At 46.2% G+C, this 53052-nt stretch overlaps 2 protein-coding genes and 1 pseudogene across 2 annotated transcripts; 1 reads left to right on the plus strand and 2 right to left on the minus strand.

Annotated features, from left to right (window-relative positions):
* Positions 1–3892: 3892 nt before the first annotated feature.
* LOC115505198 (olfactory receptor 10J1-like) lies at positions 3893–4845 on the minus strand. The gene is given in 2 exon segments (XM_030302636.1): positions 3893–4647; positions 4650–4845. Coding segments are annotated over 2 exon segments (927 nt in total). The 5' UTR covers positions 4822–4845.
* Positions 4846–12484: 7639 nt separating this feature from the next.
* On the minus strand, positions 12485–13897 carry LOC115505193 (olfactory receptor 10J4). Its single transcript, XM_030302632.1, has one exon. It carries the CDS (start codon positions 13418–13420, stop codon positions 12485–12487), a length of 936 nt encoding a protein of 311 aa, XP_030158492.1. The 5' UTR covers positions 13421–13897.
* Positions 13898–32214: 18317 nt separating this feature from the next.
* Positions 32215–33596, plus strand: LOC115504869 (annotated as a pseudogene).
* Positions 33597–53052: the final 19456 nt, after the last annotated feature.

The raw sequence follows: 53052 nt of genomic DNA on the forward strand, positions 1-53052 counted from the left end.
TTTCTATGATCCGTTACCACACAGATCATTCCTAGCCCTCGCTTCTTGCTTGGCTGTACCTTCCCACACTCACTCACTCACAATTCTGCCATCTGCCATCCATTTTCTTATGGTAGGATTCCAGGATACCTTTATAGCACTTTAAGAATTGTTAACCTGAACCCCTGTGGGTAGCAAATTTCAAAATTTGAAGACACTGCTTGTGTGTAGGTCCTTTTGTGTTTAGCCTTCGGGGAGTTGACTCCTTTTCAGAGTTATTGAGGTCAGCATTTCCCCCTTCCGCCTTCAGTGGGGTTGTTTTGTGTGTTTGTAATACAGTTAAGACTCTCTTGCTTCAGCCTGCATTCTATTCTGGGATCTCAGTCTCCTGAAATGATTTCTCTTTCATTTGCATACATTAAGGTTCACTCTACTGCAACATGCTATGGGGGTTGACGGATGCATAGTGTCGGAGCCACCGTGATAGTATTCTGTGGAATAGTTTCACCACCCTAAAAAAATCCCCTGAGCTTCCTCTTTTCAACCTTCTCTCTTTCTCAGGCCCCTGGCAACCACTGATCAGTGATCCGTGTGCAGTCTCTATTGCTTTGCCTTTTACGTGTGTGTGTGTGTGTGTGTGTGTGTGTGTGTGTGTAAATATGTGCGTGTGTGTGTGTGTGTATAATCTTTCTCTCTAGAGTCCAGAAATTCACTTCACCACTACACTCTCAGCAGTTAGCACCAGCTCTAATCCTCTTAACAGAGGGCCAGGCTTGCTTCGGAAGTTCCAAATGCTTTTCTGATTTGTTTTTCTGTGGGAGAAAAGTGGATTCCAATCTTTCCTGAAATCTTAGCCGGTTCTTCACGAAAATGACATTACAGTTTGCATTTCTGCCAGAGACGCTCTTCCTCTGGGGTCCCCATTGATTGGCTAGGGTGAGGCCCCAGCGGCCCTTCCAATGGGGGACACGAATTCTCTCTGGAAAAAGGTTCAGGGACAAGGTCTCATTGTATCTGGGAAATCTGAGGCTCTGGGGAGTTCTCTAGCACATCACGATCTGTCCTGTGAATTGCCCCTGGGTGAGGATATACTCTGGATAAACAGAAAGTGCCTGCCAGCTTGTCCAAATTCAGGTTTGGTTTTCACCCCTTGGTCACTTTTAGCCTTGTTTGTACAGCGGAGAGCCTCATCCCTGCCTCCTTTCTGGGGGGTGATTCTAAGAACCTAGTGAGATAATGGTTGGGAAAGCACCTTAGCGTAAGAGGCCTCATTATGGAAGAGGTGTTTGCCATAAAGGGATACCGAGTGTGAGCAGTGACCAAAATAATCCCAGGGAACCGGAGGGATTCCTCTCACTCAGGTGGTGAATGCAGCCAAGTATTCTGACTGTTGAGCAGGTCAGGGAAAAGTTCTGTGGACCGTTCCTCCGGGGGGTGAGAAGGGGCTGATGAAAACTTCTGATTCCATGATATCTGACTGTGAAGCTCTTCCTTTTAGACAACGTTTCCAGAAAACCTGGGTGATGCGCGTGCAGGGAGTCCACAGTGATTAGGTATTCTGAATGGCGCTGGTCTGGAGCTGAGCAGCCCTTGGGCCCAGGGGGTGGCCCCACACATACATAACAAAAGCCTGTTGCTTAGGTAACAAGCGTTTATTTCACCAAACTCCTGCCTACCGGGCCCTTTCCCTCCAGAGAGAGAGAGCTTTACTTAGATCACAAAACAAGATCCCCAGGCTTAGATCTTTGTCCTGAAATATTAAGCACTCTTTGTTCATTTCTCCATCACTTTGCATCATGGCGAGTTCTGCACAAGCCCATCTCCCGGGCAGGACTGAGGGCTCCCTTCTTTGGGCCAGGTGTTTGTTGCTAGGCCCCACGTCACGCACAGATTCTGGCGTGTAGAGAAGATTCCACGAACGATTGTTGAATGCCTGTCAAGCCCTTCGCCTGCATGATGTTGCTTTTAATCATTTCGTTCTGTCCTTTGCCAGTGAATAACTTCTCCTCGTTACTTTCAGCCGCTGTGGATTCTAGAGAACATTAGGTATCGTTTGAGTTTTGTCGTGGCTCCCCTCAATCCTGGGAAAGGGCCTGGTAGTTCTGGTCTGTACAGGTTTCTGTATTTTTTTTTTTTTGTAAAGTTTATGTATTTTGAGAGAGAAAGAGAGCACATGCGTGGGGAGGGGCAGAGGGGGAAGAGAGAGAATCCCAAGCAGGCTCCCTGTGGTCAGCGCAGAGCCCCGCGCGGGGCTCAGTCTCACAAACCGTGGGATCGTGACCTGAGTGGAAATCCAGAGTCAGACACGTAACTGACTGAGCCACCCAGGTGTCCCTGTATTTTCTTTTGAAGGCTTTTCTGAGTAAGGGGCCCACCCTTGAATTCCGCTGCAAGGTATGTCGTGGGGCCGCATGTCTGAGGTCAAGTGGCAGGCCCTTGACTGACTGACCCTTACTGACTCAGTGGCAGGCCCTTGCTCTCCTTCCCTGGGTGCTCTTTTGAGCCTCAGTCTCCAAATCTGTACGAGACTCCTTGATCGGCCTCTGTACCATGGTCTCTCTGAGTGCCTGATTCTCAGCTTCATCACATGTATGTAATTATGTCTGTGTATTACCTCCAGATACTCTTCTCACACTCCCGTTCCCCTAATTTTCTTGGCTTAGAGTCCAGAGATCCATACAATGTCTTACATGTCTCATTGGAGCTGTGTAAGCACAAGAAGGATGCCCACAGTTCACACAGGTGCCTCAGATACTGAATCCCCGTTTGCCCAAATCTTGGGTGATTGCCACTGTTTACAAGTTAAAGCCAAAAATTTTTAGTTCAGTACACAAAGCCCTCACAATCTGACCCCAGCCTACCCCTCCGGTCCCATCTCCCTCCACCTCCCCCCATTGTCCCTGGCAATCAGTACAAACATTAATTTTTTTTTTTTTAAATCTCCTGAACCTTCCTCTTGGTTTCGTCCCTGTGAATATATTGTTCCTTCTCTTTGGGATTCTTTTCCTCCAACAAATTACCCATCAAGAAATCTCCCACAAATGTTCTAAAGTCAGTTCCCACTGGAGATCACCTCCTCTGAGACTCCCCTGACATCTCCAGCACTTTCTCTCCCTCCCTTCCACCTGCAGGCTTTTGTATATATAACCTATTATAGAGAATTGAAACCGTACTTTTAAATGTTTGTCTCTGCCGCTAGAATCTGAGTTTCTTGAAGACACGCAGGTAGGGTCTTTCCATCAGTCTTTCCCAGAATCCAGTACATGGCCCTGTGTGTCTTTACTACCCGTGACATACTGTCTGAATTAATAACAGCTGAACTGACCCAGGAGGGTCTTGGAATGTGCCCTCAAACCCGACAAGCTCTGGGTTTGCCAGGATCTCTACTTAAACTGTCTATGGTCAGTCACCATCTTTAATAAGCAGTTTTGCTAGAAACTGGGATAAACGAAAGCAGCGGGGGAAGGAAATGTATTTCCCCCTTGCTCTCCCCTCCGGAGGCCATTCTCCCTATCCACACAGTCACTTATTACTTGACATGTCGTGGGGAAACATTCTAACAGGGACTCCAGTTCGAGAAATCCTCATGCTCTTAAGTAGGAAGGAATCGTGGGAACAAATGCATCCCTTGGATTCTGCCATTTCCTCTCTGTTGCCTTCATTAGAAACCAAAAAGTCCGTGAAGGATCCTGGGCTCACACTACTTCCTGACCTTGTTTGTCTATGTACCCACAAAAACGGGGCTAATGCTTTGTTCAGGGGCTTCTCAAGTTTGCAGACTCACAGTTGGGTGCTGCTGCTGTTCCTCTGCCTCCTTATGGGGCAGGTCTCTGGGAGCCAAGGGCACATGGCTCTGCTCCTGTTGCTGCTGAGAGCGGATGCTGAGAGCCTCAGGAGAGCACTTCCTGTCTTGTCAGGAAAGCTTCCTGCCAGCGGCCCGGAGCAGAGCATCCTTGACCTCCTTGTTCCTCAGGGTGTACACCACCGGGTTCAGCAGGGGGGTGATGACGGTGTAGGTCACCGAGATCAGCCGGTCCTGATCCCTGGTGTTCTCCGACTTGGGCTTGAGGTAGGCGACGGAGGCGCAGCCGTAGTGGACGACGACCACCGTGAGGTGAGAGGCGCAGGTGGCAAAGGCCTTCTTCCGGCCCCGGGCGGAGGGGATCTTGAGGATGGTGGAGACGACGAGGACGTAGGAGATGAAGACCAGGCCCGTGGGGACCACGAGCACCAGCACGCTGATGATCACGGTCAGGGTCTCGTTGACCGAGGTGTCGACGCAGGAGAGCGTCATTACAGGTCGGATGTCACAGAAGAAGTGGGCCACCTTCGTAGCACAGAAAGGCAACCTGAACACAGATGTCACTTGCGTCGTCGCCACGATCAGCCCAATGCCGCAGGCGCCCCCCACCAACTGCACACACCCCCTCTTGTTCATGACGACGGAGTATCTCAGGGGGTTGCAGATGGCCACGTAGCGGTCGTACCCCATCGCCGTGAGCAGGAAGCAGTTAGTGATGCCAAAGGTTACGAAAAAGAACATCTGGGTGGCACAGCCTGCCCGTGAGATGGACCGGTTCGTACCTACGAGACTGGAGAGAATCCTTGGGAGAATGACGAGTGTATATACGGTCTCTGAGGAGGACGGCATGCTCAGGAAGAAGTACATGGCGTGTGCAGGTGAGGGTCCGTTCGGATGATGGTCACAATGACCGCGTTGCCGGCCAGGGTCACGACGTACAGTGCAAGGAACACGACAAACAGGCCGAGCTGGTGCTCGCGGAAGCTGGAGACACCCTGCAAGACGAACTCAGTTATGAGAGTGTGGTTCCCTCTCTCCATGGAGGGGTCGCTAAATCTGAAATGGAGAACAGACGGCGCGTAATTTCAACAAGGCTGTTGAAACACGTTTCTCAAATTGATTGAACTCCATTCTCCGCTGTGAACCTGGCGATGCATTTCCCTGTGCTTTAAAGTCCATCTCTGGGTTTGCTTAAAATACTTCTACTCTGTGGCCATCCATTACAATTTCCCGTGCGTTCCAGAATCGTTTTTTGTTTTTTTTTTTTTGTCCTGTTTCTACAACATGACGATGCACATTCCCACTCACTTCACCCCATGCTTCCTCCTTGACATCTGGAATGCCCTCCCTCCTTTTCTCCTCTGATTTAAGTATTTCCCCCGTTCCTCAAGGACTATTGCAGGGGTCAACACAGCCTCCACGGCTGTCGTGCTGCGATGCTCTCACGTTTCCGTGGACAATATCTCCCCGAGATATCTGCATATCTCACCAGCTCGGGCTTATGGATTAATGAGATAATTGGAAATAACTTAAGGACTGACTGGAGATTTTTTTTTTCTCTTTCAAGACTAGGAAGCCTCCCTTTGCACACCCTTAGGAAGTAGAGGCAAAGCAGACCCGAAGGCTCATTTTGTTGCCGAGGAAGAAAAGGCGGATCTTAACCCACCACCTGCCTCTGCCCACTGCTGTCTCCGCGAGACGGGCATCAGCTGGCAATGTACAGCCCTTGACTCTGGCTACATTATGGGCTCCCCCATAGCTGCACCTTCCCGAAACTAAAAGGCAAATTTACAGCCACTGGAACTAGTAGGCAGACACCCGCTCTGCAGAGGGAAACAGTGGTGCCGGGGACGATGGAGCACGAACACTCAGGTCTCTCACCTAGAGCCACAGCAGGCCCTGAGTGTGAAAACCAAACAGTCACGCTAAAGATACGTCACTGCGGTGAGGGTTGGGGCGCAGTCCAATATCTGTCATATTTCACATTTTTTGTCCCGTTAGACAGTAAGCTCCTGTAGGGAACGTAAATTATATTCTGGTTTGCTTCTGCCTATTCAGAACGACTTTGTACGTAAAGTAAATCTCGCCAGGGAGGAAGATTGCTGGGCATGGAGACCTCCTTCACATTCATAAAAATTTACTTAAAAGAAGTTGGCCACTGTCTGTTACTCATTTGCACAAAAACTGCTGGAAGAGTAAGGCGACAACAGAAGATATCTCTGAACAGAGAAAATCATTTAACGCTGAAGTACACGGTGAAAGACACTGATCTTCTGTGAGGTCTCTGGGCAGAAACTAGGCGGTGGTCCAGCCATGAGGTGGCCTGGCCCCTCTGCTGTGAAATCGGCAGCCTGTGTCACTGCTTCTGATTGGTCTGATGACGGACACGGGTGCTGCCAGCAATTAAAGATGCTTAGTGTCCTGCTCTCCACGTGACCGTCCCACCCGAGGAAGAATTGTCCTATCCCAAATACCAGTAGGGTTTCTGCTGAGAATCCACGGGCTAGGGTGCTGTCTGCTCTGGCTGATGCCTGTCTGTCTTGAGGTACAAGGGTAGCTGCTCTGACCTGGCTAGCACCCTCCACCCTTGGGAGGCTGTAATTATTCCATGGAAATCAAGGGAAAGAACACACACATCCTTATAAGGATGCTGATGGATTGTTATGCTACAGCAAATTAAAGCCAGCCCATGGCCAACAAGCCCCATCTCATTTCCCGTTCTGGAGAGCACTCACTGTGTCTGCCTGGGGCTGAGTCACGGCAGGAGAGCCGGGCAGGAGGTGGCCGTGGTCTGCAGGTGCAGGAAAAGCAGGGTGACCGGGAAGGAGGGCCCGTCATGGGTGGAGGCCGAGAAGACAGCAGATAAACACGCTCTCGCCGGAAGGTGGGCAGCTTGGGAGTTGCAGGCGTCATTGATGGTGCCTCTGTGTGAGCCAGAGAAGATGCTCCCCCGGGAATAGCCAGTGGGGCTCCTGGGGCTCACACCCTGAAGATATCCCAAGAGGTGCCCCCCCCATCCCCGACCTGGGACTGGGAGGATGCAGACTGTAGGCACCTGGGGGCCTTATTATGTGAGGGGCTCATTTACCCAGTCCCAGGGTTGGCCGTTTGGGAGCTTGGGGCAAGTTTTTGCTTCAAGTAGAAACAGCATCAGATAAAGCTGGTTTATTTAGTTGAATTTTTCTTGTTAGAGTCCATAGGCACCTTGTAGTTTCTTACAGATGTGCCTTGGAAAGCCACAGTTTCCAAACTCAGGCAGCTCAAGCTTGGAGCCATATCGGGACACTCAGGCCCCTGCCCAGTTTAAGAAAGTGGTTTTCTCTTTGGAATAAACGTAGTCAGCTTTGGCCCTGACTTTGCAGAGGAGCGGTTCAGGCCGCCTGGCCGCTGGCCGCCTGGGAAGTGGGAGGAAATCTCTTTGGTTCTAAAGACCCTCTCTTGGGGGCCAGGAAATGGATGGGGGCTGAATACTCTCTTTACCCAGAATCACCCCCTCCTCCATCTGGCAAAACTTCTAGCCCATCGAGACCTGCCCCATTTGCTTTCCCCTGAAGACTCCCCTTGCGTCTATCACTTGCTTACCCACGTTCTTACTTGACCACGTGTGCTTACCTGTGTCCATTCATGCTTCAGGCACCAGGCATTGCCCGGCCCGGGGCTGGTTGCTGGGGGCAGGGAAATAGGGGCATGCTTCTTCAGCCTTCCGGCAGCTCACGGTTTAGTTTCAGTGACAGAGGATTATGGTCAACTAAAATGAGTGGGGGCAGGGAGGGGATGGTCCTGGATTAGACGCGGGTTGATCACAGAACAAAATTCTGTAGCCAAAGACCAGGCTACAACAAGGTCTTAGAGTGCTGAGATTTTACCAGTTTTTTTTTTTAATTTTTTAAAATGTTTTTTTAATTTATCTTTGAGACAGAGAGAGACAGAGCATGAACAGGGGAGGGCAGAGAGAGAGGGAGACACAGAATCCGAAGCAGGCTCCAGGCTCCGAGCTGGCAGCACAGAGCCCGACGCGGGGCTCGAACTCACGGACCGCGAGATCGTGACCTGAGCCAAAGTGGGACGCTTAACCAACTGAGCCACCCAGGCGCCCCTACCAGTTTTTTTTAAGGGCCCCTCAAGTGATATAACTTATGCCTCGTGCTCAGGGACTTCCAAGTCCGTTAGTTACTGGCCCTTGAGGGCCACCAGCTACCCTGCACCTTCTTCCCGCCTGTGTGGTGACCCTGCTCCCCTGCAGGATTGATGGGGCAGCTGCATGAGGCATCCGCGAGGATGCTAATGTCACAGGGCAGGCCAGAGGTCAGTTGGGGTTGATCTAGGTGGGGGTGGCAGGGGTCTCGGGAGGAGGGACAGAGGTGAGAGACATCTGAGGTGAATGGGCTTGTGACTGCGTGTGTGGATCGAGGGAGAGGAAAGGACCCGTACGCTAATCTCAAGTTCATTCATGCCAACTCCCTGAGACTCCAATCTGCATTGCTTCCTCTTGGAACAGAGAAGTTGACCCAAATGACCCCCCGTTGATAATGGTGGACCCCTAAGGTGGGATGGGTGGCTGTGGGATCCTAAAAGGGAGGGAGGGAGGAGAGTTGAACAAAATAGCTCCGTGCTTGATGATGCCTTTGCTTTGGGACAAATTAGGAGGACTTTGGAAACGGGTCACTTGGGTACATGGTGTAAAAATGTGGTGCCTGGTGAAAACGAGAGGCGGAGCTTACGGAACGCTTGACACGTTTTTTTCTGGTGTTCCAGAACACCTCCAAGTGACCCGCATCCTTATTTCACAGATGAGGGCTTTGATGCGAGACAGGAGGGAGCATGTGGGGTGACTCGAGAAACAAAGCTGGCAGGGCAGCCGGGAGACCCGCGGCGAACTCCCTCGGCTCTGCAGACCACGTTATGTGGGGGGCCAGATTCCAGTAGCCCTTACTAGGGCTCCTTTGTGACTTTCACGTTAATTTAGGATGCCAGTCTAGACTTCCTAATGATGCCTTAGAATGGTTATGGGGGGTTTCAGAGCCCTGAAGAGGGCTGACTACAGATGTTGCTGAGGTCGGCATGGTTCCTGAATGTCTTAGTTCGGGCTGCTGAACAAAATAACCCCAGACTGGGTGGTCAGCCAGACAGTTATTTCTTGCCGTTCTGGAGGCTGAGAATCCTAGATCAAGGTGCCAGGACATTCAGTTCCTGATGAGGGCTTGCTTTCTGGATTGCAGATAGGTGGTTTTACTCTTTGTCCTGATACTTTGGAGAGGGGGAGAGAGAACCTCTGGCATCTCTTTTTTTTTTTTTTTTAACGTTTATTGATTTTTGAGACAGAGAGAGACAGAGCATGAACAGGGGTGGGTCAGAGAGACAGAGGGAGACACAGAGTCGGAAGCAGGCTCCAGGCTCTGAGCTGTCAGCCCAGAGCCCGACGCGGGGCTCAAACCCACGAACTGCGAGATCATGACCTGAGCCGAAGTCGGATGCCTAACCGACTGAGCCACCCAGGCGCCCATGGCATCTCTTCTTTTTTTTTTTTTTTAATTTTTTTTTTCAACGTTTATTTATTTTTGGGACAGAGAGAGACAGAGCATGAATGGGGGAGGGGCAGAGAGAGAGGGAGACACAGAACCGGAAACAGGCTCCAGGCTCTGAGCCATCAGCCCAGAGCCCGACGCGGGGCTCGAACCCACGGACCGCGAGATCGTGACCTGGCTGAAGTCGGACGCTTAACCGACTGCGCCACCCAGGCGCCCCCCCTGGCATCTCTTCTTAAAGGGCCCCAAACCCATCATGACCCCACCCTCATGGCCTTGTCTAAACCTAATTCCCAGAAGCTCCGTCTCCAAATACCATCCCACTGGAGGAAGGGCTTCAGCATGTGAATTCGGGGGACACGATTCAGTCTGTAGCAGTGAAGTTAGGTCTGACCTCACACGCACCCTAACCCTATCCTTCTCATCCAGAGCTGGGGGCTCTAGGTTTTTACGTGTGAACACTTTTTAATCTTAAAATACTTCCTGGCTTGATACTTAGTTGAATCATACTCGTGTGCTGTTTGCATCTATTGTTGGGGAAAAAAACAAACTCTGAAAAAGAGTGCCACAAATTTAGTAATCGCTATATTGCCAAATGGATTTCAGCACGAAAATAGCTCGACGTGTGTTTGTCAGCATGTAACAGGCCTGCCTCTGCAGACCACACCCTTGAATCCCAGCACCAACTCCAGGCTTTCAGAGACAAGGGGGAATGACACCATGCGAAGCAGCTGGCAGGCCAGCATCTGGGCAGGGCACTGGGGAAGGGGGTCTGAGGTAGGAACTGAGGTGGGGGGGGGGACGTGGCTTATTAAGACGTGGCAGGTATATAACCCAGAAGTGACTCTTGCCAGACCCTGAGGGAACAGGTTTCAGGGACCGAAGTCTGGGAGCAGAGACCGCTGGGTGGGGCGTGGGAGGGCCCCTTGCAAAGTCCCTCCCAGGAAGGGGGAGCTCATTCGGTGAATGGAGAACTCAGTTGTCAAAACTGGGGCCCTGTGTCCATATTGGGGCGACTTGATGTTGACCTAGAGAGCAGTGCATGGTGGGGGTGGGGAGCAGAGGAGATGCTAACAGTTACAGGTGCTTCCCACGCCCCGGGAACTTGTTAGGTCCCTAAGGTTTCAGGGCCTCAAAGGAACCCTGGAGGTTGATCTTGCTGGCTGGATGGTGTAGTTAGGAAAGGAAGGCCATGGTGAAGTTAAGTCCCTTTCCTAGAACACACGGTCATAGTGGAGGACCTAAGATCAGGACACGGGCCTCCCTGGCCTCAAAGCCTGCAGTCCTCTACATTATTACTGCCTGTGTATCTCCTACTTCCGGTCATCAGGGTAAACCAGTGGGGCAGCGAGCGGATGGGTACAGAGTAATCTGATGGGCACGAGCTCTGTCGCCCCATCAACCTCGCCCCCCTGATGGCCTTTGGCCCACTTTATCCTTTTTCTCTTTGCATCCTTAGAGCTGTGCTGAGTGGAGAAAGCGCACCAAGATAGTTGAGGGAAAAGCATATTACATCCGGACTTCCTGAACTCCCAGCCCGATTTCCAAGACCTAAGGCCGTTCTGGGGGGAATTGGAGCCCTGCGTAAATTTGCAACGTATGGCGCCTACTTCTGCAATTATTATCAAGGCAGAAAGCTGGCTAAAGTCATCCCCGTGAGCCCGTAATGAAGCTACAGACTCTGGGGCTGGGTTGCGCGTTTTCGGGTCCCGATGAGGGTCCACGTGCCCAGCTCTCTGACCCTCGGGACCTTCCCTGATCTCTTCAGGCTTTGGGTTTCCCATCTATAAGATAAGTAACAAAATAGCTCCTAGATCCATAGTGAGGGTTAAATACACAAAGTGCTTGAACTAACGCCGGCTATCTAGGATGCGTTCCGTAAAGGGACCAAAAGGGACATCACAAAGTAGGGGCCGGCAACCTGAAAGGAATCTCGTCACGAAAGGAGAAGAGAGAGGAGAGCCGCCTGCTGAGGCCGGTGGTGTTTTAGCCGCTCACAGCGGTCTTCCTTCCTTCTTTTCTTCCTTCTGTTAATAACACCCAAGCTGCAGGTACCAGGCACTGTGCTGGGTGCAAAGGCGGAGAGGCCGCCCGGGCGGGGGAGGCTGAGTGAGCGTGCGGTGGCCCCAGGCACGCCTGGCCCGGGTCGGGTGACCTGAAGCAGAGCCTGAGCCTGTCCCCGTGCTAGAGACTGAGGGCGTACTCACAGAAAATGGAGTGAGGGAGGCAGAATGGGATGGGGGCAGAGCTCGGAGGGAATGTGGTCTCAGGCAGCCTGATTGAACGGAAGACTCTAGAGGGAATGCCATTTTGAGGCAAGGGGGGGTGGCCGTTGTACCTCCCGGGTTATTCAGGCGCTGGCCGCGGACCGCCCCTGGGAGGGTGGGAGTGGGGTATGTGTCCCCCCGCCCCCCCACACTGAGAAAGCCTCCTTTCGGCCAGTGGTGATGGTTCAGAGTGGGGGCGGGGGTGAGGGGGGCAGCCCACAGAGGGGCCCCGGGCAGAGCAGTGGCCTCCAGTAAATCACCCCGGTGTCCGGGGAGGAGAGGGGATGGGATGTGAAAGATGGGGGCTCTTGTTCTGCAACTCTCAGTATCCAGGAAGCTATTTTTACAGTTTTTGCTTTATCCTTCTCAACCAGGTTGTCCACGGGCTATCAGCGCCTGTGTCTGACGTAGGTGGCGAGGGTTCATGCAGGTAGGAATAGGCGCGAGGTAAATTAATGGAGTGAATTTTTTTTTTTTTTTTATTGTATGAAATACAGCCTAGAGAGTGTTAGGTGTAAATAATGGAGAACTTGTTATTTCAGTGCTCTCGATTTCCATGCCGAGGCCAAGTTCCGATCCCATAAATTCCTGTGATAGATACTATATATTCTTCCCACCCTCACTACCAGTTTCCAGTCCCTTATGCCAAGGGTAACAGGAACAGGGACTAACGTTACAGCACAGCTCCTGAATATGCTTTATCTTGCCTGGTTTTCATCAAGCCTGAGAAGCCCCCCTATTGGTCTTGGGAAATCCATCAATCTCTTGTTCATCTTTTCCTTCCTCACTTTCCTGTAGCCCTCTCAGTCCTAGCTGCTGCCCGGATCAGGTACCGGGTGCCTGGTGTCACACTCATTCTCTCACTGCGACCCCTCAGCAAACTGTTGACTTTTATGGAGACCGACCAGCACCTAAGAGAGAGGATTTTTGCCCAAAGCTCTGAGCAAGGCATCCTTGACGTCTTTGTTCCTCAGGCTGTACACAACAGGGTTGAGGAGGGGTGTGATGACCGTGTAGGTCACGGAGATGAGTCTGTCCTTCAGGGAGTTGTGAGACTTGGGTTTTAGGTAGATGACGGAGGCGCAGCCGTAGTGGACGACGACCACCGTGAGGTGGGAGGCGCAGGTGGCAAAGGCCTTCTTCCGGCCCTGGGCGGAGGGGATCTTGAGGATGGTGGAGACAATCAGGACGTAGGAGATGAAGATCAGCACCATGGGCAGAACAAGGACACACAGACTGATGAGCAAGGTGACAAGTTCTTTGATGGTGGTGTCAGCACAGGCCAGCTTCATCAGGGGCCGGACGTCACAGAAGAAGTGGGAGATGACGTTGGCATCACAGAAGGGCAGGCTGAACACAGACGACACCTGAATGATGGCCGTGCTCAGGCCAATGCTCCAGGAGCCACTCGCCAATTGTAGACAAGTCCTTTTGCCCATGACGACGGAATACCGCAGGGGGTTGCAGATGGCCGCGTAGTGGTCATACCCCATGGCCGCGAGCAGGAAGCAGTTGTTGATGCCGAAGGCGAGATAGAAGAAGAGCTGAGTGGCACAGTGTGGGATGGAGATGGCTCGTTGGGGACTGAGGAGACTGGACAGCATGCGGGGGATGATGGCCACCGTGTAACAGGTCTCAGAGATGGACAGTACGCTCAGGAAGAAGTACATGGGTGTGTGAAGTTGACGGTTGAGGTGGATAACGGTCAAGATGATGGCATTGCTGGTGAGGGTCAACAGGTACAAGACCAGAAAGACCGCAAAGAGAATGAGTCTGTGCTGCCACCCAAAAATGGAAAAACCTTCAAAGGTGAACTCTGTCACGGCGGTCAAGTTGAGTCTTGGCATTGAGGACAATCTGGGTCTGAAAGAGATGAAGTGGGGAGGTTGGACATCCGGGGTGGAAGCAGGAGGCTGGTCCACGGTCCTCGTCAGCCATGTGCAGGGGCGCAAAATGGGTGTAGCTCCCGGTTTCCGAAGCTCTCAGCTTTCAGACACTGGCCAAGTTCACCAAGACTTCCCAAGGTTCGCAGGGGCGTGGCGCTGGGAGGCAGATGCAGGGGGGTGGGGAAGAGAGTTAATACCTGCAGCGAGCGGTGGAAACACCTCACGTGCTTGGCTGGGGGGGCCGCAGACCAGAGAAGTCACCAGACTGAGTGTGCACAGCCTGGAAGTCCGCCCACGCTCCCCTGCTTTGGCCCAGCAGTGACGCACCGCCTGTCAGAGAGCCAGTTGTGAGGGGTCCTCCATAGAGCGAGAATTCAAGCCAGGGACAGATCGCTGCCAGAGGCATGATTCTGGGAGGTGGGCAGCCAGACCCAGGTGTGCTCAAAGCACATAGTATTGTCCTCCCCGTGGGTCAAGTTCAAAATGGCCAGTGTCTGGACTAAGGCAGGGAGAGGAGACACTGCTTTTTTCTCTTGATGAGAGGCTAACATGTGGACCCAGGACACTATGATGCAGAGCCTGATTCTTGCTTTCCTCCCTGTGCTCCCCAAATACCCTGTGTTTCAACACCTGCATCTCCTCCCTTCCGTGTGGAGGGTCGTTTCTGCTTGTTTCCTAGTCTCTAGTCGAGCACAGAAAGCCTCTCAGACATCCTAAAGGTTTGAAGTACTGGTAACTCCAAGACAAGAGTGATAAAAATAACAAAATATTGACGTTTCTAGGAACCTCCGGCTTCAACCTTAGTGTAAGTAGAAGATGCTTGCTTTACTTTGCTCACTTTGTGTGTGTGTGTGCTCGTCTATAAAATAGAATAATATATCGTCACAGTGTTGCTATGGAGATTATATTAATTACTCTGTGTAAATAGCCAAGCGTAGTTCTTGATATGTAACAGGCAAATGGTACATTCAATTTCTGCTCCTTCACCCACCCTCCCCATCCCCACTTCCAGTTGGGTTCTACTTGAATGTCAGACCCACCCAGACATCGTGCAGGGTTCTCGTCGTTGATTTGTCCCATCTCTGTTGACTGCGACGCTCAGTCCTCCCTTCCCACCTCCTGCCCAGTTCTAGATTCTGCACCCTGGAGGGGGGCTGGGGCTGGTCTGGAGTCCAGCACCCCCGTGAGCAAGCCCCAGCTCTACCGGCTTCATGTTTGACCTTAGAAATGTTCCCTCATCTCCTCAGGCCTCGGTTTCTCCCCTTGTAAGATGAAGGCAGGACCGATCTCCACGGAAGAGGACCGACGGAAGAATTACACAAGAAGATGCCTAGAAGGCATTGAGCAGAAGGCCTGGTATACAGTAGGTCATCAATAAATGGAAACCATGGGGGCGCCTGGCTCAGTCGGTTGGGCATCCGACTTCAGCTCAGGTCATGATCTCACAGTCTGTGAGTTCAAGCCCTGCGTCGGGCTCTGTGCTGATGGCTCAGAGCCTGGAGGCTGCTTCGGATTCTGTGTCTCCCTCTCTCTCTGCCCCTCCCCTGCTCACGCTCTGTCTCTCTCTCTGTCAAAAATAAACAAACATTCAAATAAATAAATAAATAAATGGAAACCATTGATAAAGATGAGAATAGATGTCAAAATAGGAATAGTTTAGGTCATTGTTTTTGTCTTCACTTCTCTCCCAAGTCCCAGCTCAGGACGTGGCTGGTCTTCATGTAGCTAGAACGTATTTACCAGCTTGCTGCATAGAGGGTGCTCTGCTAGCTTTTAGAGACAAGAGGAGGAGGAGGAGGAAGAGGAGGAGGAGGAGGAGGAGGAAGAGGAGGAGGAGGAAACAGGGAAGGAGACATTCCCGCAGGGGAGAGAGTCCCAAGGGCAGGGGGAGCATGTGGATGTGGGTCGGGATGGGTAAGCCTCTCCCAGTGCAACAATTCTGCAGGCGTGCCTGCATCCGGGACCTTCTTCTCGGGCTCTGCTTGGACTCCTGCGCTTGGGAGACTCTACTTCAGCCATTCACTGATCCTCACTTTCCTGGCCCCTGCTTGAGATCTGGGGCAGGAAATGGGAGGAAATGGCGGGGACTTGTATATTCGGGAAATCCACTTTTCCTGGTGGAAAGGGCCCACGTGGGTTCACCCCGCCAGAGTCTGGTGGCTTGTAGCTTGCCACCAGGCCCCGTTCACCAGGAGTGTGACAGGTAGGACTGTGAGGGGTGGGAGTGCAGGTTCCCAGTTCCCCTGGCTCTCCCTTCAGCCTTTAGTTGTTTTGTTGGGCTAAAGGGACCAATGAAGCCCTTAGAAAGTTCTGCCTCAGGTTTTTCTAAGGCTAAGTCCCAGATAACCCTTTCCAAATGATTTTTTTCCCCAGTATGTATAATGCTTTTTATTCCCTAAATCTTACAGCCCAGCTATACAGTCATTGTTCCACTTGACGATAGTCCCAGGACAGAGGAGAAAAAGAAAAGGTGGTGTCCCATGAGCAAGAGTCGTGAGGCCGCGCCCAGTCAGACAAGAACCCTGCTTTTACTGAGTGGTGGAGGGTGACTCACCTCTCGCCAGGCAGGGCCGAGGCTCGATCTGGCTTCAGAGAGTAAGGCTGGAGAGCCCCAGCCAGCACTCCTGCTCCGCTGGGCAGGTGCAGCACGCTCAGAGTCTTCTGAAGGGAAGCCTGCAAGAAAACCTTAGAACCTGCCCGGGTCTGTCTGTTAATTCCTGCGCTGATTGGTCAGGTCTGGGAGTCACAAAAGCAGCCCCAGGCTCCCCTGTGCCTTCCCGGAGCCCTGCCCCTTAAGTGTGTATTAAAGGCTGTCAGGGAGGACTGTTCCCCCGGGCCCCTGGGCCCCGGGGTCCCTTTCCCCAAGGGGGCAGTAGCAAGATCCAAATCTGCTGATGTCTGGGGACCTCATTAGAAAGGGGGCTCATCAGCCCGATCACATGGACGGTATGTGTGTAGGCGATCTGGGGTTTCCAGCAGGAACAAAGCCTTTGCATCAAGACACGGCCCTGATCTCCGTAGAGGATGAGGAGCTCTTATCTCCAGACCCAACCATACTTTTACATTTTTTTTAAAATTTATTTTTGAGAGAAAGACACAGCGTGAGCAGGGGAGGGGCAGAGAGAGAGGGAGACACAGAATCCAAAGCAGGCTCCAAGCTCTGAGCTGTCAGCACAGAGCTTGACACGGGGCTCGAACCCACAAACTGAGACCATGACCTGAGCTGAAGTCGGACGATTAACCAACCAAGCCACCCAGGTGCCCCAGGACCCAACCACGTTGAAGGGTGCAGCTTTATTAGTCAAGCCACTCGTGCCCCGGGGTCTCGTGCCCTAATTGCTGAAGATCTGTGAGGCCCCTTGCAATTCAAATATTCCAGAAGCTGTGACTCATTCACTTGTGGATGCTTTCAGCAGGTGCTCACTGAGCGCTTTGCACGCGCCAAGGCCAGGGAATGTGGCGGCAGCTGGGGACACGGCATCCGTACTGACGCCAGTCCCGCTGCTTGCTCGTCAGTCCAGGGCATCGCTTCGAATCGCTGGAGAGAGCAGACAACCTCCAGATTCCTGCCTCCCTCCCATGTCTCCTGGCCTTTGGGCAGTCAGCATACCCAGCCTTGTCTGCCTCTCCTGCAATGGGGCCAAGACGGGCCTTCCCAGAGGTTGAAGGCAACCCAGACACTGACCTGCCAGCTTCCCTGGGACTTTGACTCCTTGGTGTTTCCTAGTTCTGGAGCTCAGTTTATGCCTTTCTCCTAGAGACCTTCCCAAAGTATGAAAGGCTCCCTTTCTAAGAACCAGCATGCTTGAGGCATGAATACCTGGGAGTAAGGGAGTTTATTAATGTGTCTTTGATAAGCTGGGTCAATGGAGACTGACAAACCAGCATGGGATAATTGCCAGCCATCCAGTCCGGTCCCACATGATCTCTCCTGGCCCCAAATGTTGACCTGAGAGAAACCGGAAACACTCGGACTGATGAGCCATTAAGAGCAGAGAGACCCACAGCTAAGAGAGATACTACATGGTGTATTTACCACTGCTGGGGGGGGGGGTGTGGCGGGGAGGGTCTTCCCAAGACCTGAAAAGAATCCGTTAATCTTGGGCCTCATTTGTCAGTGTCCCTTCTTCACAGTTTTTCTGGTAGGCAGCTCAATTCAAATATTTACGCAGCTCTTTGGAATTAGGACTACAATGGGATTGAAACCTACGAGAAAGAAAAGGAAACCCTGATGTTGAAATTGTGATCTGGAAACTGTGTGCATTTTTAGAACATGTATGGTTCTTATCGTGGGTCTATCTGACATAAGTTTAGATGTAAAAAGACTGGAAAATCTGGAGTGGATGGAGGTTTTTTTTTTTGTTTTTTTTTTTCCTGAAAAGGGAGAAAATACACTGATTACATCATCTGCCTATTTTTGGCAGTTTTGTCTTTTCCGTTCTGACTTTTTATATCTTCTCTTGTTGCATTCAGTTATGAGCCATGATACAATATTGAACGCTAGCAGCCACAGAGGCTATCATGGAGACTTGTTCCCTTTTTCCAAATTTTAATTAAAATGCTTCTCACGTTTCGGTCACCACGACAGGGGATGTTTGGGGCACATCTCTGGCATTGCCCTCTATCAGATGAAGGAAGTTCCTTTCTATTCCTGGTTCGTTTGCCACTTTATCGCTAGTGATCTATTACATTTTTAGCTGGCTCCTTTTCTATATCCATTGATAGGATTGTATGCTTTTTACTCTTCGATTGGTTAGGGTGGTGAATTACATTAATAGACTTTTCTAAGGTTGACTCATTGGTACATTTTTAAGAAAAACCCTGCTTGGTCAAAAGACCAAGACCCAATATACACTATTGAATTGAATTAGCTATTTTTTTCATCTACCTGTTATTTGCCAGTAGTTATCTTCTCCTACTTTGCCTATTTTTGGTACCAAACGTTTGCAATTAACAATGTTTTTCAATGCTGGGGAAATTTCACGCCTTTTCTAAGCTCTGAGCCTGGTGTCTTTTCTTGTTTGTTTTTTGAAAGGGTGGATTTTTCCCCCCCACTGCTTTTCCATTTTTTTAGGGTTATTATTCTAGTACATTTTCTATTCCTGGTATAATTATGGTAATTTATATCTTCCTCTGAGTTTGCCCATTTTATATACTTTTTCAAATAGATTGATACAAAGTTGTTCAGGGTATGTTTTTATAATCATCTTATGTGTCCTTTTCTCCTACCTCATTTTGTTTAGTCTTTCTGATTTATCATTGTCGTTGAAGGTTATTTTCAACTCATCTTTCCAGAGATTCCAAACTTTAAAAAAAAGAACATTTCTATTGTTTCATGTTTACTTTGGATTTTAATTAAATTCTACTTCATTATTATTTGTTTCTACTTCCTTTGGGTTTATTTTGTTCTTTTCCAGGCTTTTTGGATTAGAATCTTTTTTTTTTTTTTTTGGATTAGAATCTTTTATTTATCTTGCCTCTTACAGTAAACCTAGAAAGCTATAAATTGCTTTCTGGGAACTGCTCTGGATAGTCATTTATTTTGATCTGTAGTGCTTCTGTTAAGTTGTAGAACTATGTATTTTAAAATTTTTGTTTTTATTTCTTCTTTAACTCACAGTTTATTTTTAAAAATTTTAATGTTTACTTATTTTTGAGAGAGAGAGAGAGAGAGAGAGAGAGAGAGCGCAAGAGGCAGAGGGGCAGAGAGAAAGGGAGACACAGCATCCGAAGCAGGCTCCAGGCTCTGAGCTGTCAGCAGAGATCCTGACACAGGGCTCGAACTCACGAACCGTGAGATCATGACCTGAGCTGAAGTCAGTCGCTTAACCGACTGAGCCCTCCGGGTGCCCCAACTCACAGCATATTTAGATGTTTATGTTAGTAGAATAAGCGTGATACAACAATCAAGAGCTTAGACCGTGGAGTCCTGGTGCTGGGCTTGTGTCTAACTCTGCCACTTACTCTCCGTGACTCTGGGCAAGTCGTTCCAAGTCTGCGTGTGTCCATTTGCTCGTTTGTAAAATGTGGGGAATGATAGGACTTCCTCAAACAGCTATTGTAAAGATCGGGTGAGTAAATATTTGAAAGTGCTTAGAATAATGGCCGGCACAGAAGTGTTTATGAAGTAAATATCCACGTCTATGAAGACGGATAGTAAATATCCACGTCTATGAAGCCAGGGTCTGGCTCCTTTTTTGGGACGGGGGACGTATTGCGTTGTGGTTCATGGAAATTGTTTATATAATATCAGTGTTTCAGAATTTCTCGAGGCTTCCTGTGGGGTCAAAATCGTGACCATTCTCTGTGTGAAGGTTAGACTTGTAGATCAGGCGTGTGAATTGTCCTTATACCCTTTTGAACCCTATTGACCCGTTGATGGTTTTGTTAGTTTATGAGAGAACTGCCTGAAATGTCTCCTGTGATTGAGTGTTCAGTTTCTCCCAGGAGTGTTATCAATTTTTGTGTAGTACGTTTTGAAGCTATGCTGTTAGGACCTTGTAAGTTCACGAGTGGAAGACTTCCCTGGTGAATTATTTTGCTTATCAATACCCTACATTCCTTATTGGTTTTCACTTTGAATAGTATTTTGTCTGATGTTTGTAGTATTACATGAACTTTATTTTTTTTGTTTTAGAGAAAGCACAAGTGGGGGAGAGGGGCAGAGGTAGGGGTGGAGAAAGGGAGAAAATCTTAAGCAGCCTCTGTACTTAGCGTGGAGCCCAACGCAGGGCTCGATCCCACAACCCCAGGATCATGACCTGAGCCGAAATCAACCCACTGAGCCCGCCAGGTGCCCCTACATCAACTTTTTTCTTGTCAGCCTTTTTCTGGATCCCATCTCAGCCTCTATATTTTCAACCTTTCCTTTTTATTTTAATTTTATTTTAATAGTGTCATGCCAGATTATTAAAATTCAGTCTGAGAGCCTTTTGTTTCAATGGATTAACTTAATCAGTTCACATCTTTTTTTTTCTTTAAAATTTTTTTTTTTACATTTATTTATTTTTGAGAGCCAGAGAGAGACAGAGCACAAGTGGGGGAGGGGCAGAGAGAGAGGGAGACACAGAATCTGAAGCAGGTTCCAGGCTCTGAGCCATCAGCACAGAGCCCGACGCGGGGCTCGAACCCACGAACTGTGAGATCGTGACCTGAGCCGAAGTCGGACGCTCAACCGACTGAGCCACCCAGGCGCCCCAACTCACATCTTTTTTTTTTTTTTTTTTTAAATTTTTTTTTTTTCAACGTTTATTTATTTTTGGGACAGAGAGAGACAGAGCATGAACGGGGGAGGGGCAGAGAGAGAGGGAGACACAGAATCGGAAACAGGCTCCAGGCTCTGAGCCATCAGCCCAGAGCCTGACGCGGGGCTCGAACTCACGGACTGCGAGATCGTGACCTGGCTGAAGTCGGACGCCTAACCGACTGCGCCACCCAGGCGCCCCACTCACATCTTTTATAACTAGAGGTGTTGCTGGAAATTACCGTCCTCCTCTCTGTTTGTTTCTTCCCCAGGCTTTTTGTTTGATTCATTTTCTGGTGATTTATGTACCACTTGTAGTCACCCAAAAGTGAAAGTGAATTCTGTACAACTGAATTTAGTTTTTACAAATAGTCCAAATGCAGAATTAAAAATACAAAATGTCACTTCGTTATTAAAGCAGTTCTCCATCCACCTGTGATTCTCACTTCTTATAAGCACCCACGTCCAGCTCTTTTATCTGTTTTCCTGGTGTCCCCTCCATATTTCTGCTGCTTCTGTTTTCTCCATAACATGGCTGCAATAATAGTTCTGACTTCCTAGATTTTAGACATCCTCTCCTGACTTCCCAGCTCATTTGCGACACTGTGCACCCATGAACACATACGCACGCTTCTCCTCGTGTCATCCTCCTACTAAAACTTCATTCTGGGGACGCCTGGGCGGCTCAGTCGGTTGGGCATCCGACTTTGGCTCAGGTCATGATCTTGCGGATCGTGGGTTCGAGCCCCGCGTCGGGCTCTGTGCCGGCAGCTCGGAGTCTGGAGCCTGCTTCGGATTCTGTGTCTCCCTCTCTCTCTGCACCCCCCCTCAAAAAAAAAATAAAGAAATAAAAAAGCATTTAATGAAAAAACACTTCAATCTGTTTTCAGAACATACAACATTGCAATATGCAAATATTATTCTGAGCCAGGTAGCACTCTACGAGTGTGGATCTCTTCCAGCACAACTTTTGTTTTCTCACTAAATTTTAGTAAGTGAACCCTTTTACTTCAGTTTTGAAGTATGCATAATTAACCCAACCTCAATTCCTTTTCCTTTTTCTTTTTCCAGAACAGGAAAGCCTTCTTCCAAAGCTAGTTAGGTATGGTTAAACATAGGGGAGCCTGGGTGGCTCAGTCAGTTAAGCGTCTGACTTCGGCTCAGGTCCTGATCTCATGGTTTGTGGGTTCGAACCCCACATGGGGCTCTGTGCTGACAGCTCGGAGCCTGGAGCCTGCTTGGGATTCTGTGTCTCCCCCTCTCTCTGCCCCTCCCCTGCTCATGCGCTGTCTCTCTCTCTCAAAAATAAATAGGCATTAAAAAAAAAAAAAAGAATACATTCCTCATATAAGAGCCAAGATGCTTTTCCCTCACAGGTGACGTTCAGTGTGTCTGCACTTCATTCCAGAAGCCAACATTTACCCCCACCTGCAGGCAGCATTTACCCCACCTGCCATCACACATGATGTCTTCCTCCTTCCCTCTGAGGTTCTACAGTACCTGCTTGAACTGGGACAGTTCTCCTTGGGTCTCACTTTTCTGCACATCTTGTGAACAGAGACACTTCACGCCTTTGTCCTAGATTATTATTTCGAGGAAATCTGTGTAATGAACGGCCTTGGAATATAGACCGTGTGTCCCTCTGAAGCACAGAGGAGGCAACTTTACTGCGCGTTAAAGCAGACCCGGGGTCCCCAAGCTCAGAGTTTCATTTTTCTAATGCAGTTCATTGCATGATCAGGTCCTTCCTGGCCCTCTTTCTGTTCCTGTATGAGAACCAGAGCTCGAAGAACCAGAGCCAGGGTCAATACTATTGCTGTGAATAATAACGTCCTTTGTCTCAGACCCAGGAGTCTGTCTTCTGCCAGCATCCGTGACATGATGGCAGGCTAACGTGCCAGCAACTTGCAAGTGGGGTCAGTCTCAGACCCTTCATAGCTCTGGATGGGGGCTTTATTCCAATTTTCTTAATTCTCTAACCACGGTTCTGCATGCACAGGGGGTGTTCTGTAGAGAGATAACTGCACCCCTGTGCTCACTGCTACATTACTCACGATAGCCAAGACATGGAAGCAACCTAGGCATCCATCGACAGAGGAGAGGATAAAGAAATGTGGGAGAGAAACACGTGCCCACGCACACACACACACATTATCCAGCCTCAGAAAAGGAGGAAATGCTGACATTTGCAACAGTGTGAATGAACCTGGAGAACATAACAGTTACTGAAATAAGCCAAATGATCTCACTTATATGTGGAATTTAAAAATGTGAAGGTCACGGGAGCAGGTGCTTGCCAGCAGCCGGGGGAACTGGGAGATGTTGGTCAAAGTTAAAAACTTACAGTTACAAGATAAATAAGTTCTCGGGCGCCTGGGTGGCTCAGTCTGTTGAGCGTCCGACTTCGGCTCAGGTCACGATCTCGCGGTCCGTGAGTTCGAGCCCCGCGTCGGGCTCTGTGCTGGCAGCTCGGAGCCTGGAGCCTGTTTCCGATTCTGTGTCTCCCTCTCTCTGACGCTGCCCGTTCATGCTCTGTCTCTCTCCGTCTCAAAAGTAAATAAACATTGAAAAAAAATTCAAGAAGAAACAAGATAAATAAGTTCTAAGGATAGAGCTTGCCGCATAGTGACCACAGCCCATAGCGCTGTGTCGTATACCTGAAATCTGCTAGGAGAGAGGTTCAGTGTTTTCGCCACACACACGGTCAGGGATGTGTTAATTCACTTGATTGTGGTAATCATTTCACAATGTATATATCAAATCATCGCATTGTACACCTCAGACATAGTACAGTTTCTTTTTGTTAATTATACTTTAATAAAGCTGGGGATCAGGGGGGAATGCTGGTGAAGGAGAGTTCCAGGATTAGAGCCCTAGAGCAGTCCCACAAAGCAACCCCAGTCAGACTGGAGCTGGAGGAAAGAGGAGTGCAGAACGCTGGTCTTAAGACAAAAAGAAGCTCCAGCAAGCTAGATAAAGATGGATGGAGACAGAAATGACTGGATATGTTTGACCATATATATATTTTTTTAATATTTATTTATTGAGAGAGGGAGAAAGAGAGCAAGCAGGGGAGGGGCAGAGAGAGAGGGAGACATAGAATCTAAAGCAGGCTCCAGGCTCTGAGCTGTCCGCACAGAGCCTGACGTGGGGCTCGAACTCACGGAGTACAAGAACACGACTTGAGCCCAAGTCAGGCACTTAACCCACTGAGCCACCCAGGCGCTCAGTGGGGAATGGGGAATGTATTCTTTTTTTTTTTTTTTTTTTCCCAACATTTATTTATTTTTGGGACAGAGAGAGACAGAGCATGAACGGGGGAGGGGCAGAGAGAGAGGGAGACACAGAATCGGAAACAGGCTCCAGGCTCCGAGCCATCAGCCCAGAGCCTGACGCGGGGCTCGAACTCACGGACCGCGAGATCGTGACCTGGCTGAAGTCGGACGCTTAACCGACTGCGCCACCCAGGCGCCCCGGGAATGTATTCTTAAGAGGCTAGATGATCCATTTGCTCTGTAAATAAAAATAGTAATATATTTTGAGTTTCAAACTTTGGGAAGGCTCTCTCTCTCTCTAGTATTTGAGCCGTTAAAATAACAGAGGATCTTTATTATGTTTGGATTACAGGTAGGTAATAAAGGTCAAGATAAATGGTTATCTTAATGGAAATGTATATATTCAAAGATGTGAAGATATGAAGTCAATGAAAATAAGTGGTAGGAATTTCTCTGCGGCTGACAGGAAGAGGAAGTGAGAAAATGTAAAATAATACATTTAAAAAGAGAGCCTAGAGCGTGATTGAAGCATCAAGTCCTCTGAGCTATTAATTTAAAAGAAAGCAGAGTTTGCAGCCACTGTGGGCAATTTCCCAGTATACAGGCCTAAAAGATTTTAAACAATGGGTTTCATCAGGGAGCAGTGACAACAAAAGACCGTTCACACACCCTTGGTTCTCCTTCCTGCAGGCAGGTGACCCCCGTCCAAGCCACCAGGTAAGAGCCGGGAAATGCCCTCAGGAGAGGGGCCAGGGCTCCCGTGTGCAGGTAGTCTGATAAGGCAGAGGCAGAGAAGGGATGTGATTCACGCCAGCATATTAGGAATGGTGTGAACAGCACTAATACAGGCTCATTCAGCTCACACAATAGTAGAAAGTACATAATGACACATTTGGTTCCATCAAATTCAGCCTTTGTATTTCGGAAAATCCCACACACCAAGGCGCTGTTCAGCCCCAAAGACTTAGCTGGGTTTCTCTTCCTTACGATAGGCCCCCAAGGACTCCTCTTCTTTAAAGCCACCACAGGCCACCGAATGGACCCTGGACCCATTCAGAACCACTCTTTATTTCCCGAACGTGGCACCATCATCCCTCATGGTGATGATAATTATGGCCAACATTTTTTGAGATCTTTCTATGTGTCAGCCATTTTGCGTAATGGCTTACACACTAACCTCTTCGATCCTGGCTGTATTTGGAGTTAAGGACTAATGTTACCCGCTGTATAGATGTGGAAAGTGTGTTATAGAGAGGAGTGGACCTTGCCCGAGGCGGGAAGTAGGATTCAGTCGTAGGACCTTCTGGATCTGGAGCTTTACCTCCACATTTCCTAGACCTTTGTAAATGTTGATCTGTCTAACCAGATGCCCTCTGCAATGCATGCATGAGTCACCTTTCCCTTACTAACTTGGACAAGCTCCCTTCTAGTGTATTGTGACCCTTAGTCTGCATTAGTTGGCCCTGTCCGATGCTTCTGTAGCATCCTGTACCAATTTCCATTATAGCACCCATTGTTCTGTATGGTCATTCTCATGTATCTTTCTCCCCTAATGATGTTCCGAGTTCCTTAACATCAGAGACTCTTTCTAATTCATTCTTCATTCAGTAAACGTTTATTGAGAAGCTAGTAGGTAGTAGGCATTCCATCGATAGATCCTATCACATGGTAGGGGAATAGGAAATGTTTGAACAAATAAATAAATACCTTTTCTTTCAGATTCATTTCCCCTTAAGATCAGTTGTGAATTTTATTGCTAATCAAACACGGAAAGAGGGGGTTTTATGCCTGGCTACGCCCAGGAAGTTACAGAATCGATTGTGTTCACCCAAGCTTCCCGTGAGTTTTGCCTTCTCTCGTCAGCTTCCGGTTCGTCCGCTTCCGGTTCCTGCCCTAAGATCCCTGGAAGGCACTGGGTGCTCCGTGTCTCTGCTGGTGGTGATTCCTATAATCACACCTCATAGGTACTTAGTTTACTTAGATAGAGTTTGCTAGGTGCCAGTCACACATCTGAACACTCTGCGTATCTTAACGACTTTGATGCTCGCAACTCTGTGAAGAGGGTGCCATCCTTAAACCCACTTCAGAGAGAAACCGCGACGGAGGTGACTTGCCTTGCGGTGACATGGCTAGAGGGAAGTGGGATTCCATCCCGGGCAGTGTGGCTCCAGACACATGCCTTTCGTCGCTGAGCCCTGTTGCCTCTCCCTATGCTCTTCGTTCCTCTTTGAGACCTAATGACGGGAGATTGCATTTTGGCACCTTCTTGGTGAGGCATCGCTCGGTAAGACGTGTCACAGAAGGATGTGTGGCACTCGGTCGAAGTTCCGTGTGCAGATAGCTTTTGACTTTGCATTTCACTTCCTTGTGCTCACTTCTGTATGAAATGACATGTTCACTGGTTTCTAGTATGGAATTGTTTATAATGGCGACAGCTGGGGGGAAATAACATATGTCAGCATTAAGCTGAGTTAATAATGACCCATCTCTAAAGTGGAAAATTACGCTGCTGTTAAAAGGAATTCAGGTAAATCTTTGAGTGCTCTGTGGAAGGATGTCCTAGATGTCGTTACATATAGCGGGGATAGTATTAATGTATATATGAGCACACGTTTGCTTGTATGTTAGCCTGTATTTGAAGGCATATCTGTATTTTTATATACTATGTATTTCCTGGAAAGAATGTGGGGGTGGGGGTGGGGGTAAGGAGGGAGCGTGCTTACTGATTACATTAACATGACTTTGCTATTCATTTGTCTTCAATAATACAACTTTACTCTTCTACTGTCTTCATCAGCATGGCATTGCTATTCCAAAAAAAAAAAAAAAAAAAGTCTTTGTCCAGGAAGACAAAAGTTGTGTATAACTTAATTGTTTTTCTTGGGAACCTTCACAAAAAAAAACCTCAGGTCAATGACCATCAAACTGTTCAGCTCTTCAATAAACACCACCAAATGACTGTTAATTCTCTAAGGCACTTGAAACCCTGACCTCAAAAGTCTTTGTTGGGTCCACACATCCTAAACTATTTTAGCATGACACCCAGTCCTAATTAAGCTCCTGAGTTGGAAAACCAGTCATATACCATAGCCCCAAAACATCATGAATAGCCTCACTTTTCAGTCCCCACTAGCAGATATAACACTACTACTCTAGGAAGGTGATACTCTCCTTGTCAAGATAGGAATAAACTCAGCTTTGCTTATCAACAGGTTATTTTAGTGCTATTTTCAGAGAGTTAGCATTCTTTTCTAAAAAATTTTTTTACGTTTATTTTTTGAGAGAGAGACATAGCGAGCAGGGAAAGGGCAGAGAGAGGGGGAGAGAGAGAATGCCATGCAGGCTCCACACTGTCAGCATGGAGCTTGATGCGGGGCTCGAACTCATGAAGTGTAAGATCACAATCTGAGCTGAAACCAAGAGTTGGATGCTTAAGCGACTGAGCCGCCCAGGCGCCCCCAGAGGGTTAGCATTCCAGAAGGGACAGAAAGGAAGTTTTAAGGGAGACTAATAGTTAAATGGAACCTGCCTTAGTTCTGTTTTTGTACAGCATTGTGCATTACCTATTCAACAAAAAATTGGAAGGAGGGATGAATGGAAGAAACTAGGTACTCAATAGAAGCACGTCAGGAAAGTATGTACAAAAGCTAGATACGAGTCCTTTATCATTTCAGTATGGAGAAGCAGAGAAGGAACACCCAGCAGTGAAAGAGCATCTGTGATAGGAAGAGGCGAAAAGAACTACAATACTTTAAATTTCTTAGAAAGAAGCAGGGTCATTTGTGGCAGAGAGAGGTAGAGGACGCGTTCTGTTTATGTTTGTGCATACAATTCAGTGTTATGAATTCTAGAACAGTTGGGAAGCAAGACACAAGTAAACCTTAGTGCCCCTCTGTTAAACTCATCGTTTCTAGAAAAACTGAGACTCTCTTTGGGAGGGAGGACAGATTCCAGCTGTACCAGTTGGGTCAGCATGATGGGGGGGAGAGCTACCTTGACCACTCGATCAATCCAGTGGTTTGGACCCCCTCTGGGAAGAGTGCTATTCAGGAGAGAAGGCAAAGAGAAGAGCTAGAGCTAAAGTTGGAAAGCCAACATGCACTGCCTTTCCGAAGAAAAGATATTTGATTGTATCTTCCTTCCTCAGTTTCCACTGTGGGTTCAGCAGCCAATTTCCCTTTGAGATGGTGATGAAAACATTCATCTATGCATCCAACAAACTACTCCCCAACCCCCCCCCCCCACACACACACAAAGGTGAACACAAAGACAGCCACATGTAGAAACATCACAAACTATTGTAGGATAAAGACAAAAATCATGAAATCAGCAAGAGCTAAATGACTCATCCCATGCAAGGAAACCCACACTTAGGCCCATTTAAAAAATCAGATTTTGTCATGGTTGAGTTTGAAACTTGTGTGTATATTGTGGAGATATCAGACGTGTCAGCAGCAAATATTTTCTCCCAATTTGTGGCTTGTCTTTTCCTTCTCTTGCCATGTCAGAGAAGAGGTTTTTATCTCTCATGGATGGTGCCCTTGGTATTGTGTCTAAACAGTCCTCACCACACCCAAAGTCATTGAAATTTTCTTCTCTTTTAATTTTTTTTTAAATTAAATTTTTTTAAGAAATAAATTAAAATCTTTTAATTTTAGAGTTTTGCAATTTTCATTTAGTTCTGTGATCCATTTTGAGCTCATTTTTTCAAGGGTGGTAGGTCTGTGTCGAGATTCATTTTTTTTGCCTGTGGATTTTCAGTTCCAGCACCAGTTGAAAAGACTGACTTTGTGCTATCGTATCGCCTTTGTTCTCTCACCAACAATCAGTTGACTATATGTGGGTCCGCTTCTGGGCCTTCTCTTCTGTTCCCCTCATTTGACTATTCTTTTGCCAACACGATACTGTCTTGAAGCTGGGTAGTGTCACTTCTCCAATTTTGTTCTCTTTAGATATGATGGATCTTTGGCCTCTCCAAATAAATTTCGAATAAGTTTGTTGACATCCACAAAAGAACTTTCTGGGATTTTGACTGGGATTGCATTGGATACATAGATCCAGTTGGGAAGAACTGATGTGACGATATGGAGTCTTCCTATCTGTGAATATCTCTACATTTATTCTTTATTTTCATTTATCAGAGTTCTTGTAGTTTTCCTCAAATAGTTCTTTTTTTATTTCTATAAGAATTTATTTTTTTATTTTTTAATATTTTTAAATTATTTTTTTATGTTTTAATTTACATCCGAGTTAGTTAGCATATAGTGTGATAATAATTTCAAGAGTAGAATCCAGTGATTCATCCCCTACAAATAACACCCAGTGCTCATCCCAGCAAGTGTCTTCCTCTTCCTTTGTCTTCCCAGCAAATGGCAAGATTTCATTCTTTTTGATTGCCGAATAATACTCCATTTTGTGTGTGTGTGTGTGTGTGTGTAGGGTACAGCACACACACACACACACACACCACATCTTCTTTATCCGTTCACCTGTCGATGGGCATTTGGGCTGTTTCCATACTTTGGGCTATTGTTGATAGCACTGCTATAAACATTGGGGTGCATGTGTCCCTTTGGTAACAGCACACCTGTATCCTTTGGATAAATACCTAGTAGTGCAATTTCTGGGTATAGGTTCTATTTTTAATTTTTGAGGAACCCCCCACACTGTTTTCTAGAGTGGTGGCACAAGTTTGCATTTCCACCATAAGTGTAAGAGTTCCCCTTTCTCTGCATCCTCACCAACATCTGTTGTTGCCTGGGTAGTTAATTTTAGCCATTCTGACTGGTGTGGGGTGGTATCTCATTGTGGTGTTGATCTGTGTTTCCCTGATGATGAGTGATGTTGAGCATGTTTTCATCTGTCTGCCAGCCATCTGGATGTCTTCTTTTGAAAAGTCTCTATTCATGTCTTTTGCCCATTTTTTTCACTGGATTATTTGTTTTTTGGGTGTTGAGTTTGATCAGTTCTTTATAGATTTTGGATACTAACCCTTTATCTGATATGTCATTTGCAAATATATTCTCCCATTCCGTCGGTTGCCTTTTAGTTTTGCTGATTGTTTCCTTCACTGTGCAGAAGCTTTTTATCTTGATGAGGTCCCAATAGTTCGTTTTTGCTTTTGTTTCTCTTGCCTCCGGAGACGTGTTAAGTAAGAAGTTGCTGCGGCCAAGATCAAAGAGGTTTTTGCCTGCTTTCTTCTCTAGTATTTTGATGGCTTCCTGTCTTACATTTAGGTCTTTCATCCATTTTGAGTTTATTTTTGTGTGTGGTGTAAGAAAGAGGTCCAGGTTCATTCTGCATGTCGCTGTGCAGTTTTCCCAGCACCATTTGCTGAAGAAACTGTCTTTATTCCATTGGATATTCTTTCCTGCTTTGTCAAAAATTGGTTGGCCATATATTTGTGGGTCCATTTGTGGGTTTTCTATTCTGTTCCGCTGATATAAGTGTCTGTCTTTGTGCCAATACCATACTGTCTATTCTCTAACAGAAACTGTGAAGAATTGGTATAATTTTTCCTTAAATATTTGGTGGAATTTATCAGTGAACCCATTTGGGCCTGGTGCTTTCTGACTTTATGTTATTTTCCTTTTTTCTACAAAATTTATTGTAACAGTTTTCAGAAGACAGGTCTACTGGCAACAAAATCCCCTAGTTTTTGCCTGAGAAAGTCTTTATTTCTGTTTCATTTTTGAAGGATGATGTTGCAGGGTACAGAATTCTAGCATGGTCATTGTTTTCTGTCAACACTAAATATTTCACTCTGCTGTCTTCTTGCTGGCATGAGTGCTGAGGAGAAGGCCGGTGTAATCTTTGTTACTCTATAGGCAAGATTTTTTTTTTTTACTTCCGCCCCTGACGTGAACCTAGTGATCCTGTGGTATACACGGGATCCTGTGTATACCTAGCAATCCTGTGGTATACACTGAGGGTGCCAGCAGGACACAGATCTTCTATTTCTTGAATTAAGTAAGACCGGGTTGCCCATATTCAAGGTATTACCCCATTACTGCCATGGGTTGGTGACAGAAAAGCAAAAACGATGAGCCATATCCCATGCTTCTCCAGGGAAATGGGCTGATTCTTGCTTCCACAATACTTGAGAGCCAAAGTGAGATCCTGTCCAAGCAGTACAAAAAAAGAAAAGGACATTAAGAAACACAGGAGGGGCATGGAAGTGATAGTCGCCGAAAATTACAGGCACAGTGATGGCATTATTAACCATTGTTATGAAGTACAGGTTTAGGGGTAGAAAAAAATCCTTGAAAAATAACTCACCTCTATTTATATCTTTCTTTTCATTGGGAAATGTCACATCACAAAGAGATTTGGAAAAAGTCAACATCATTTATTAACACCGGGTACTGCTTTTTTCTCTAGAGAGGACACAGTATACAGGAAGAAAGAAATGTGACAGAACTTAGTTCAAAAGAGCGTTGGCCTCCATTTCTGGAAACATGATGAGTGTTATAGCCTGAATGGCCCTCTCACCGCCTGGCCTTGTACTAGTGGTCTCATGTACACGAAGGAGCAGGGCTAAGGAAAGGAAAACACAGGACTCAGTACTTGGTAAGAACACCTGTTTTGGGAGATTCCCAGGGCACTTTGTGCTGGCAATGCGTGTTGACAGAGAGGACTGGACCTATCTCACACAGCACAGAGGGAACTCAAGTGCCACGCTCACTCAACACCCGCCATGTCTTTGATCTGGACCCACCTCTTTCGTGGTCAAGTTGGGTAGTTGTTCTCATGATTCTGCCGTTCGTTTGTGTTGAGACTTCTCCTCCCTGTCATCCTTGCCCTAAATCAAGCACATCACAAGAGACTTGTTGATTTATTCTCAAGAGTGCGGAGTTCCTAGCCGGGGGAAGAATACTGCTGGCACCCGAGGCCGGGGCAGCACTCTCGCCTGCAGCTCGGAGCACAGGGCAACCTGTTGTGCAGCGAGAATCTCACCCTCCCTTCCCTTTGGCCAGTTCATTTGGATCTGGACCCTTCTCAGTGCCAAGGCTGAACTCTTGCTGCAGCCAAGCTCCTCCTCACAGATTCCTCCAGCTTTGGGCGGTCACACAGGCTTGGCCTCCTTTTCTCTTGGTCCTTCTAATTCTGTACCTGCTGTGACTCTCTCCAACAATGTCCTCATCGTGACTATTATTTTTCTGGACCATCACCTCCATATTCCCTTCATCAGCAATCAGCTGACTGTCTCCATGTGGGACATATACATCTTCCCAAGCATGCTCTCCATCTCGGAGAACAGCTACGCTGTGGCCATCATTCCTTGCATCCTATCTGGCCTCCTGAGTCCTCACCAGCCCATTGCCATTCAAGACGGTCATGCCCACTCGTCTCCTGCCTCACTTGTGCGGCCCACAATGTCTTCCTGCTCCTGGCCACACAGCCTGATCACTGTGTGGCCATCTGCAACCCCTGTGGTAGCCGGTCCTCGTAGTCATCGAAGTTCTCCAGAAAAACAGAACCCGATAGGTTTTATTGATACGTGTAGGAGATTTACTATAGGAATTTGCCTCATGTGCTCAAGGAGGCCGAGGAGTCCCGTGACCTCACATCTGCAAGCTGTGTAGAACCGGGAAAGCTGATGGTGTAAATCCCAGTCTGAGTCTGAAAGCGCGAGACCAGGAGCACTGATGCGTGAGGGCAGGAGAAGACGGATGTCTCAGCTCATCCACCAACAGAGAATTTGCCCTCCTCTGCCATTTGCTCTATTCAGGCCCCCAGCAGATGGGATGATCCCTGCCTACCTTGGGTAAGGGTGATCTTCCCCACTCGGTCTGCTGATTCAAATGCTAATATATTCTAAAGACACCTTCGCAGGCGTGCCCAGAATTACTGTTTTGCAAGCTGTCTGGACATCTCTTAGCCCAGTCAAGCTGACGCACAAAATTCACCACCACAGCCATCCTAGGGAAGAGGCCTGTGCCAGTGGACGTCTGCGTCTCTAAGAATTGGCCTGGGCATGGCCTTGTCCAGGTAACATCTGTGTTTGGCCTGCCCTTCTGTGACGCCCTTGTCATCTTTCACTTCCTCTGTGACGTCAGGTCCCTGCTGAAGCTGGCCTGCGTGGACACCCCTGTCAACGAGATCATCAACTTTGTCATCAGCGTCTGTGTCCTGATTCTGCCCACGGGCCCGGTCTTCTTCTCCTATGTCCTCATCGTCTCCACCAGCCTCAAGATCTCCTCCGCCCGGGGCCGGAAGAAGGCCTTTGCCACCTGCACCTCCCGCCTCACGGTGGTCATCGTCCACTATGGCTGTGCCTCCGTCATCTACCTCAAGCCCAAGTCCCAGAGTTCCATGGGGGCAGGACAGACTCATCTCTGTGACCTACACCGTCCTCACTCCCCTGCTGAGCCCTGTCGTGTACAGCCTGGGGAACAAGGAGGTCAAAGGTGCCCGGTGCAGAGCCGTGGCAAAAACACTGCTCAAGTCTCAGTGCATCGGGACTGTGATAGTTTCTCTCCGCGTACTCGTTCCTCTGAGTGTTGACTCGCAGGGACATCGTGATTCTCCACAGCTCCACGGAGCCTCCAATGGGGCCTGCCCCTGCAGTGTCCTCTCCGGAGACGTCTCCTGTCACACTTCAGTCATATTCCCATGAACGCAGGTAACAGGCCCTGGGATTCTGGCCAGTTCTTACATCTGCCAAATAACACACAAAAAAGGAAGATTCATGTTGGACACCTTGGAAAAAGCTCCAAAAATTTTGTTCTGCTTTGAGGCCAGGGGACCTCCAGGAGAGATGGGGTTGGTCAATCTAGCTGCGCCTTATACACTTTCCTCTCACGTTTTCATTTGTTGCCAGACTTTGGTGCAAGTGCACTACTCTTTCTCTCCAGCTGGTCTCTTGCGCCCCCCACCCCAGGGAGCCCGTGCTGAGCCCTGCTGGGTGCTGTTCCTCCCGGGTGCTGTTCCTGCCTCCCCCACGGCCGTGGCGTGTCAACGCCGGGACTTAGTATCACACCAATGATAAAGTTGTTTGCCTTTGTACACACCTCACGATTTATAAGGAATTTCCACCTGCAGGCTTTTATGTGATCTGGAAGGTAGGCAGGTCAGCAATGATCCTGTGCCGTAAATAAAGAAACTAAAATTCCTTTTAGTGAATCCGTTTACAAGATGCGGGAACTTCACGGGCAAAATTAGGACCTTCAGGGAATAGTGTGGGCAGGGCTGTGGCTGGTCTGCAGGAGGCTTTGTGCCCTTGAGGAAAAAAGCATCCTCTCCTCTGGAGGCTTCTGTCAGAAATGGCCATCACGGTTTTATTGCCCTCTCCTGGGAATTATCCCGAATCCAGAGGTCTAAGCTGTGGATGGACCCCCTTAGTGTCACACTGGACACCTGCAGAATCCCACGCCGCAGGGCTGATCGAGGGATAGACGAGGAGCCTGGAAACAAATAGGTGCCAGTGTCCTTGCCCACAGTCTTCGATCAGTCCTGGGTTGTCTGAAAGCCTCATTTCCCAGCCCGCCCTTATCGACTGGAGTCCCTCTCACGTCTCTAACTCGGGTCTTGTCGAGAGGATGTGTAAGATGTACAAGTTCTGGAGTTACTGTAAGTGTGGTACCAGCACGGGGGCTCCTAGACTGAGCCAGCCTCTGTGGGTCCTGAGGACCAGATCTGTCCCCAGTTCTGCCAAGAGCTGAAGACAGGAGTTTACGTGGAAGGGGGGGGGGGGTGGAGGCCACGGTTACCCTGCCAGCATCTCGGACATCTTCCTACAGATACAGGAGCTATGATGTTAAACTCCCAGTTTCCAGCCCTGTGCCTCTAGTTCGGTGTCAGAGAAGACAACACGGATGCATTAAGTGTTTCGTGTGCAATAGGCACCGTGTTCGACATGGTATGTCCTGTGTCCTTCAAAAGCTGGTATATCGATTCATTTCTTCGCTCATTTACCCAAGTGGTGGTTATTGAGGGCTGTATGACCCGTTGATGCTGTGAAGCTGGCTCTAAGAAGGCTGGGGCCATCCCACACTTTGTGACCAGGGGACCCCTTTAAACTCTTCGTAAAAATGAAGGAGGACCCAAGAGTCTTTGCTGGTACCACCTGACCGCAGTAGAAATTAAAACCAAAAGATTTCCAAAGTATGTTTTATTCACTTAAAAATAATCCAAATGCTAGCACAAGTCACGTTGTTACGAAAAATAACTACAACCCGGACAAAAAGAGTGACGCCCGTGTACGTTTTTGCTAGTGTGTCCAGCGTCTGCTTTCATCCAAGAGACCCGGTTCTCCCGCACGTGACCTGACGCCCTATCGCATATCGCGTAGCTTCTGAAAAACTTCTCTCGGAAGAGAATGAGCGAAAAAGGTGAGGAACGTCCGCTTCATCATGAGAATGGTTTTGACTGGACAGAGCCTCTGGAAGCACACCCGCATCTGCCTTCACCGACCACGCAGATTTTAGAATCAAGGTCAGAGCCAGAAGTGGGCGTGGCGGGGGGGAAGGAAGCATCACTCCTTGGGGGCGGTTAGCAAAGGACCTGATGGAGGCCATCCCGGCCCCTCCTCTCTTCGAGCATTCCTTTGGTCCCTCGGAAGGGGCATCAGGGAGCACGCCTGCGCAGCAGAGTGGAGAAAAGAAATGGAGAGTTGGGGTCAGGAGGCTCAATACCCCTCAGTGCTCAGTTTGTGGGTGAAAGGCTGGCTTTCCGAAACTTGTTTGCCTGTTGATTTCCCTCACTCCTGACCCCACCCAGCAAACCAGAGTCTTTGATGCTTCCTAGCACCAGCTGAAGCTTCAGACCGGTCCTTTGGACTGCCAGCATCCAACTGGAAGAGACACTGGATGGATATTTTTGTAGTAGTTGGCTCTAAACACACTGGAGTTCAGAGCCAGGAAGTGCGGTTTAAAAAAAAAAGTTTAATGAAAGAGAGTTTCATGTTTGCACGTTTCATGTCTATTCAACCGTGGGCCCTTCTCTGTCATGGGCCAAATTGGTATATGCATACGCATCCGTTTTGGGATTCTGTTCTGTTGTATGGATCTATTTTGGCTATTTTGTGCCAATTTTATGCTGTTTTAATTAGTATAGATTTATGAGGTATGTTGATATCTGCTAGATCAAGTAAAAAAAAAACCCCATTGTCATTTTTTTTCTGAAAGAGCCTCGTCTATTTTTGCACATTTCCTAAACATAAGCCCCATGAAAGCAGTGAGGTTGTTTATCATTTTGCTGGCTGCACCCCAGCAGCTTTAATAAAAGTGACATAGTGTAAGCACTCAATAAATATTTGTTAAATAAAGGAATGAGCTTCTACTTCTGGACTAATTTTAGAATTAGTTTGTCAGTATGCATGCAGCATCTTACTGGGAGTTTTATTGGGATCGCATTGAATTTGTAGATTGATCTGGGAAGAATTGACATCTTTGCATCCTTGAATCTTCCCATCAATGAAGGTGGCCCCATTTACACAGTGCTTCCTTTATGTTCTCCAGCAATGGGACATAATATTCTCCAGAAGGATCTCATAGAAAAATATCCACTTACTGTAATAACAAAATTGTCTGAGCACCTTACAAAAACAACAAAAATAGACAACAGCTTTATTGGGATGGAATTCAGAATGTAAAATTCACCCTTTTAAAATATGCAATTCACTGGCTTTTACTAAAATCAGAGTTGTGCGCCTGTCAGCACTACCTAATTTCAGAACATTTTCATCACTGCCAAAGACCCCCTGTGGCCATTAGCAGCCACTTTTTCATTTCTCCCCTCGCCCCAGCCACTCACAAACACGGATTGACTTTCTATCTATGAAATTGCCTATTCTGCACATCTCAGATGAACGGGATCACACAATTGTGATTACCTTCTTCCATTTAGCACAATGTGATTAAGCTCCATCCATGTATGTAGCATGTGATCAATATTTCATTCCTTTTTATGGCCAAATAGTATTCTAATATATCGACATGCCATATTTATGTATCCATTCACCAGTTGATGGGAATTTGGGCTGTTTCTACTTCGTAACTCTTATAAATATAATGCTGCTGGGCACATCAGCCTATAAGTTGTTGTGTGGACACTTTTTCATTTCTTTTGGATATATGCCTCAAGACGGCATTGTTGCTGGATCCCATTTTGTAGAGGATGTTTGTATCTATATTCATCAGGAATATAGGTCTGTGGCTTTTCCTCTTGTTTTCTCGTGATGCCATTGTCTGGTTTTGGTATCAAGGTCATACTGGCCTCATAGAATGAGTTGGAAATCATTTCCTCATCTTTTATGCTGTGGAAGAGTGTGTAAAGGATTGGTGTTAATTCTTTAATGTTTCATAGATTTCATCAGCGAAGCTAATGGTGGTTCTGGGCTACTCTTTGTTTGTTACTGATGCAATCTCTGCTTCTTGTAAGTCTATTCAGATTTCCTATTCCCTCTTAAGTCAATTTTGCAACTTTCTGGGAAGTTGTCCATTCCCTCTGGGTCACCTAACTTGTTGGCACACAGTTCATAGCCTTCCTCTATGATTTTTATTTCTATAAGGTCACTGGTGATCTCTTCTCTTTAATTCTTGATTTTAGCAACTTGCATCATCTTTTTCTCTTGGTCTGTGTAACTAAAGGTTTATCAACTCTGTTGATCATTTTAAACAGTCAACTTTGGGTTTTGTTAATTTTTTAAATTCTGTTACCTGTATTTTTTATTTCCCCTCCAATCTTTTCATTTTTTCCCCATCTGTTTGCTTTGGATGTAGTGTCCTCTTCTTTTTCTAGGATTTTAAGATGATTCTTGGGTTAATGACTTGAGAACTTCTTTTTTAATACACACATGTACTTCTTTAAATTTCTCTCTAAGCACTGCTTTTGCCGTATTCCATAAGTTTGGGGATGTGTTTTCATTTTTACTCATCTTAAAGTGCTTTCTTTTTTATTTCTTTTTTGACACATCGGTAATTATTTAGAAGCGTGTTAATATCCACATAGGTGTGAATTTCCCAAATGTCCTTCTGTTGGTGATTTCTAATTCCACCGCTGTCAGGGAACATACTTTGTTTGATTTCAATACCCTTAGATTTATGGAGGCTCCTTAATGGTCTAACATACGGTCTATCCCGAAGAATGTTCCTTGTGGACTGGATGAGGATGTATATATGTTGATAGTTTGGGTGGAATGTTCTATGGATGTCTGCTGTAGCTGTTTCATAGTGTTGTTTTTGTCTACTTCCGTGTTGGTCTTATGCGTGGTTGTTTTACCCATTATTGAATACAGAATATTAAAGGCTCCAACTATTACCATGGAATTACCTATCTTTTCCTTCAAATCTGTCAGTTTTTGCTTCACGTGTTTTGGGGTTCTGGTAGGTGAATGTACAGTTGATAATTGTCATCTCTTCCTGATGCATTGAACTTTTATCACTTTTGTCTTACAGCAGTTTTGGTCTTCAAGTTAATTTTGTCTGATATTAATATAGCCATTCCAGATCGTTTTGGGTTGCTGCTTGCCAGGCATATCTCATTCCATCTTTTTAATTTCACCTTATTTGTGTCTTTGAATCTATGGCCTGTCTTTTGCAGACTTTGTATAGTTGGCTTAAAATTTCCTACTCCATTCTGCCAATCTCAGCCTCCTGATTGGATTATCTAATTTATTTCTATTTTTTTGTACTTCCTGATCAAGGAGGAGCTACATCTCCCACTTACTGTTAGTTTTCTGTCTGCCATGTGTTTTTCCTTCCTCTGGCCCTCTATCCCTGCCTTCTTTTCTGTTAGATAGGTATTTTCTAGGGTACCATGGTTTTTCTTTCCTGGATTTTTTTGAGTTGATTTCTTAGTGGTTGCCCCGAGAAGGATTACAATTTTTTACCTTAAAAAACATGCTGATTCTTATTAATACCAACTTAATTTGCCCAGAAGCAAAAACTTTGTCCCAATGTAGATTATTCCCTTACCTCTTGCTGTCCTTGTTATACATATTGCTTTTTTGTACATCGTTGTACACATTTTCGTAACGAGTGCTTTATGCTGCTGTGTTTTAAGTCGGGAGGAGAAGAGAGTTGCAAACAAAATGGATCTGTATTGTCTTCTCTATTTGCTGATACGTGTGTAGTTTTGGGGTTTTCTGACTTTAGCTGGAATGTTCAAACGTGGTCATGAAATGACGTTTGTGGACTTCTGATAGCTGCGCATAAGTAAAGGAAATTTCTTTTTAGTCTTAGCTTGATAAGAATGTTTATGATCAACTGGATGTTGGATTTACATCTGATGTTTTATGTTCCTCATCCTTTGGAATAATACATTTTGATTCTTTTAATGTGGACTCATCCTTGCATTCCTTGTTTAAACCCAGCTTGGACAACGATGCTGTTTTGTTTTGTTTTAACTATGGATTCTTTTTTTAAAATTTTATTTAGTCTCATCTGTAGGTGACATTAGTGTTTAATTTTGTATTTTTAACTGCCTGTTTCTGGTTTGATACAAAGCTTTTGAGGCTAGCGGCCTCATGATTTGAGCTGAGGACATTCTCCTACTTTTATAAAACCTGAAAGAATCTGCATGTCTGCTCTTAAACCTTTGGTCTCTTTGTCTTGAGGAGGGCTGAAAACTACATTTTCACTGTCATTTTCCTGTCTCTTGACTGTTGCTCTATTCATTTTCGAATCTTTCTCAGGCCATTATTACAAATTAGTATTTTTATTAGAATTGTACGTTTGGTCCGGGTGTTCAAATTAATCTAAAGCGTCTCGTGCTGTTATCATTTTCACAGCTGTATTTGCATCCCTAGTTAGGTCCTTATTTCGTTTGTGACTTTATTTGGGTGATCCTTCCCTCATCTGCTCTCAGGGGTAACTACCAAAATTTCAATATCTTCAAGGCCTCCTTTTTATTGCTATTTTTACTTCAATCTTTAAGGCCCATCTAATTATTTAATTTGTCTCTGTCTTTGCCATTAATTCATATGTTACCAATGTAATGTTACTTGAAAATTTTTTTCCCTTGCATTCGCTTTCTTTTTCTGCATTCTTGAATTAAACACTCCGTTTTAGGTTTTTCCAGGAAGCGGATTTACCTCGGGACCTCTTCATACACCACTCTGATTTTGCTAGTCTGCATTTTTATCTTTTCATTTCAAATGGTTTATAATTTTTTTAACATTTTTATTTCCTCTTTCATATTTCTTTTTTCCAAAGTATATTTTTATATTTGCAGCTGCAGGGATGGTGGTGGGAAGGGCCTAGCAAGGGGTGGGTAGCGAACTTCTGTGGTTGTTTGTTTTCAAACGTACTGCACGGTGTGTGAAAGCCGTGTGTTGAAGCTCAAGGAGATCTCTTTGCAGCAGACAGTGTGGTCAGATTTTTGTGAAAAATCGTGGGCACCTTAAAATAATTTAAAATCGGGTCCAAGGGTTTTTCTCACCGTTTGAAAACTTTGGTTATTTTCTCACATTTTGTCTGCCTTACCAGCGTTTTGAAAATGTTTAATGTCTCTTAAATGACTTTACGATGCCGGTTTCTCCTTGTATGTTTGTCATTGTTTGCTTGATATATTTTGAAGCTTGGCTGTTAGGTCCATTCCGGTGATGGCGTCTACACATTTTTGGTGAAGTCGTTCTTTTTTTTTTTTTATTTTTATCAGAACTCCATTTGCCTTTTAGTGCCCTTTTTTCTCAATGAATTTTAGTCCACGTGATATTTATGTAATTATTACAGGAGGCTTATTCTTATTTTGGGTTTCCCTTGTATCATGTTTCTCCTTATTTCCCCTTTTTCTCAGCCTTTACTCGGTTTTTAGATGGTCTGTTTTATATGCTCTGTACTGGCTTGAAAGTTTTCCACTCGCTACCTCTTCAGCTAGCAATTACCCTTTTTAAAACATTTTTATGTTTGGGAAATAGTGTACCTACAGTTTAAAAATTCAAGTATTACTAAAATATATACACATGTCCACACACACACACACACACACACACACACACACACACAAAAGGAAGTGATTCTCTACTCCGCCCCTCCGTACCCTTTTCTTTTCCCTAGAGGCAACCTGTTTTTGGGGTCTTCAGAAAAACTGAACCAGTTGCGTGTGTATGTGTGTGTTTTATGTACACGTGTGTGTGAGGGAGAGAGGTGATGAAGGCTTACTTTTACCAAGTGGCTCACATGATAACGGAGGCTGGCAAATCCCAAGTCCATAACGTGGCTCAACAGGCTGGGGGCCCAGGGCAGCGCGGGTGCTGTAGTTCAAGTCTGAGGCCATCTTCTGAATTCCCTCTTGCTCATGGTTGGTCAGTCTTGTGTCCTATCCATGCCTTCAACAGGCCCGCCCACATTATGGAGGAAATCTTCTCTACTGAAAGCCCACCAATTTTAAACGTCAATCTCCACTCAAAACACCGTCGCAGAAACGTCCAGAATGCTGCTTGACCAAATGTCTGGGCACAGTGGTCCATCCAAGTTGACACATAAAATCAACCATCACACTATTTTCAACAACTTTATCAGTTTCCATCCTCATTTCCTAACTCACACGCTTCCTCATTCCCCATTTCGACATAGGTTTACATTCTTATTTTAGTTGTCATTTACTGTTTCAGTGACAATGATTCAATGAATATTATTCACAGCTGATCCGTGCCATGTGCTATAAACACGTATCTCTTGAACAAGAAGGCTAAACGTTTTTGTTTTTTGTTTTTGTTTTTGTTTTCTCTCTGTGGTCCGTAATATCAGTCATTTCTTAATTTCCCTTTTTGTTTTCATGGAGCCACTTGTCCAGGAGCCCTCTGCCTTTGTCCAGTTTTTCCCAGTTGCTCCTTAGCTGATTGGAGGGATGTGACACTTCAGTTCCAACCTGGGGGTCCCCTTCCCTCTCTGCTCTTCTCGATTCACTGTCTCCTGGATTTTTCATCTTCAGTGTGTACACCTTCGTTTCCATGGCTTCCTGAGAAAGAGGGGAGAAGCAAATTTTGAGCCCTTGCATGTTGTAAAAAGTGTTAGTTTACTCTCGCACTTGGTTGATGATTGGCTGAATTTAGAATTCTGGTCTGGGACACTGACAACTAGTGATGGGAAGTCTCCTGAAAAATGGAGTCTGGAGGCTTCTGCAGGGGTGCTGTCAGCCGTAGCACTCCTCATCACTGCAGACCCAGCAGGAAGAGAGGGACTTGACCCTACATGACTGGACCTTGCGTCCTATGGATATCACTCTACTACTCCAGGAGGCTACATCTCCCGGGGAACAGCTCAGCCAGTGCAAAGCACCATACTTGAAACTCCCCCTTTCCTCCAATGGACTTCTAGTTGCCAACAGCCCTCCCCAATCCCCCCTTTTCCCCTTAAAAGGAAGGTGCCTCTCCTTTGTTCTCAGACTTGCGTAGGGTTGTGCTGCAGCCTGTTTGCCCCGGATGGCAATTCTTATTCCCATATAAACCCATCTTGTGCTGCTGAAATAACTGGCAATTTCTATTTTTAAGATTAGCAGGACTAGTTTTCCCTCAAAATGTTTACACCACTATTTCATGGTTTTCTACTTTGTAGCGTAAAGTCCAAGGCCGTTTTGATCCTCGGTCCATTGCTTATTATTCTATCTGGCTTTTTATTTTGACGTTTGTAAGGTCGCCTTTTTAACATCGTTTTTAGAAACTTCGTGAAGATGTATTTTGCATGTGGCCATGATTGTTTTCATCGTGGGAGTCGTTTGGGCCGGAAGCTCATGTCCTTTTGCTTTTTGAAATTCTCTTTTTACTATGGCTTTGAAAATTTAACCCTTTCTACTTATGTTTGAAGTCTGTCTAGTCAACTATTCAACATCTTTTATCGTCGATATTCATATATTGGCCCCTGATTTTTCTCCTATTTGCCATCTGGTTCTGGTATTCAAGACATTTCCTCAAATTTCTCCCCCAACTCTGCCGTTTAATTTTTTATTTCAGGTAATGTATTTTTAATTTGTCAAAGCTCTTTCTGCTTCTCAGAACATGCCTTTTATACAGCAGCACTTTTATTTCACCAATATGGCATCTTGTCGCGTCCTTCTGAAAACGTTGAATATGTGTCTTTGGAAAGACTTTAATCTGCTCTCTGGGCTGTATCTGATTCTCCCATGTTCTTTTGTTACCTGTTTGTCAGGCGATGTCTGTTTTCATGTTATTCCCAAAGGCTTGGGGATCCTTGTCAGTCCATTTGTAATATGACTAGTTCACTAATGACTATCTGTTTGGAAAGTGTGTGTGTGTGTGTGTGTGTGTGTGTGTGTGTGTGTGTGTGAAGGGCTGGGATATCTTGAGTGGTGGGCTTTCCTTATGAGGGTGATAAAGCTGGGTGATGTGGTAAAGATGCTTTCTTTGGATTCTTAGGCTAAGCTTACTTTTTCAACATAGGATGACACCGAACTTTCCGTATCTTTTGGTCTTTGTTCATGAAATGCTAAGTTGCCCAGGGAATATCCTTCAGTTTCCTGATTGGGAGCTTGTAAGCCTTTTTCGTCAGTATCCTATAAGGTTTGCCTCTTCCTTACTTTTTAAAAAATTGCTATGGCACCCCCCCCCCACACCTCATCTCTGTAAATGCCCCCAGAAAGTCACCCTCCAGCCTTCTGCACAGGCGGAGGAGAGGTTCTGGCTGCATAGCATTTCTTAAACATTTTCAGAGGTGTTTTACTAAACTAATCACACACTCTGAGGTTCAGAAAGGCTTGCTGCCTCCCTTTCCTGAGCGCTTCTGCCTTCCGGCATTCTGGGTGAGAAATCGGCGTTTCTGTTGTTTGCTCTGCATCAGGCACCTTCTGCGGTCTATGTGCTAAGTCACACGGAGGACAGTAACAATGTATTAATCTGCGTTCCAGATTCCATAATTCGCCGCACACTCTTGCTGTCACCTGCCTGTTTCTATGGCTAAGGAGGCGAGCCTGTTCTGAACTGAAATTGAGTAGGGCTTTAGGGCAAAGCCGCAAACTATTACGTATGTGAACTCTGTGTTTCAGTTCTGTTTAGCAGAATTCCTAACACTTTGTTCTAAATTGTGACTAGTCTTAGCCAGTGTGTAGAGCTTCCCATGGAACAAGAGAGGGGAGTGTAATTTTCTTATAATTCTTTTATTAAAAAAAATGTTACCACGACAGGGAGGGCTGCCCTTTCTGGGCCACGGCCCCCCTGTTTCCTTCTCCTGGCATTTCCCACTGTTATTGTCTTCCACCTCTGGTACTTTCTTGACTGGGCTGACCTTGCAACTCCTGTGGCCTCCAAGGGGCCTTCTCGGTTGAATCACACTTGTTCTGAGTCTCTAGGTCATGCCGCATAGTTTGTAGCCCACTAAAAACTCCATTTCATCCATTTTCATCGTCTGGCTGAATGCTCCTGCTTTAAAATTGTTTTCCCTTCCAGGGTCTGGTAGGGGTGTGGCTGGAGAGTGTGGAAAAGAGAAATGCTCGCTGCGCTCACTGTGCTACAGTGAACATCAGAGAAACACGGGTTCCATTTTCTTCTTTACCATTTTCTGAAGTTTTTTCAGCGAGTGAGTATTGCTTTTAGAAACAGAAGAATGCCCACTAACATGCCACTGTTTGACCAGAAAAGAAGACAAAAATGGGTGGCATCCTTCTCAGATGATTTGCCTACCATCCTGGCCAGTGTGGTGGGGCTCACACATGTAACGCCCCCTTATGGAACCCAGGTGCCCCTGGGTTTCCCTAACTTTAGAGGCCGCCCCAGGAGCACCTGGCAGCCTGACCTTGCTTTGGGTCTTTACTAGAATCTGCTGTTTCATTGCACTTTGCTCTTTAGTCTTTGCAAAGTCGATGGCTGAAAATCTCGTATGCCATTTTGGGGGGCGACCCTGAGTTCGTAGTTGAACAGTGATCCACAATAGCATGCATTATTGTCTCCAACCAGGCTGACAGCATCAGAACCTGCATAAAGCAAGCCGTTGGGTTTTTGACAAATATTCAGATACACATTTCGAAATACAGTTAATCATTCTGTGACTTAGCCCAAAATAGCTTTGCATGGTAAAATTCAGTAGAGGTATATGTTATGTTTATCACTGCAAACGTAGAATGCAAGAACAGTTGATGACTGAGAGCTGCTAATTTCGGGGGCAAATTTAAGAGTTTTAAATAGGAAAATAAGTCCCCGTTTCATAAATATTAAGAGTGTGTTGGGTTTCAGTTTTAGAAAGAATGTCATATCCTGTAAAGCCAATGCATACTTATAAATTTGAATATACAAAGCAGAATAATGGAAATTAGATACCACAGTTCTAATCTTTGTAAAATTGTCTGGTGTCCTGTATTTATACTTTCATTTTATTTATTTTTTTAGTAATAGATTTTTTTTCCCCAAATTTTTATTTAAATCCTAGTTAGTTAACATACAGTGTCATATTGGTTCCAGGAATAGAATTCAGTGATTCATCACTTACATACAACACCCAGTGCTCATCACAACAAATGCCCTCCGTAATACCCATCACCCATCTAGCCCATCTCGCACCCACCTCCCTCCGTCGACCCTCAGTTTTTTCTCTATCGTTAAGAGTCTCTTGTGGTTGGCTTCCCTCTCTTTTTTTTTCCCTTCCCCTATTTCATCTGTTTTGTTTTGTAAATTCCACACATGAGTGAAATCATATGGCATTTGTCTTTGTCTGACTTATTTCGCTTAGCAAGATACGCTCTAGTTCCATCCATGTCATTGTAAATGGAAAGATTCATTCTTTTTCATGGGTCAGTAATATTCCATCTACATATATCGCATCTTCTTCATTAACTGCTCGATGGACATTTGGGCTCTCTCCATAGTTCAGCTGTTGTTGACAATGCTGCTATAAACATTGGGGTTCTTGTGCCCCTTCGGATCTGTATTTTTGTATTGAGTCAATACCTGGTAGTGAAACTGCTGGGTCATAGGGTAGTTCTGTTTTTAACTTTCTGAGGAAACTCTATACTGTTCTCTAGAGTGGCTACAACCAGTTTGCATTCCCACCAACAGCGCAAGAGGGTTCGCCTTTCTCTGCATGCTCACTAACACCTGTTGTTTCTTGTGTTACTAATTTTAGCCATTCTGACAGGTGTTATGTGGTAGTTCATTGCGGTTTTGATTTGTATTTCCCTGAAGATGAGTGGTGTGGAGCATCTTTTCGCGTGTCTTTTGGCCATCTGGATGTTTTCCTCGGAAAGATGTCTATTCCCGTCTTCTGCCCATTTCTTCACCGGATTATTTGTGTTTTTGGGTGTTGTGTTTGATAAGTTCTTTATAGACTTTGCATACTAACCCTTTATCTGCTATGTCGTTTGCAAATGCCTTCTTCCATTCAGTAGGCTGCCTTTTTGTTGATTGTTTCCTTCACGGTGCAGAAGTTTTTCATCTTGATGAGGTCCCAATAGTTCATGTTTGCTTTTGTTTCCATGACTGGTTTCTTTGATCTGTTCTGCTGTCTTTTTTACTTCTATGTCATGGATTTCTGTTTTAATCGTTATTATTTTCTGTTTGGGGCTGTATTTGCTCTTCTTTTTCCAGCTCCTTTAGGTGTAAGGTTAGGTTGTGCATTTGAGAATTCCTTCCTTCTTTAGGAAGGCCTGGGTTGCTATAGTTTTCCCTCTTATGACCACCTTTGCTGTATCCCAGAGGTTCGGGACTGTCGTGTTTTCATTCTCATTGGTTTCATGTGCTTTTTAATTTCCTCCTTAATTTATCGGTTAACCCATTCATTCTTTATTAGGATGTTCTTTAATCTCCAAGTATTCGTGATATTTCCAAATTTTTTCTTGTGGTTGATTTGAAGCTTCATAGCATTTTGGTCCAAAAACATGCATGGTAGGATCTGGATCTTTTTGTACTTGTTGAGGGCTGATTTGTGTCCTAGTATGTGATCTATTCTGGAGAAAGTTCCATGTGCACTCAAGGAGAATGTGTATTCTGCTTTAGGATGAAATATTCTGAATATCTTTTAATTCCATCCAGTCCAGAGGGTCATTCAAAGCCTTTGTTTCCTTGTTGATTTTCTGCTTAGATGACCTCTCCGTTGTTGTAAATGGGGTGTTAAAGTCCCCTACTATTATTGTTTTGTTATTCATGAGTTTCTTTAAGGTTGTGATTAATTGGTTTATATACTTGGGTGTCTTTAAGTTGGGGGCATAAATATTTACAATTGTTTGATCTTCTTGATGGATAGACCCCTTAATTATGATATAATACCCTTCTTCGTATCTTGTTACAGTCTTTGGTTTAAAATCTAGTTTGTCTGATATAATAAGTATGGCTACTCAGGCTTTCTTTTGACTTCTATTATCATGGCAGATGGTTCTCCATCTCCTCACTTTTGGTCTGCAGGTGTCTTTAGGTCTGAAATGAGTCTCTTGTAGGCTACATACAGCTGGGTCTTGTTTTTTTTATCCATTCTGATACTTCCTGTCTTTTGATTGGAGTATTTAGTCCATTTACGTTCCAAGTAACTATTGAAAGATGAATTTAGTGCCAATGTGTTACCTGCAAAGTTGGTGTTTCTGTTGATGTTCTCTGTTCCTTTCTCATCTTTGTTGCTTTTGCTCTTTTTCCCCCCAAATAATCCCCTTTAATATTTCTTATAAGGCTGATTTACTGGTCACGGACTCCTTCAGTTTTTGTTTAGGAAGCTCTTTATCTCTCCTTCTATCCTAAATGACAGCCTTTCTGGATAAAGAATTATTGGCTGCATATTTTCCCCGTTCAGTATGTTGAATATATCCTGCCACTCCTTTCTGATCTGCCAAGTTTCTGTGGACAGATCTGCTATGAACCTGATCTGTCTTCCTTGTTGGTTAAGGACTTTTGCCCCCTTGCTTCTCTCAGGATTTTTTCCTTGTCTGGTATTTTGTGAATCTGACTGTGATATGTCTTGGTGATGACCAGCTTTTGTTGAATTGAATGAGAGTTCTCTGTACTTCTTGGATCTCAATGTCTGTGTCCTTCCCCAGATTAGGGGAGTTTTGAGCTATAATTTGCTCAGATCAACCTTCTTCCCCTTTTTCAATCTCTCTCCATCTTCTGGGACTCCTCTAATACACATGTTATTATGCATTAAGGAGTTACTGAGTTCCCTAAGTCTATCCTCGTGATCCGCTATCTTTGTTTCCCTCTTCTTTTTGGCTTCATTATTTTCCATAATTTTACCTTCAGTGTCACTAATTTGTTCTTCTGCTTCATCCACTCTCATTGCTGTGGTGAGGTTTGCATCTCAGCTATCACGTGTTTATTTTTGGCCTGACTAGATTTTAGTTCTTTTATCTCTGCCATAAGGGATTCTCTAGGTCCTCTGTGCTTTTTTTCCAAGCCCTGCTAGTATCCTTATAATCATTGTTTTAAATTCTAGTTCACACACCTTAGTTATGTCCGTATTGGCTTAATCCCTGGCCGTTACTTCATCCTGTTCTTCTTGAGGGGTGAATGCCTCCATCTTCTCATTTTGTCCAGAAAAAAAAAGATAATAAGACAAAAACCACTAGGTCAGAGGTGTGTTTTGGTCTGCTTATTAAAAGCTAGATCCAAATATATATATATATGAATTTTTTAAAAAGAATAAAAATAAAAAGGAAGCTAGATCCTATTTCCCCTAGAGCGGAAGCTTTGCAGCACTCTACGATCAGTGGACCTGGTGCATGAGATGGGTTTGTGCCGGTCTTCTGGGGGAGGGGGCTGTTGTGCCGATTCTAAGGTGGTGTTGTCCTCGTAGAGATGCACCTGCAGGGCACAGGGGTGTGGAGCTTGGTGTAAATGGCTCCGGTCTCCACTTGGTGGTGCTGTTTTACTCACTGAGGTTGGTCAGTGCTGATGGGTTGGAGGAGGGCAAAATGGCATTTCCCCACTCTCTTATCCCTGAAGGGTCTGTGCCTGCCACTCTTTAGGAAGCCCTCACGGATGGGAAAGACTCACCCCTCTTGTGTCCGCGGCTTCTGTCGGATCCCTGCCTTCATCCCGCCTGCGTCCACGCTCTTTTCCTGCCGGGTGGCACCGTCTTTTATCTCAGGCACATGGCAAGGTCTCAAAACTCCCAAGTTTTAGGGACTTGTGGCACACGGACCTGCACTGATACTCTGGAGGGAGGGTCTCACTGTGCTTTTCTGTTCGCCGGTCTGTCCCAGGAAAGTGGTCGTGTGACCGTGAAGCAGTTCAGAGTTTATGGTAAAACTCAGCCGAAAGCTGGCACCAAGGCTGCCCGCGTTCCGCCAGCATGCCCCTTCCTACGCTTGAGAACGGTGCAGCCCGTCCGCGCTGCCACTTTTGTCCCTGGGGAGGGCTTGCCACCGCGCCCCAGTGCACTCCGAACAGGGCAACTGTTTCTCCCCACGTGACCCGGGGGATCCTCAGACCAGCTGCCCACTCCCAGGTCACCACCCACCTTCCCCACGGCAGCACCCTTGCCAAGCCAGGCATGACCCCGGCGATGGTGGACTTCTGAAACCTGAGAGTTTATGTTCTGCTGGGGATAGTAACTTGTGGTGGTCTCTGTAAGCAGGGCATCCCCCACCCCCCTGCAGCGCCCACAGTGCGTATCTCCCCCCAGATCAACTCTCTGCACCTCCTGCCTTCCACGAGATGGTCACTTTTCCACTTCTAGATGTACAGTTTTGTTCTGTCCTCACATTGATTCCTTAGGCGTTCAGAATGATTCTGATGAAATTTATTTATTTATTTTAACGTTTATTTATTTTTGAGACAGAGAGAGACAGAGCATGAGCAGGGGAGGGGCAGAGAGAGGAGGAGACACAGAATCCGAAGCAGGCTCCAGGCTCCCAGCTGTCAGCCCAGAGCCCGACGCGGGACTCGAACCCACGAGCCGCGAGATCATGACCTGAGCCGGAGTCGGCCGCCAACCGACTGAGCCACCCAGGCGCCCCTGATTCTGATGAAATTTAAAGTGGGGTTTGTGAGGAAATGGCTAAGAGAGAATCCTTGAGGCATTTTGGGGGCCAAAAGGTGGTCTTATCATAGCAGGGGGACAGGACCCGTGGGCAGAAATGGCTGCACTGGGATTGGGAAGAGTGAACCCGATTATATACTTCGAAGTTTGTGGAGGGAGAGGGCATAGAGAAAAAGTTGGTTTCCAAGGAATCTCTGGATGCTGAGACCGAGGTCTTACAGGACCCTGAGGATTTAGTTATTGTCAAGGCAAGGTTGCTTTTAGTTTTTAATGACATGGAAACATCAAGGCATTAAGGCAGCCAGAAACTTCTTGAGGGATGTTAGGCACTGCAGGTCTCTGGAAACTATCAGTGGGCTGCAAGTCTTAAGGGGATTTAATTTAAACTACATTCTTCCTGCCTTTGTTTCCCTCAGCAGTTTGATATTTATCTAGTTGTGTTTGAGGGAGGAGGCAAGCTTAGGGTCCCCCTATTCCCCTGCCATCTTACCTCCTCTCCTCATGAACCTTATACTTTTAAATAAAACAACAGTGAAGCACAGTATTTTTAGCTTTTTTAATTCTATTTAAGTCCTGAATTTGCAGTACGATTTTAATTTTGCCTCCAAAATCATATATGGAAGATAAACTATTTTTAATCCATATCTAATGAAGAATGTGAATAGAAGAAAGTGTTAGACAAAAAAATAAGGTATTTCCCTCAAGATCTTTTTTTGCTTCTCTGCCAATCTCTGTCTCTCATGTGAGAAGTGAATACCCACCTGGCATCCCACACGTGTGACGGCCGTAGCCACCCAGCAGCTGCGTAAGCGTCCCTCCTTTGAAATGTCCCGTATTTAAATATGAACACCGAATAGTTAATAATAAAATTCCAGCGTTGTTAACGTTTTCAAGCAAGATTTTACTTTCAGTAGCCCAGAAACATAGTCTAATGGTATTGGACTTCAGCATTAACTTCAGTTGAGTATTTTAGCTTTCACCTGTTGGGTATTTGATCAAAATGTGTTGGAGCTGCACCTCTGTTCGTTGACATTATTTGAATAAAATGAATTAGAACCGACTGAATGAAAAACATCAATCCGTGGTAAGTAGTAAGGATAAATACCGGTCTGTGAATTTTCTGATTCCATTTGTAGATGTATGCAGCCACGCTGGGTTATGTTACAACAAGCATTTCTGATTGAGGGTCATGGTGAAGACTTTGAAATCCCTTGAACCGGGGTGCCTGGCAGAGCACGGGAGAATAGGCAGTAAATTCTGGAATTGCGAGCAAAAGTTAGTGACGCCCAGTTTGGGGATTTATTTATTTATTTTTTGTAAGGGACTGCACGTGTGCGACCTGCACAGTTAATGAGAAATACAGTAGCATTAGAAGTTAAGCATATGTGGGAGGAAGGTAGGAATCAAAAGCGAGATCACGGTGCCCGGGTGGCTCCGTCGGTTGAGCATCTGGCTTTTGATTTCGGCTCAGGTCATGATCCCAGGGTCATGGGATCAAGTCCTGCGTCGGACTCCGCACTGAGCGAGGAGCCTGCTCAAGATTCTCTCGCGCCCTCTGCCCCTTGCTCCCCTCTAAACATTTTTTTTTCAATAGTGAAGTAATATAAAATGGCCAGGAAAAATTGGAGAGGTAAGAACATAGGGATCGTGTTAGCTAATAATAGGGATAATGATGATAATATGCCATATTTCTCCACATTTCTGGTGGTTAGCACAGCAGTTTCTCCTGTGTTTATTCTAGTGTAGTTGATTCTTACAACAGCCTAATGGGAAGGACGGAGTGGGCATTGATAGCCCCATGTTGTAGATAAGGAAAGATTCAGTGACTTCCTTACAGATCCACAGCTGGGAAGGAGTACACGTGTGTCTTCATTTCAAATGCCTTATGATTTTGTGCTCTTAGGAACAGAAGAGACCAGTTGAGAAGTGAAGGGTGGCACCCAGGTGTCTGGGGAAACCGAGTACGACACGTGCTCTCCGGCTCTTGGTGCTCCCCGAGGCACTGTTTCGGATTCGTGCCTGCTGTGTGCCTGGAGGACCATCCAGAAGCGAACTTGCCCTCCTCATTCTCCAGGGTGTCCGAGGAAAGAGACAAGCCGGGCGTAGAAATAAGAGGGGTGGCAGGAGGGCGGAAGAGCGGCTTCCGAAGTCTCGGAGGCGGGGGCCGCCTTGGGTGGGCGAGCTTGAACTCTGAGTTCGGTAGATGCAGTTGGAAGTTCATGGCGATGATTTTGCTGTTTTCTGACTCTAATAGAAATTTTCAAGAATTGTCTCTGTTTCGTTTACAAAGGACTTTCACACTTAAGTATCTCATGTGTTCATCACAGGAAACTTTGGGTATGTTTTATAGATGAGGAAACTGAGGCTTAGTGAGGCTAAATAATTCATTCATATGTGGATTGTAAGGCATTCAAAGGACTCAACACGGAGCCTTTCTCTTGCAGTGCCTGTGTTCCATCCCCTTCACTCAGCTGACCTCCCAAAACCACCGCCTAGTGTTTACGTGGCTAAGTTGGCAGTTATAGATTATCTACTGAGGAGGCTGAACAGATAGGGCAGCATTTTTGAAGCCCGTCTGAAATAACATCTTTTTATTCACTTAGTAAAACTGACTTTTGGCAAATGCAGGGTACTTTTATTTTTGGGTTCTCTTGGATTTCACCATAAATTTCTAAAAAAAAAAAAAAAAAAAACACACACACACCCAAAAGCCCATAGTTTGAATCTGTGTAAGAATGGACCATAATGAGCTTTTTATGAAATATCTGGATAGAGCCCTATTTTTTTAAAATTAACATAAAGGAGAACACAGTCTGTGAAAACCACATCCCTTGGTACAAGTGAGCCGTGATACGAGCAGGTGGAGCTGAGCGCCTGGGTGCTGCGTCGCTCACGCCTTCATGCGTGAAGACGCCCAGGGGGGAGCTCCCCGTAGTGATGTGTGAATGCACAGCAGTGGGGTGGGAGGGAGTAGTTGGAGTGATTTCATCAGAAGGTCCATAGGAGAGAGGCTTTGGTTTGGGGTTTCGAAATGAGGAGAGCGCCCTGCCGAGTGGCAGTGAGGGATTTCCAGTTAGCAGTAGACTGGCCTGAGGATAGGAAAGGGGAGGCCACCGGTCATTGTGTGTGGTTGGGTGGAGGGCTGTATGGGGTGGAGGACAGGCTGAGGGCAGGGGTGCTGGAAGTGGAGGTGACCAGTGGATGGTGTCCCATTAATTCGGG

The sequence above is a fragment of the Lynx canadensis genome, chromosome F1, assembly GCF_007474595.2.
Source record: "Lynx canadensis isolate LIC74 chromosome F1, mLynCan4.pri.v2, whole genome shotgun sequence".
In the NCBI taxonomy this organism is placed as follows: domain Eukaryota; kingdom Metazoa; phylum Chordata; class Mammalia; order Carnivora; family Felidae; genus Lynx; species Lynx canadensis.

Coding starts and splice junctions, on each gene's coding strand:
- LOC115505193 (XM_030302632.1), bottom strand. CDS start 13,420: ATGCCAAGACTCAACTTGACCGCCGTGACAGAGTTCACCTTTGAAGGT.